Source organism: Cynocephalus volans, chromosome 3 (genome assembly GCF_027409185.1).
Source record: "Cynocephalus volans isolate mCynVol1 chromosome 3, mCynVol1.pri, whole genome shotgun sequence".
Taxonomy (NCBI): domain Eukaryota; kingdom Metazoa; phylum Chordata; class Mammalia; order Dermoptera; family Cynocephalidae; genus Cynocephalus; species Cynocephalus volans.
Genome location: NC_084462.1, coordinates 92,554,129 through 92,626,217, shown reverse-complemented (window position 1 = coordinate 92,626,217; position 72,089 = coordinate 92,554,129). Strand labels below are relative to the sequence as shown.

At 39.6% G+C, this 72,089-nt stretch overlaps 1 protein-coding gene across 1 annotated transcript; it reads right to left on the bottom strand.

Annotated features, from left to right (window-relative positions):
- Positions 1 to 45,089: 45,089 nt before the first annotated feature.
- On the bottom strand, positions 45,090 to 60,235 carry GATM (glycine amidinotransferase). The gene is made up of 9 exons (XM_063090896.1): positions 60,106 to 60,235; positions 58,376 to 58,594; positions 52,362 to 52,557; positions 51,401 to 51,591; positions 50,298 to 50,435; positions 49,990 to 50,154; positions 48,749 to 48,812; positions 48,174 to 48,290; positions 45,090 to 46,053 (listed from the first exon to the last, which is right to left on the bottom strand). The coding sequence occupies exons 1-9, from the start codon at positions 60,172 to 60,174 to the stop codon at positions 45,941 to 45,943; spliced, it is 1,272 nt and encodes a 423-aa protein (XP_062946966.1). The 5' UTR covers positions 60,175 to 60,235; the 3' UTR covers positions 45,090 to 45,940.
- Between the last annotated feature and the right edge of the window lie 11,854 nt (positions 60,236 to 72,089).

Here is a 72,089-nt window from a genome sequence, read left to right as displayed (position 1 = left end):
CAACTATGAGACCTATGGGTGGATGGTGTAATGTGCTCTAGAGACTATGTAGTAAATGCATATTGCCTTTATCTGAAGGCAAAAGGCTCAGAGGGTGCCACTTAAACCCAATGGCTGGACAGGTGCCATATAAACCCGAGAAAAGAGTGCCACATGCAGATGGGCAGATGACCTGAGGATGGGTGCCCCTGCAGAATTTCAAGTATGTTTTCACCTGTTGAAAAGGTGGAAAAGTTAGTCTCCATTATTACACTCCTGTCTCAGTGGCAGTGGTTATAGGAGAGCTGCAGATATTCACAGGGGCAGGGCAGCCACTCCTTGATGGACTGAGTGAATGCAGCTATTGGAAAATGTGTGGTCAAACGCTGCAGGACTGCCTGAGACTGTGAGTGAGTAGCCGGTGTAAGCCAAGCTGATTGAAGTAATTCAAAAGCCAGAATGTAAAAGGGAAGCAGAGCATAAAGATTTGGAAAATTTGCAGCCTGGCCATGCAGTAGAGAAGCAGAGAGCAGGAGAAGAACACAAGGGTGAAGCAGGTAAACTGGTTGCTAAAGACATTATCTTGGCGGTGAGGCCAGATGCTAAGAACAAGCACAATGGGAAAAAAGCCCTAAAGGCATTTGAGAAGCCTGGAAGGGTGCCTCACCCATCACAGGCCCTGAGGGCATTTCAGAAGTTTGGGAGAGCACCCCTCCCATCCTAGGAGAACTGAGTTTTTCTGGAGGGTAGACCTGAGGTGTCATTGCCCTCGGCAAACTGCTTCCTGCATCCCAGCCACTCTGGCTGGAGCAATCCTGCCTCAGCACCTCTGAAGAGCAAAAGCCGAAAACCTTAATGGCATTCACATTGTGTTAAGTTTGCAGTATGTGAGAGCAGTGGAGGCGTGGCAGCCTGCACCTAGATTTCGGAAGATGTATGAAAAAGCTGGGGGACTCAGGTGGAGATCTGCTGCAGGGGTGGAGCCGCTGCGGAGATCATCTACAGAGCAATGTGGAGCAGAAAAGTGGGGTCAGAGCCCCCACAGAGAACCCCCACTGAGGAAATGTCTAGTGGAGCCAGGATGGTGGGACTGCCACCAGGAGCCCACAATCATGGGGCTGCTGGCAGTGTGCAGCACCAGCCTGGAAAAGCTGCAGGCACCAGGGCAGCTCAATGGGCTGCACCTGGCAGAGCTGTAGGAGCGAGGTTGCCCAATGCTTTAGGGGTCCAGGTGCCCCAGTGTGCTTAACGTTTGCCCTGTTTGGGTTTTGGACTTGTTTGGGGAGTGTTTTTCCTTTCTATTCCTCCCTTCTGGAATGGGAATGTGTACCCAGTGTCGGTCCCACTGTATCTTGGCAGTATATAAATTTGTTTTTGATTTTTACAGGTTCACGGCTGAAAGGAGTTTTGCCTTTAGTTTCGGATGAGACTTTGGACTTTTGAGTTGGTGCTGCAACAAGCTAAAGACTTGGGACTGGGATGGAATGTGTAATATGTAAATGTAAGGGTTGTCTATCCTTACTAAGGGAACATCGGGGAAGATTCTGAATGTGTCGATTGTATGGCGAGGGACCTGAAGGGGTGGGTTGTTGGGAAAATAGAATGGTTTGGTCAGGACCCTCACCACGGGTCCAGCTGGGTGTGTTTCAGCACATTCTTTGTAAGCAAATTGTGCGTGTGCGTGTGTGTGGAGTTAGTGCACAAGCGTGCCAATGTATCTTTTTAGTTTTGTTGCTATTCTTGTGTTCTTCAGAGTTTGTGAAGCAGGCTGGCTGGCAGTTGACTGCCTTGGGCGGCTGCCACCACAAGCAGCAATGCTTTCCAACCTATGGCTCCAAGGACCTGTTTGCTGGTTACCTAGCTCATAGAGCTGCATGTGAGGGGTCTGGGCACCCAGCCTGGTGTGTGAGGGGTCTGGGCACCCAGCCTGGTGTGTGAAGGGTTCGTGACCCAGTCTGGACAACAGGCTTGAGAGGTCGGTGAGCTCCAGACCTAGCCCTAGCTTGACAATTGGCCCAGTAGGTGCAGGATTACTGGCAGGTAAAAGAGCCCGACAACTGGAGTAGTCATGTAGCTTTACAGTACGCAACACTTCCTCATCAAACATGGTCCTCCTCCTGCATTCCCTGTGTTTTGTAAATATTATCAGCATTCCCAGTCATCCTGAAGAAGTCCTTTTGGTCATCCCACATCTCTTTTTCCTCCACATCCTATTGATTGTCCAACATCTGTTCCCTCGGCCTCCTCTCCTCATCTGTTCTCCCCTGAATCGCCACAGCTGCTTCCTAAGTGAACTTCAGTCCATCTCCCGCACCACTGCCACCAGCACTCTCCTTCTGAGAACAAATCTGATTATATTGAGGCCTTGCTTAAGACTCTCAGTGACTTCCTATTGCCTACAGGACAACCCTAACCTCTTGAGCTTGGCAGATAAGGCTCTTCATAACATGGTATCTGCATGTCTTTCCAGGATTTCCTTTCACCATCCCCATATACTCCCTGCTATTTAGAAACATCACATTATGCTGCTGTGTTCGACATACTAGGCTCACTCAAGCTTCAGAGCCGTTTCCCTGGCTGTTTCCTCGACCAGAGATGCTCTGAAGCTTTCTCCCATTCTCCTCCTGCATGTCTTCTTAGCAAACTTTTCTTCCTTTGCAGCCCACTCTTCTCAACTTAGCAATCACAGCTTCTCCGGAGTTTTGGCTCTAGTTTGTTAATCAGAGGCAGTGTGGAGTAGAGGACCGAATCCCAGACTTTAGTCCAGTGGCCTGGGATTCCAAATCCTGACTGTCACCTACTGATGGCATCGGTTTCCTCTGTTAGAAAATTGCAGTGATAATACCCACGTGGTAGAGTGACTGAGGATCAGGAGAAACATCCCACTGTACGGTACCTGGTAGAAGGTGCTGAAGAAAAGGTAACTGCTGTTTTTCCTGTTGTGAAATTCACTTAGACAGCATCACCTCAAAGTCAATTTTTCTTTCTTTCTGAAGCAATTTGTCCTCTAGGCAATTCTCTTTGAGTCAGTAGCTCTGTCATTCTTTCAAACATCCAGTCTGAAAACCAGTCATGTTGGATTCTTCCTGGTTCTTCATCAGCCCATGCTTAACCAAGTACCAGATCCTGTCCTTTTCTTTTTCTTCTGCCACCACCCTAGCCTTATATTTCAGAATTTCATACCTGGACAACTGCCATTGCCTTCTGAGTGATCTCAAATACCACTTTACCAATGTCACTGCCTCATGCCAAAATCCTCTATAGGTCCTTATGAGCCATGGAATAAAGTCTAAATTCCTTAACATATATTAAAACTCTTCAAAATCTGACCCTACAGTTGCCAGATTTAGCAAATAAAAATATAAAATGCCCAGTTAATTTTGAATTTTGGATAAACCGATTTTTTTTTTTTTTTTAGTTTAAGTATGTTGTGTGCAATATTTGGGACATATTTAAACTGATAAATTATTTGATATTTATCTGAAATTTGAATTTAACTGGGCAGTCTGCATTTCATCTGGCAAAATCATTTGGCTTTTACCCTTTCCTCTGTTCCTAAAACTCAACACTCGCCATGAATTTGGCTACTCATGGTCTGTCCTCAGGTCTCATGTTGCTTGCTGCTCATACTTTAGCCTCAGGTGCCCAAGGAGAAAAAGTACAGCCTTTGAAATCAGAAATGTCTGAGTTTGAACCTCAGTTCTCTCACTTACCAACCCTGTGACTTGGCCAACTGACTTAACCCCTCTAACCTCAGTTTTCTCCTCTATAAATGTGTAAAACTAGTACTGACACATGAGAGAGTGGCTGTGGGATTAGATGAGCTAGGCCAAACTTAGAGCAGTTGAGGTCTGTTGTATGTATCCAACACGTGAGTTCGTTGTTGTCATTGCTAGGATTTCTATAAGAGCAGACCTGTGTCAGCTCTTTGGATTGTACTGTTGTCCATGAATTGCCAAGAGACAATGTGGTCTAAGTCAAATCTGTAAGTCATGAATGCTGGAGTGGAGATGTGGGGGTGATCTCTCGTGGGTGCACTTGTCTTCTCAGGTCACACTTCCTGACAGCAGGAGTGAAACAAGCTGTGCAGTGAGGGGATCCAGGAACAAGGAGCCTAGGGAGCTTGTCAACACTGGGAGCCATTTTGCCTCCATTGGCCCAAGGTTCCTCTATCCTGCAAAACCTCCTCTCTTTACCTTACTCCCTCTCAAGCTATATCCCATTACTCTTCTTGTTGCTTGTTTATGACCAAATGTCTTTAGAAAGTAGTCACTCTTGATGTACCCATTTCTATATGTGAAACTCACTTACAGCCCAGTAAGTCTTTGAAACAGTGTTTTCAGCCGTCTTTAGTCATCTCCTGATTGCCGGATTCAGTATGTTCTTCACTGATGTAGTTGAAACTGCTGACCACTCCTCTTCACGTGTATCCCCACTGCACTGCCCTCTTCTGGTTCTCCTCCTGCTTCTCCGACTGCTCCTTCTAAGTGTCTCTGCCTGTGGAGTATATTAACATTTATAAAGCAAATGTATTTCACAAGGCCTAGTTTCCAAAGCCCTGTAGTTTCAGGTTTAACCTAACTTTTTAGAATTACATATAGAAATGTTAACCTTGCAAAAGACAGGAAACTTCCCCCGGCTAAAGTCTGTGTTGTGGATATAGAATTGTAAAACAGCAAAGTTGCTGGTTCTCAAGGACAGATGCCCTTGAGAGCAGGTTAACCTACTGATGGTTATGTAAAAATACTGAGGAAACTGCTGCAGGAAAACACAGTATTTGCTAAGAACAAGGTTTTGTTGGTGGATCGACTTAACCTTTTGCAAATTGCATTATGGAATGTCACTTTGTTATTTCACTGATGTTACCAGCCTCTATTGTTAAACTACACTTAGCCATAACTCCACCTATGTTGTTTTCTGCAACTTTCTGGCCTGGAGAATAAATATTGAGACAGAACCCTAGTTCAGTGTTAATTTCCCAAAGGAGGAATGCCTCTCTCTTGAGGGTTCTGGGAAGTTAACCCCTCTGGGGTGCCTCATTGCTCAGGAGAAATGGGCTTTGAGTAATCCTTTGTGTCTCTGTCACCCAGGGGAGAGAGGTGGCAAATCCGTGTGAGGACAAAGAGAGTGCAACATCTGCCTGCCCCTTACATATGACTCTCTGAGCAGGATTGTGGTAGGGTATAAAAGCTTAGTTCCTTCCTCCCAAAAGTCCATTGAAATAATCAATAGGGTATGCATATAGGGAAAAGTAGTTTATCACTACTGTAAACCAAGGTTGGACTCATCTATAAACTAGAAACCTGCAGGAATTTCTTCTAGCAATAATGATGGGCCTGGATTGTAAAGAGCCAGTGAGGGCTGAGTACCACCCTCCTTCTTGGGAGGACAATTTATATAGAAAGAAAGTGGCAAACTCCCTAGCCACCTCCACTGCCACTCCCTAACCTGTAGAGGCAAGGGCAGTGCTGTTCTAGCAGAGAGGTGAGGTGGGTTGAGGAGCTGGTTAGAGGCCCACCACCAGAAGTCTGGCCTTTGTCTGACACTGACCCAACAGGTAGTGTGCAAGGACTGAGGTTTGCTATAGTCTGAAATGGGCATTATGCAGACAGCCGAGTGTTGTATGTGTAGAGGCCTGGGAGTCCTTTTCCAGAGCACTGGAGCAATGCAGACACAGCTTCCACCTGCAGCTTTGGCTTCCCCTGGCTAGTGAGCCTCAGTACTCATTACCTCCAGTGGCACCCAGCCTTGCCTCCAGCTCACACCTGGGTGTGGGAAAGGAGCTCAAAAGGGGCCCAAGAAAAGGGTAGCCAAGGAACAGAGGGGAGATACAACCATCTGAGCTGAGAAATAAGAAGTGAAGGGGAGGAAAGAGGGTGGGAGTCCTTAAACTTCTGGAGAAATGGGGGCAAAGGGAGGGAGGTGCATACAGAGGAGACCAAAGGGATGAGGAAAGGGGAATGCAGGTGGCCACTGAATGGGTGAGGGAGAGAGTAGGATAACCCACCTAGTATGGGATGCCCTAGGGGTTCATCCCGAGTGGACAGTAAAGCAAGGCCTGGGGAAGTGTTGCAAGCCAGAGCTCTTGCCTGGGCCTGGGCCTGTCTACCATGTTAGATCACCAAGTTAGCTGCCTCTCCTGCATTGATTGGCATGAAGATTAAGCTAATGAGTATTGGTGGTGTCCTAGGTATTCTTGGGAAGTCTGGCTCTTTAAGATGAGAATGGTATTGAGAGTTTTCCTTGGTCCCTCTGAGGGGGAAGTTTGTGCTTCTCAAAGGACTATACCTACACAGCCAGGTCAGCAGATTCAACCTCTATGTTACTGCAAGACTACCTGCACACACTCCAGGCTTGAGAAAGGAGCGTCTCTACTCTAGCGTCCCCCTTTATGATGACCGACACCGACTCATTTGACATAGTCTCTGACTGTAACTCCCTGAAGGCAGTTTGCACTGATTTATCTCCCACCTCTCTGATGGGTTTTCTTCCACTGACTTTCATGGTAGACTATTTCCTGCAATAGTACATCCTTTTGTTCTGCTTTTACCTGAGAAACCTATCTGTAGATGCAGACTGGTAAATCAGGAATAGGGCTTTTGAGACACTCTAGTAGGAACCACTCATTTTCAGATAAGAAAACTGAGGCTCAGAAAGGTGAAAGTAATGTGTTGAGACCTTAGCAATTGCCAGGTGCTATGCATACCTTACATACATTCTTCAAAAACCTAAGCTGTACATAGTGTTATCTCCTTTTTACAAATGAGGAAACAGGCTAAGAGTGATTAATTTCCTAGTACATGGCAGAGCTAGAATTTTATCCCAGGAGTTTTGCCTCTAAAATCCATCTCTTTAACCAACTGAGTTAAAATAGTACTAGATAGTGGCAGGGCCTTTTTTTTTTTTTTTTTTTTAATCCAGTTTCCATTTCTTAAGTCTAAGGCTCTTTACATTTTTCACAAATTCAATCATCTATACTCTATATGAATGGCACATACATCTACTTCTCCACCTCAGGCTCATTCCCTCTGTTTGGTCTTATAGAGCACTTTACCATGCCTCTGCAATCCAACTGCTTTTTCTGAAATAATTATTGTTAATAATTTGGCACATCCCATGTTGTCTATACATTCACACTCATGTGTGTGTATGCATGTATGTATGTGTACGTGTGTGTATATCTTTATCTATCTATCTACTTAGTTAAGACATAAATGTTTTCTCAGTCAGGGTTTCGGTCAGGAGACAGAAACCCCACATTAAATAGGGAGAGTTTAATATAAACAATTATTAAATGGTAACAGGGATTAAAAACAGGGATTAGTTTAAAAAATTATTTATATTTTTAGCTTCCCTTCAAAACTAAGAGTTAGGGAATGCTGACTTTACAGCTCTGACTATGACAGATTTTGCCATGACTGTTGTGGAATAGGCAATTGGGCTGGAGCAGGAGGAATTTGGGACATACAGCTGGAAATTACTAGAATATCAATTGCTGGGACATATGGGTTTATTACATTCTGTTTTGTTTTTCTGTCTTGGCAGCTGGCCGGTATGGGGATCTGAATCCTTCACCGTGGTGTTGGCAGTGCCAGGCTCTAACCAACTGAGCTAATGAGCCAGCCCTCACATATGGGTTTAATGTGTTGTACTCCCATGTACTCAAGGCCCCCCAAGCTTTAGGAGTAACTTAGGCAACTTTTATTTATTTACTTACTTATTTTTTGATTAGGATTTATTTCTTTATTTTTATTTATTTCTTCATTTTTGGTGGCTGGCCACCACTTTAAATGAGTGATCACCTTACACAGTAGGTGCTGACTCCTACCTTAATTATCATAAACCTGGAGTTGTCTTCCCACTGCACTCCCTTTTTTCCTGCATGCCCTATTTCTGTAGCAATGAGTAGTGCTGTAATTTTTGGCATCTTATAAAATCTAATAATCTCAAATTTCTATTACATAAAATCTGCCCTTTTCTCACTATTCATTACCCTTTTATAATTTAGCCTTTTTTCTGTTTATAATTAGACAGTTTATCTTTCCAAGAGCAATCTCCAATCATTTAATATTTTAATTCCCAGAAGCTGGAATAAAAGTTAACCCGATGAGTGCATAGGTGGTATTCTCATTCCAAAATTGGCTATAGGTTAACTTTTTCAAACAGATATGTTTCTGTTGTTTTACATTATATTATCCATGAATTAATGTTTATCGTAAAAAATTCAAACAAGAGAAGTATACAGAAATAAATAAGAAAATCCTCTTTTACCCTGTCTCTGCAATCCCACTGCATTTCCTGAAATAATTATTGTTAATAACTTGGCACATCCCATGTTTTCTATACATTTACACAAGTGTGTGTGTACGTATGTATGTATGTATATGTGTGTGTATATCTATATCTATCTATCTACTCAATTAAGACATAAATGTTTTCTCAGTCTGGGTTTTGGTCAGGAGACAGAAACCCCACATTAAATAGGGAGAATTTAATACAAACAATTATTAAATGGTATTAGCGGTAAAGAGAACCTAAAAGAATACAAGAATAGCAGCAGATAGAGGGAGCAGCCACCGCCTCTAGGGCCAAGGCAGAGGACCCAAGGAAGAAACAAATTTGGAAGAGGCCCCTCCCACCAAGATTGATACTGTAATTAGATTTTATAGGAGAGTATGGGACTGCGGCCCCTGACTGATGAACTTTGCTGAGTTGCTGCTGACAGGGCTGCAAGCAGGAAACTGCGGGCTGGGGTGCTGAGTTGGGGTGCTGATGAAACTGGCTAGGAAGACTCCCTGGGCTACCACTGAGACTCTGGGAAGCACCTCACAAGCAGGCTGATAGAACTCAACGGGAAGACCCCCACAGGTGCTGTTGGTACTCAACGGGAAGACACCCAGCAGGGTGCTGTTGGAACTGAAGGAAGGAAGGAAGGAAGGAAGGAAGGAAGGAAGGAAGGAAGGAAGGAAGGAAGGAAGGAAGGAAGGAAGGAAGGAAGGAAGGAAGGAAGGAAGGAAGGAAGGAAGGAAGGAAGGAAGGAAGGAAGTTTTGGATATTCTGTTACAAGCAACAGAACACAGACTAACACAGTGTTGTATTTACTTAAGCGTGCTCTCTCAACCTTTACTATCTGAAGTAACCACTGTTAACAGTTGAGTGTGTGGTCTTCCAGATTTTTTTCTAGGCTAGCACAAACAAATGTACACTTATAAAATTTTGTTCCTTAGGACTTTCTGTTTTGGTTTTACAAAATGTAAACTCTTCTAAATATATTGCTCCATAGTATGATTTTCTCCCATTTAGTTATGTTTTGGACTTCTTTCTAAGCCAATATATAAAATCTGCCTTCTCTTTTCTAATGCTTTCATGATATTTCATTTTATGGCTATACCATAAACTATCCATTACCCTATTGGTAGACATTTACTTTGATTCTTTTTTTTCTTTCTTTCTTTCTTTTTTTTTTTTTTAAAGATGACCGGTAAGGGGATCTTAACCCTTGACTTGGTGTTGTCAGTACCATGCTCAGCCAGTGAGCGAACCGGCCATCCCTATATGGGATCCGAACCCGTGGCCTTGGTGTTATCAGCACCGCACTCTCCCGAGTGAGCCACGGGCCGGCCCCCTTTTTTTTTCTTTTGCTAAGATAATCAATGCTGCAATGAACATTTGTATGCATACTTTTATATACTCACTAGGTTAACTTTTCAACACAATTTTCTGAGAATTAATACATTAGATTACTGTTCCATGAGTCCTCAGATTTTCTTATGTGTCCACTGTAGTTCACATCAGAAAGTTTGAATGCACAAGTAAAGTTTACTATAGCATGAAGGAAGTTCTGGATATACTTGTAGTATAACCCAGGTGACCTCTTAAATTACTTGTTGGAGAAGGTCTTAAAGCATTAATGTCTCTGTTAGGTATTTACGGTCTTGCTTCCTATCTCTTATTTAATATCTTATCTGTAGGTCCTGATCCTTAGGGTGATGGTTTTTCTTTTCCAGTCTCTGCTGTCTTCACTTTCAAACCGATTTGAGATCTCTCTTTCAACTCTCTAGGTTCTCAGGAAAGCAGGGTCTTCCCATCTCCATTCCATCTAGGTTTTCTGCCCTTTAGTATCATAGTGAAACTTAAAATAAGTCACTTGTCTCACCTATTCTACTAGTATTCCCAGAGCTCTGATCATACAAAGTTCTTTGATTTGCTTTTTTGTGATTATGTGTACTCTATCCTTTTTTTTTTTCTTTTGAGCTAAGAGTGTCTATGTCTGTCATCGTTTCGAGTGTGAAGTTCTGTTTTATATCTCCCTGTTTTGTTTTTGCTTTATATTTGGATTTGTTTCACTATGTTTTTCTCTATTTTTTTTACTTCTAAGACTTTTTAAATGAGTCATTCAGCATCTCATTCGTTGTTTTTTTCTAATTGAGATGAAATTTATAACATAACATTAACCATTTTAAAGTGCACAATTCAGTGGCATTTAGAACATTCACAATGTTGTACAACCATCACCTCTATCTAGTTCCAAAACATTTTTGTCACCCCCAAAGAAAACTGTACTCATTCAACAGTCACTCCTCATTCTGTATTCCCCCCAGCCACTGGCAACCACCAATCTGCCTTCTATCTTTATGGATTTACCTACCCTGGATATTTCGTATAAATGAAACCAATGTGTGATTTGCTTCTCTTAGCATAATTCAAGGTCCCTCCATGTTGCGGTATGTATATACCACATTTTGTTTATTCATTCATCCATTGATGAACATTTGTGTTGTTTCCACTTTTTGGCTATTGTGAATAGTGCTGCTATAAACATGCATGTACATGTATTTGTTTAAGTATCTGTTGTCAGTTTGTTGGGGTATATACCTGGGAGTGTAATTGCGGGGCCATATGGTAATTCCATGTTTAATTTTTTTGAGGAACCACCAAACTGTTTTCAACAATGGCTGCACAATTTTATATGCCATCAGAAATGTACAAGAGTCCCAATTTCTCTAGACCCTCAACAACACTTGTTTTCCCTGTTTGCTTTTTTTTTTTTTTTTTATCATAGCAGTCCTAGTAGGTTCTAAGTGTTATCCCATTGAGGTTTTGATCTACATTTCCCTAATAACTAATGATGTTGAGCAACTTTTCATGTGGTTGTTGGCCATTGATATATCTTCTTTGGAGATAACTTCTGTTCAAGTCCTTTGCCCATTTTTAAATTGGGTTGTTTGTTTGGTGTTGGGCTGTAGGAGTCCTTTGTATATTCTGGATACTAGAACTTTATCATATATTCAAATATTTTATCCCATTCTGTAAGTTGTCTTTTCACTTTCTTAATAACGTCCTGATCCACAAGGGTTTTAATTTTGATGAAGTCCAATTTACCTATTTTTTCTGTTGTTGCTTGTCGATGAAGTCCAATTCACCTATTCTTTCTCTTCTCAAAGTGAAGAAAATTTACCCTGATACTTTCTTCTAAGAATTTAATAGTTTTAGCTCTTATATTTAGGTTTTTAAAGCAATTTATTTTAAGGTAATTTTTGTATATGGTGTGAGAGTAGGATTCCAACTTCATTCTTTTGGATGTGGATATTTGGTCTTCCCAGAACCATTTGTTGAAGACAATTTTGCACACTTGGTGAAAATCAATTGTCCGTAGGTGTATGAGTTTATTTGTGGACTCTCATTTCTATTCCATTGGTCTATATCTCTGTCCTTATGGCAGTCCACACTCTGTTTTGATTACTGTAACTATGTAGTAAGTTTTGAAATTGGAAAGTGTGAATCCTCCAACTTTGTTCTTTTCTTTTTTATTTTCAATATTGTTTTGGATAATCAGGGCCCCTTGCAATTCCATATGAATTTGAGAGGATTAACTTTTCCATTTCCAGAAAAAAAAAAAAAGAACAGGGAATTGATAGGAATTGCATTGAATATGTAGATAGCTTTGGGTAGCACTACCATCTTTTTTTTTTTTTTTTTTTTTTTAAAGATGACCGGTAAGGGGATCTCAACCCTTGGCTTGGTGTTGTCAGCACCACGCTCAGCCCGTGAGCAAACCGGCCATCCCTATATAGGATCTGAACCCGTGGCCTTGGTGTTATCAGCACCGCACTCTACCGAGTGAGCCACGGGCCTGCCTAGCACTACCATCTTAACAATATTAAATCTTCCAATACAAAAACGTGGGATGTCGTTTCATTTATTTAGTCTTCTCTAACTTCTTTCAGCAATGTTTTACAGTTTTTAGTGTACCAATCTTTCACCTCCTTTGTTAAATTTATTCCTAGGTATTTTATTCTTTTGGATGTTATTGTAAATGGAAGTGTTTTCTTCATTTTTTTCCCTGGATTGTTCATGCAGTTCTTCCATTCTTAATTAATGCTGAAATCTTCTAAGCTTTTTATTGGTTGCATCACTTTGTAATTATTCTCAAATCATAAATTACCCAATAATATCCCCAAATATTAATTATCCAAGAATAGCAACAGCATCCTGAACGTAATTCTTTGTTCTCTTCATTATCACATCTAGTACAGTGTTCTCTGCACTCATATTATAGGTATTCAGTAAATTCTTATTTATTTACCAATTCTGATTCATCACTTTAAAAAAATGCAAAATCATACCATGTAAATATCCACCAATGCTCTCCTTCTATCCCTATTAATATCATCTTTGTCAGGTATTTTTAGTTTCTCCCTACGGGATTTTCAGGGTTTTTTTTTTTTTTAGTATTGTCTTTTCTTCCTTTAATTTTATCCTTATAGCTGATACCAAAGTTTCCTACATTATCTCCTCTTTCACTGCCTTTCCTCAAATATCTAACTACCTAAATCTTGATGGTAGCTTCTTTTTGCAGTCTGGATCGAGGTCAAGATTATCGCAGGCTACCTCAACTTCTCTTTGGTTTGCCCTGCTCTCTTGAAAGAAACAAAGAATAAAAGAAAAGAAAAGAAATAAAGTTTTCAGGTCCAATTATTGAAAGATTTTTACCTCTTCCATGAAGCTTCCCGCAGACCAATTATTTAAAAGCTAGAACTAATTATCTCTCTTTTCCTAACTCATTTGCATGAGATTCCCAAGTTGTAGCCTCTCCAATATCATATCCAATTATGTACTCACTCTTGCCTTAATTAAAATGCATTTTAAATCACAAAATTAGAAGTTGATCTTAGTTAAATATGGTTGAATTGGCACATTCACTTATCTCTGTTGTCTATCCAAAGTCCTCTAAAATGACAATGTGTTCAAAATGGATAAGCCCACAAAGACAAAGAAACTGTGTAAAAAGATGACAGTGACCACATTTTGGAAGTGGTAAAGCAAATGGAAAAGTGGACACTGACTTAGCAAATGGTAACCCACTAAACTACTAGGCAAGGGAAGCTCAGAGCAAGCCAATTCCCGGAACCCCAGAGAAGCTTAGGTGTTGGAGGTACTGGATATCTCTGAAAAGGAGAAAGAAACTGAGACAAAAACAAAAACAAAAAAGACATAGCTGAGGTCAGGGATACTGTAGTGAAAATGGGAATTAGTGGAAGTCAGTATGAGACAGTGACTTCCCAACTCTCTTCTCCAGCTCAGCTCTGAGAGTAGTGGCAATGAGTCTCACCGCATTCCCATTTGAACTCTCAGGCAATTGAAAAATTCCTCTTTGGGAAAGCTTTTCAGCCCAAGAGGAGGGAAAACACTCCAAGCTTAATAAGATCATCCTACACTGATCAGCCCCACTTTCTACCCTGTCCCACTCCTGCTATTGGTCTCATTGTCCTTTTTTTAAAAAAAAATTATTATGGTAAAAACATTTAACATGAGGTCTATCTTCTTAACAATTTTTTGAGTGTACAATACATTTTTGTTGCCTCTAAGAACAATGTTGTGCAGTAGATCTTTAGAGCTTATTCCTCTTGTTTCACTGATACTTTCATGCCTGTTGATTAGACATTGCTCTTAAATGGACAGCCCAGGATCACCTTCAAACAATCAAAGAAAGCCTCCTGCATGAAAGACAGAATGAATGAATGGAACTCAAAGGTGATAAAGGCAATGAAGCTGGCAGGAAAACATATTTAAAAAGCCTACTATCAGGGCCAGCCCGCGGCTCACTTGGGAGAGCGCGGTGCTGACAACACCAAGTCAAGGGTTAAGATCCCCTTACCGGTCATCTTAAAAAAAAAAAAAAAAAGAGAACAAACGCTACTATCTATTTTCATCACTAAAAAAAGATACTACATTTCCCCTCCCCCCAAGGAAAGGAAGCTTTAAAAAGAAATATTCAGAGAGAAGAGATTCTTGGAAATTGAAAATACTATAGTATAAATGAAAAAGTTAACATGAGAAGGAAAATAAAATGAGGAGACTTCTGAGAACTGAAACCATCTGTACCCACAAAGCTTACTGTTTACATTTACAAGACTTTACTATTTCAGTCTCGTCACTGGTATAACTTTACTTTTACAGGGAACCCTTTCACAGGGCAATAAAAGATGCATATAACTTTGTTTATTTTGGGAATTCCACCCCCCCAACCCAATTAAAATGAACATCAAACTGTCCGATTTATCAAGAGATAGCACCAAGAGACTGTTTTCTCCCCAAGACTCTTTAAGCCCCTCCCCTCAAAATCCTTGCTTGCTGTGTACACAAACCCTGAGCTATTATTCTTGTCTAATCCTGATCAAGCCCTGGCGTGGAAGACCTGACTTAAAACAGACAACAGAACTTCGTAAATATCTCAACTCTTCATCCCCTCCTAGAGAGGCTACAAAGACACTGTCAAATTAGTGCTCTTTCCTACTTCAGTTAGAATCAATTTAGCTTTTTTTTTTTTTTTTTTTTTTTTTTTAAAGATGACCGGTAAGGGGATCTTAACCCTTGACTTGGTGTTGTCAGCACCACACTCTCCCGAGTGAGCCACAGGCTGGCCCAAATTTAGCTTTGTTTAATCAACAATTGTTTTGCTCACTTTTCAAAAAATAGTACAAAAAAGAGAAAGGAAAACAAGGAAAAAAGATAAGTTAAAAAAAATCCTAATACTGTCATGCACCACATGACGACTTTGGATCAATGATGGATTGCACACAGGATGGTGGTACACTAAGATTATATTGGAGCTGAAAAATTCCTATCACCTAGTGACATAGCTGTTGTAACGTCACAGTGCAGTGCATTACTCATGCAGGAGCAATAGGCTATACCATAGCCTTGGTGTGTAGAGGGCTATACCCTCTGGATTTGTGTAAATACACTCTACGCTGTTCACACAATGACACAATCGCCTAATGATGTATTTCGCAGAACATACCCCATGGTTAAGCAACACATGACTGTAGTAGGTATTCCAACAAGAAAAAACAGAAAAAATAGTTGGGAGAAAAAGAAATAATTCAAGAAAATTTTCCAGAGCTGAAGAATATAAATTTCCAGAATAGACAGCATGATGGATCAAAAGAGACTCACACCAAGGTTAAAATCATTGTAAAATTTCAGGAAAAGTGGGACATATAGAAGGCAGAGGGAAAAGTTCTGGGTTGCCTGCAGATTAAGATTTTTGCCACCAGAGGGCAGGAATACCTCAAATGTTCTAATTCTAAGATTCGGTTTTTTCTTCATATCTTTCCAAAGCATTAGAAAGAAGTAGGCTCAGTTTAGATTCTCTCTCTCCAGTCAGACTCTATCAGAGCTCTGACTCTGCCTTCCACCTAAAAGGCTCTGGTGAAGGGTCATCATACAATCAGCCTGGGGGAATAAGCACATTCTCTTTGAGGAGTTGGCTTATGTGGCTTTGAGGGAAAAAAGACTTTTAGGAGAATGGACTCTGAAATATAATTGTCTGTTGTGGACAGAAGGACTCTGTCATGCAGGGATTCTACAAAGCATTCATTCATTCATTCTCTCAACAAGTTTTATTGATGTCTACTATATGCCAGGTACTGTGTTAGACACCAGAAATACCCCAGTAAGAGAGATCAGACATGGTCTTTGTCTTCATGGAGCTTAAATTCTGACAGAAACAGCCAATAAACAAATATATGTAAATCTATCTATCTATTGATATTTAAATAAATTATGATAAGTGTTATAAAGGAAAAGCTAAGTACTCTGAAAGCAAGAGACCTATCTGGTCTCTCTGGGGAATTCTACGGAGGTAAGAATGGAAGTAAGCAGATCAGTTAGGAAGCTATTGTCGTTGTCTAGATGGGAGAGAAAGACGATGTGGATTAGGGTGATGCTTGGGGAAAGAGCAGTAGATGGTTTCAAGATATGTTGGAGCAGGCCGGCCCATGGCTCACTCGAGAGAGTGCGGTGCTGGTAACACCAAGGCCATGGGTGCGGATCCCATATAGGGATGGCCGGTTCGCTCACTGGCTGAGTGTAGTCGTGGTGCTGACAACACCAAGCCAAGGGTTAAGATCCCCTTACCAGTCATCTTTAAAAAAAAAAAAAAAAGATATGTTGGAGGTAGAATTGACAGGACATGGTCGTTGTCTGGATCTGAAAGTTAGAGAGCAGGTGTATTAAAGATGACTCACAAGTCTCTGGGTTGAGCCAGTGGCTGGGTTGATGGGGTTGCCATATTCTGAGGTGGAGAAGGCTTGGGGAGAAAGGTTTTGGAGGAGGGATGGCAGAAGAAATCAAGAGTTCAGTGTGGAATGTTAATTGGTCTTTCTTCTCAGGCATCTGGGTTACGGTGCATGACGCTGATACAGGCTAGGATGGGGTTTGCTCTGATCTACTGCCTAATAGAAAAACTTGGTCTGGCTTATGTGTTTTAAATGGGCTCACTATTGGCATTCATTAAGTTAAAAATTGCTGTTAACTCAGTCCCCCTATGGAGCAATAGAAAAATCAGCTTGAACTTGTAGTGTCTTTTCTGAGGTAGGCATTTGAAAGACAACAGGCCAAACCATATTCCTCATTTCTGTCAGTTGTTGTTATTTGTTTGCACCTATGCAGAAAGGGCACATAGTCTTGAAGATGAGAAGTTTCTGGAAAATGCAAGCCCAGGTATTTTGATGGACCCTTCTGAGTTATTACGTACAGGTAAGCATTATTCTGAGTGTGATTCTGAGATAGCAGAGATGAAACTTCCGTTGACTCTGAGGATCGAGAAAATATTTGTCTTATTTTACCTCCAACATAGTGCCTGATACATTTTTACTTAATATGCGCTGAATTGAAGCTGCTCCATCTGTTTTTTTTCCCAGTCCCCTGACCTGCCCCGAACTCCCTGCAGGACTTGAATTCTCTCATGTTACCTACTTCCCAAAGGACCGCTACATAAGAAGCTGTGTGCTGGGAGCGGGTGCCCCTCCAGACTCATTAGTCAGCACACATCACTGGGTTTGTTAGGAAAAGACACTTCTTCCTCTTTCCTATACCCTCTTCCACAGGGAGATTTTGCCATCATCAACACAATGTTAAGGCAGAATTTTAAATCAACTTTGCCTTCAACATCAACGTCTTCATTTGTAACCCAAAGGTTGAGTAGTTCTGTACTGTGCCCTCAGTCGAGAGTTACCTCACTACTTTGATTCACTCTTTGTATTCTCTTCATACCCGCTGTTTGCACCCTGGACTGTGCTTATTGAAGGCAAGAATTGTATCTTTTTAAGCTTTATACTTTCATACAGTTTTGGACAGTGCTTTAGAGCATCGGAGATGGGAAGAGTGGCCTGGAAAGCTTCAGCTCCCCCCACCGATTTTCATGAACCCCACAGCCCCCTGCAGAATCATAATTCATTCATAAAAAGAAAAAAAAATTATAAATTATAAACAAAAGCATTTTTAGAAAATGTGTTATTTTTATTACCGTGTAACATGCCATCTTAGTAAAAACAGTTGTTTGCTTTGTGGGAGTACTAAGTCAAGACAGGTCTTCTATCTTCCCTTTCCCAGTAGATTGCTACCACGAAGCGTTTCCCATGTGAAAAATCTGACACTCCCACTGCTCAAGGGATCCTTCACATACTGCTAAAGAATGGAGCTAATGCCTGGCAAAGGCTGAGCATTCTTCTGAAAACTGAGTCTCTAACTTGTCCTTCCTTCTTCTGCTCCCATTAGGTTGTGTTGTCTTTGTGCTGGTGGCATGTACTCTGATTTTCAGACGACTTTGTCTTTATACGTGTGATTCTTGTTTTCCTGATCCAAGGTTTATTAGTTCATAAGCTCTTTGGGAAAATGATATGTCTAAGTCCTGAGAAAATTTTCTCTTGAACTTTTGACTGAAATGGTAAGAAAAAAGCTGAGCTGCATCTGGAATCTGAACTGTGTTATAAGTTCTTACAAAGCAATGCAGATATGGGATATTCAAACAAACTGCAATTCTGGGGTGCTTTTTAAGTGGGAAGTTTTGGTTCAAAGTTTTTGGGGAGGGTAGTTTGGAAACATCATACCACATTTACACATCAATCTAAATAATAAAATATGTAAAATAGTTTTTCTATATATTATTTTCCCCCAATTCAGAAGACTTTGTCTTAGTCCCAAGTTTTTCTCATAAAAATTATATCTGCTTGATAGTGTAATCAGTCAAAAGAACAAAATAAGAGGTTTACATTTTGAAAAGGAGGTGGTGAAATTGTCCTTATTTGCAGATGACATATCATACCTAGGAAAACTAAGGGAATCAAATGTTATTAGAGATAATACGAGCATTCACTAAGACAGCCATTACTATACATATAAAAATCAATAGTATTCTTATATTCTAGCCGGAACCAGTTAAAAAATATCACAGATAAAATTATTACAATCAAAAATCAAACATTAATAACAGCAAATCCTAACAGGAAGTATGCAGGGACTAGATGAAGAAAAATATAAAACTTAATAGAGGACATAAAAAGGCTTGATCAGAAGATGCCATTCCACATCCATTTTCCTTACACTAATCTATGGATTCAGTGAAATCCCAACAAAAACTATATATATATATATTTTTGTAACCTGACTTGATTTTTAGTTCAACTGAAAGAGTAATTATATGAAATTGACCGGAAAAAATTTTTTAAATCATTGTAAGGGAAGACTTGGCTATGGTAGCCAGCCTCCAAGATGGCCCCAACGATCTCTGCCACCAGGTTTTCACACCCTTGTATATTCCCCTCCAACACTGTACCAGGGTTGGGTTGCCAGATAATATACAGGATGTCTGGTTAAATTTGAATTTCAGATAAACAATGCATAATTTTTTAGTGTACGTATGTCTGAAATATTGTATGGAATATACTTATACTAAAAAATAATTCGTTTATTTGAAAATTAAATTTAACTGGCAGTACTGTATTTTTATTTGTTAAACCTGGCAACTCTACTAAACCAAGGTTGATCTGGCCAACATCAAGTGAGGAACTAATGCCTGCCAGCAACAATGTGAGTTTAGAAGTAGATCCTTCAGTCTTCTTTCCTGTTTGTTTTTTGCTTAGATTATTAAATCCTTAGATCCCCACTAGCTTTGTGGCCTGTGAAGATCCTATCTGGGAATAATCTGTTAATACCAAGCTAAATGATGGTTTTAGTTTTAAAACTTTAGTTTTTCAGAATGTAATTAGAAGATCTGTTGATTGCATTGCATGATTTGACAGATTCTTTTAATTTTTATTTTTTTGGCAGCTGGCTGGTACAGGGATCAAATCCTGGACCTTAGTGTTATCAGCACTATGCTCTAACCAATTGAACTAACTGACCAGCTCTGATCTGACAGATTCTTACACTAGTTCATTTTATAAATTTGCACAAGTGGTTTACTCATCCGTAAAGAAAAAGAGTTGAATCTCCTCTGTGACTTAAATTCTATAGTTACCTTTGGAGCTGGCTGGTTGTCTCAGTTGGTTAGAGTTTGGTGTTATAATACCAAGGCCAAGGGTTCAGATCCCTGTACCACCAGCCAGCCACCAAAAAAAAAAAAAAAAATATATATATATATATATAAAACATAAATATATAGTATATAAATATATATATAGTTACTGTAACTGCATATGAAGTCACATGTGCCAAGTCCCATGATTGCCCCTTAATGGACTTATTGATAATCAATAACCTCTAACCTCTACAGGTGTTAGTCTCCAACCTCCATTGGCTAAGATTCTAGATACTTGCTATCTATCTGCTGGCTTTTCCCATTTTAAATAGGAAGACTCCTGGGCCGGCTCCGTGGCTCACTCAGGAGAGTGCAGGGCTGGTAGCAATGAGGCCACGGGTTTGGATCCTATATAGGGATGGCTGATGTGCTCACTGGCTGAGCGTGGTGCGGACCACACCGTGCCGAGTGTTGCGATCCCCTTACCGGTCAGAAAAAAGAAAAAAAGAAAAAAAAAAAAGGAAGACTCCTTTAAGAACTTGCCTCAACTGTTCATATAAATAATAGGAATTATAACTGTACTTTGTTAAAAAACCACCAAGCATATTATGTACATCATATATATTCTACATTTCTTAAATTCCTTTGTGGAAACTCAGAGAAATTTACTAGATTATAAAATTTCTATAGTAGAATATAGAGAAGTATTATTTGCTCAGGGTCTTCTTAATCTCAACTAAACATTCAGATTCACAAGAGAACTGAAAGGGAGGAAAAAAGCTTCCTTGTACCCTTCCAGGTTCTATGGCTGTCTAAGAATTAAATTGACAGGTTAACAAGAGAAAAACAATGTTAGTCACGTACATATGCATGGGAGGTTCACAAAAATATGACACTCAAGGATGTGGCCAGATGATTGAGACTTATGTATCATCCTGAGCTATAGAAAGAAATAGGGATTTGGTAGCTTCTGGTCAGGAGTAGGAGGAGGCAAATTATGGGAAGGGGAGGGGAGGAAATGCATGGTGAATAAAGATTGACTTATGCAGATAAGTTCTCTCAGGTGATAAAAGTCTCCTGGGAGTAGCTATCTTCCTGATGCAGATACCTTTTTCTGAATTTGTAGAGACAGCCACAAATTTTTTTTAAAAAGTGGATTCTAAAAAACTAACCGGTCCATAGGAGAAAATGAGTGACTAAATTTGGCTGCCAGGCATACCTGGGCCCTGGCAGCCACCTGGCAGGAACACAAGAGGTCTCTGGCAGTAGGGAAGAAATGGGTCCCGCTGACGGTGAAAGGCTGGCTGGCCCCTTCACCAAATGAAATTTTCACTAAATGAAAAATTCCTTTATAAATGTAAATTTTCTTTTCAAAAGGGGAAGTTTATGCTTTATTTTAGACAATTGAGGGGAGGCCATATCAAATAATATTGTGAGAATTGTCAGCTGCTGGATCATCCATCCCTAATATTTTCAGGCCTTGAACCAAGGTATTTGTTTAGTCCAAATATCAACTAATTTTGATTTGACATCAAAGATATTCCTCTGCTAAGCAAGCGATCCAGGAAATTTGGCTCCAGAATTGGGGGTCTCAGTCACTGAACTATAAGGAACTTGAAGAGAACTGACAACATAGCAAACAAAAGAAATTACAAACAAAACAAAACAACCAACCAGCCAAATGAACAATTTATTATTAATATCCTTGTAAAGATAAGAGAAAATATTGCATCTCTGAGATAAGATCAAGAAGCTATTTTAAAAAGAGAATATTTCATGAACAAAAAGATGCACTTAGGTATTTCTACTTCTAGCTGTGAAGTAGTAACAGGGACTAGATTTAACCTATCACCACAAACAACTAGAAAATAATACAAAATAAATGGAACAATTGTTTGCAGACGTTGGACAACAGGCATTGCAGAACTATGATACCTGAGAGAAGTGAAACAAAGTAAAGCTAACAATTGCCTTAGCACACTTCCAGGAGGCAGCTCCCAAGCTTCAGCACATGGAGAAGGACCTGAACAGAGCCTAGAAGTCTCACTGGGTTAGGGAGGCCAAGGAGGTTGGAATTTGTGGGGCAGAACCTAGAAAGGAGAATGCTGCACAGAGAGAAAGCTCTGGAGACTGCAGAGGAACCCCTTTAAGTCTTTAGTTGAATACTGATCTATGTATGTGCAAGAGGAAACTACCTGAGGCCAGAGAAAGAATCACAAGAAAGGAGTAGGCCATAACATTTCCAGAACTGACCTGGGGCTAGGAATAGGCCACATTCTTATGTGCCAGGGTGGAAATTTCATGTAATACACAAGGCATTAGGTAGGGTCCTCAGAAGGATATCACTTCAGTAGTGGAGATAAATTAACTTTAGATTAAAGGTGGCTGTGGACACACTCTAACAAAAAGTAAGCTTCAAAAAGATCAAACTGATTCCAAGTTCAACTCTTTAAAGGAATGAATGAAACCCAGCACCCAACAATGTAAATTACATGATGTCCAGCATGAAATAAAAAATTAGTAGACATGCAAACCAGCATGAAAGTATGACCCATAACCAGGAAAAAAAAATTAGTCAATAGAAACAAACCCAGAAATGACAGAGATAATGGAATTAGCACTTAAGAACATTAAAACAGATATTATAAATATGCTCCATGAAAGGAAACCATGAACATATTTGAGAACAAGGAATGTTACCAAGGGTAAAGAGGGATGTTTTATAATGATAAAGGAGTCAATTTATCAAAGGGACATATGTGTATACAGCTAATAACAGAGTTTCAAAATATACAAAACAAAAACTGATAAAACTGAAGGAAATAGACAAACCCACAATTATACTTGGAGATTTCAACACTCCTCTCTCAGTAATTGAGAGAATAAGTAGAAAAAATCAGTAAGGTTATAAAAAACTTAAACAATATTATCAACAAATTTCTAATTATCATTCATAGAACATTCTATTCAGCAGTAGAATGCACATTCTTTGCAAGTGTACACAAGACATTCACCAAGATGCACTATCTTCTGGGCCATCAAACATGTCTCAATAAGTACAAAAGGATTGAAATAATGCGAAGTATGTTCACTGCTCCAAAAAGAGATAAACTAGAAATGAATGCCAGAAATATATCTAAAAAATCCCAAATATTTAAAAGTAAACACAATTCTAAATAACCCATAGGTCAAAGAAAAAAATCAAAAGGGACATTATAAAATATTTTCAACTGAATGAAAATGAAGGCACATGTCAAAATATGTGGTATATATTTAAAACAGTGTTTGGAGGGATATTTATGGCATTAAATGCTTACCAGAAAAGAAGAAAAGTCTCAAAAAAGACACTCAGAAAACAAAACTATGCAAGCAGAAATTTAAAATCAGTAGAAACAGAAGAAATTCAACAAAACAGGACAAGAAGCCAAGGAGATGGAAAATAAGAAATAAAAATAAAGAAATTAGAAGACCAGTACAGGAGATACACCATCTACATATCTCCCAAAAGAGAAAACAGAAAACTGTGTAGAAGAAAATTGTTTAAGAAATAACTCAAAAACGTTACACAGAAATGAAGGGCATGAATCCCCAACTTGAAAGGACCCATCGAGAACCCAGCACAATGGATCAAAAAAAGATGCACACCTATTACCACAAGTTGTCCAAAAAAAAAAAAAAAAATTCAGATTCATGCCAAATCATATTATTAGAAAATTTTAGAACATTGGTGACAGAAAGAACCTAACAAAGAGGAAAATAAAATCACTGGGAAGGACAGAGGATCTGAACAGTATCTGACTTCTCAATAGCAACTCTGGTAGTAGAGATGAATGAAGAAATGTCTTTTAAAACAAAACATTTTTGATTGACATTTTATTTAGATTCAAATACTCTGTACAAAATTGACATTCCTCGCCAAAAATAACAGCCATATTTTCTATATTATTTGTAGATAAACCACAAAACACTTATTTTAGTAAGTTTTTCAGGCTTTGGTTATAAATCTAGACGAGGAAGTAAACCTAGTTATGAAAAAAAGCAGAAGAAAACAGACAAATCAGTTGTCAGTAACCATGGCTTCTGATTCTGTCTTGACCATGACACTAAAGTGTTCAACATACACCTGATAAAAAAGCTTATGACACAGAAAGATGTAGCCTTAGTGAAGGAACGTAAACAGCAACAACCAGAAGGCGGACAACCACGGCAGGCTCTTCCATTCAATCTTGTTATAGTAGGTTCACCTGATACAGACTCAACCTACACTAACACTCTTGCTTGCTGATCTCATGTGTCCCTCACTCTCTAGTAATTCCCTTAACGGTACATGGCAGATTTTTAACACTATACTTACAAATCCTACTAGTGAAAGGTCAGTTGTGAGATTCATTTTAACGTTTTATGAGATGTATTACATCTTCTCATACCTCTCCAAAATTTATTCCTTTAAAGTACTGATAAGTTAATACGACTGGATCCACGATGATACTGAATGCTGTATCTAAAATGACTTTAAACAATTCCAGAGTGCCAGGACCAGAGAGCATGCAGAAATGAAATGTGGCACTTTCAATGCTATTTTCTGGAAGAACAAATTAGGTCAGTGTTCCAACAGTGGCTGTTTAAACTGTTGGATTATCAATGGCTAATATATTCAATTAGAGGCCTATGGGTGAAGACTTTCAGTGATTAAGTGACCCATGTTCATCTTCCAGTTTTTCCTCCAAATATCAAATATAGGAGAAAACTTATTTAAACATTCTCTTGGGTATTTTCAATGGTTTCTGAATCACCTGTAGGAATCTCTGACTTGTATAGAGTTTGATATATATACTGTTAAATCCAGATCATGTTTTATATCAAAATTTATTGTTAAGCAAAGCCAAGGTATTTAACCTTTCATCTGTCAAAGTGTTCCTCAGCTATGCTTTGAGATGCCTTTGTCTATTTTCATAGTGTTCATCCTGAATCTTCATAGCAAGAAGAACACACAGGACTTTCTACATGCATAAACATTAGGGAAAAACTTGATGTTAGGCACACGGAAGGCTTCATAAGTGGTAGATGGGAGCTCTACCTCTTTCCCTCTATGTTTCCATTTGATTCTCCAGCAATGAAGCTTGGCTGAGAGCTTGTCGAGATTGGCTAAGTCACTTCTGTACAAGTCAGCACCGTGTTTCTCTGATGTGTTGAATTTGAGTTGTCCCATGACAGATGGTACCAGAGATAAGCATGTACGAGCTTGAGGTGCCATTCTGAGAATATAGCTTTAAGTTCCTGAGTAATGTGCTCCATTGTTGGAACACTTAGGGATTCTTTACAGTAACTCTCAGAGGCTAGTTGAGGTTCCAGGTGACCGTTTTGAGCTCTGCAGAATTTCCCAGGGAGTTTTATTTGAATATCAAGTTTGGTTATCAAATTTATATCTTTCTCAAACTAATGATAAGTTTTAATATTTTCTTTTCTTCTTCTTTTTGGCAGCTGGCTAGTTCAGGGATCCAAAATTTTAATATTTTCCATCACCTCCTTAGTGATACAACCCTCCAGCCAAGCTGCAAAGAAAACGTCAGAGATTTGTTCCCTGAAGATTCTTCCCAAAGCCTCCTGTAAAAGATAGTACATTTTTAAGACCGACAATGATAAAAATGAAATCAAAATCTGTTAATACACTGCAGAGTACAAAGGCTCAGCCAGCTTTTCAGCTATGCCATCTAAAGCTTTGTCACCATTTATTCCATCTAAATATAAAATAAGTGCTTGCAGAAGATCCGCTAAACTTTAAAAAGCATCGTGCCTGTCCACTGAGAATTACAAATTTGCTTTAGTTCATTACTCCGTTCTTTATTATTGTGAGAAAGAACTTAAATTACACAGTCAAGTTCTAAAAGAAGTTGTGGTGATGGATGAATAAAAAACCAAACTTCCCTGATCCTTCCCAATACAACAGATACTGCCATAATCGGCACTGATTTTGCCAACCACATACTTACGGCACAGGAAGGGCAGACTGTATAGATAGCATGGGGATATTTCTCTAAAAGTCTTGAAGCGAAAATAAAAAGTCTTTTATTTTTAAAGAAAATCTACTAGACATAATGTACTCCTTGCCATGACGGTACTTCATGTTTAGTCCCCACTTCTCAGCTTTCATAGTATAAAATTACACAACCAAAATGTGTGCATCAACTTCAGAAGGCAGGAAGCCTACATACTCTTTTCTCAGGCATGAGATTCACGGACAAACCTCACCACCAGGGCTGGTGTTCTTCCCCTGCTGTGTGCACCATGACACTGGTGATCATGGAGAAGAAATGAGAGCTCTGGCTTCCTTGAGGGTTTCTTCCCAAATGCGGCTCTCTTGGATCTCTGGTGTCTGTTCCTGCTGTGTTTTCCAACAGAACAGTGTGTTCACCACCTTGGTCTCAAAGCGCTTTCTCAGGACGTCTTCTCCAGAATTTACCCAGCATCTCAGCAGTGCTTGAAAGTTACCAGGAGTAAGGAGACCTTCCCAGATTTCATCAGCCTCATGTCCTTCCAGTGGTAGGTTTCATTTTCTCGTAAGAACCAAAATTTAAACAAAGATTTTAGGAACTCTCTGTTTTTCTTTTCTCCAAGGGTTAAAAGTGGAATGTCTTCATCCTATTCTTCACTCTCTCCTGCACTGGGCTTCTAAGCGTTGCTGTTGTTTGTTTCTTTATGTTTTTGTTCCTGCTCAGAAGTTCCATATTTTTTGTTTGCTTTTGTTTTCTGTTTTAGTGTCCTGATTTCATCTTCACTCAATTCTTTTTTATTGGCTATTACATTAGAGTGTTTATGCTATTCATATGAACAAAATATTACAAGTTCCTTTAAATTTATGACATAAGAAAAGCATACCTTGCTTTTGAAAAAAAGCATAAATATTTTCAATTGAATTATTTAACTTCGGCTTTCTTTTCTGAGATTTTTTTAGCCCTCGATATGTGCTCTTAGATTTTTCATCAGCCCCTGTTGTAGTTATCTATTGTTGTGTAATGAACTATCTCTAAACCTAGCAACATAAAAACAATTTGATTACCATTACAGAATTCAGATAGGGCATAGTGGGGATGTTTTGTCTCAGTTCCACGATGTCCAGGCCCTCAGCTGGAGGCTTCTTTACTCACCTACCAGGAGCCTGGGATGGAATGACATGAAGGCTGGGCTCAGTTGGGGCTGTTGACCAGAGCACCCACATGTGACCTCTCTCTATGGCTTGAGCTTACCAGAAAACGGTGGCCAAGTTTCAAGAGGGAGCTTCCTGAGAGTGAGTATTCTGAGAGACCCAGGCAGAAGCTGCGTGGTCTTTTATAATCTAGTCTCAGAAGCCACAAAGCATTGCTGCCTCCATATTCTACTGCAGGGATCAGTAAACTATCACCCAAAGCCAAATCCAGTCTGTCACGTGTTTTTGTAAATAAAGTTTTATTGAGACACAGCCATGTCCATTCATTTATGTAGTGTGCATGACTACTTTTACACTACAATGGCAGAGTTCAGTAGTTGGAATAGAGACCATATGGTTCACAAAACCTAAAATGTTTACTATCTGATTCTTTACAGAAAAAGTTTGCTGATCTCTGCTCTATCAGGTAAAGTGTTCACAAACCTGCCCAGTGCCAAGGGGAGGGGATAGAACCCACAACTGTGTTATTTCAAATTACATTCCTTTGAAACTTGCCTAGGTCAGCTCCTGTGGGTAAATATTTGGGAGGTAGTTCTTCCAAAGAAAGGTTAGGAAGGTTAACTTGTGTTCACGGAGTTAATACCAAGGACAAAGAAGACCTTTAGTTCCTGAAAAAAAAAAAAAGGTAAATGGTAAACAATTGTCAGAGCAGCTGAGCCTCACTTGGTCAACAAGTTTCAGGTTATGTAAATCATGACTTATTGATGGAAATTTTTTACTTAAATATGCTATATTGGTACGATTTTAATTACACTCCCAATTTCCTCAACTATAGAATGAGGCATTTGGGTAGTCAGTGGTTCTCAGCTCTGGCTGCATATTCAAGTCAGGGGGAACACACGCCCCTATCCTAGATAATTAAATCCGAATCTCTGGAGATGCTGCCCCCCCGCCCCAGGTTTTAAAAACACCTCAGATGATTTTAATACACAGCTGGGGCAGAGAAATATGTGGTTAGGTGATGGTAGCCTCCTTACTGATGGTAAAATTCTGTGGTTCTGTGATCGTAAGGGGGATATGAAAATGGTAAGTTTTCCTATATTTGCTGTTTATGCTACTGAGAAAATTATTTGGAATAAAAGTTTGTGTGTTTTATTTTTTATTTTATTTTTATTTATTTATTTATTTATTTATTAAAAGATGACCGGTAAGGGGATCTTAACCCTTGACTTGGTGTTGTCAGCACCACGCTCAGCCAGTGAGCGAACCGGCCATCCGTATATGGGATCCGAACCTGGGGCCTTGGTGTTATCAGCACCGCACTCTCCCGAGTGAGCCAGGGGCCGGCCCAAAGTTTGTGTGTTTTAATATGGTAACCAGCATGACCTCAACATCTCATGGTCATCTGAGCTAGCTGAGTTAGCCAGAACCTAAGGCAAAAGTTTTGATTCTCACATATCTTTTGACCTACTGATTACCTCAGTCATTCCACACTGTATATTTACTCTGAAGCAGACCTTGTCTTTTTGTTTGTTTGTTTGTTTGTTATGGACATGTTAGTATGACATTCCTTTCAGAATGATATTAATGCACGTCCGTAAGTATGTATTAATGTAGTTTTTCTTAAACTTAAGTGTACACATGAATCACTTGGGGAATCTTGTTAAAACAGATTCTTATTCAGTAGTTCTAAAGTGAGAAGCTGCCCTAGGAATCTGCATTTCTTACAAGCCCCTAAATGATGCCTGTGCTGTTCATCTATCCACATATGCACTACACCTTGAGTAGCGAGGTATTAACGTACCCACTGAGACTGATTTAACTCAGGCGTGCCAGTTCAGTCTCAGTACTAATTGAGAAAAAGGATAGGGTCACAGGAAAAAGAAGGGGTGCTAGAGTCATTACATTTTTTTTATGTTATGTATGATAGCACCTCTTTTTTATTTTTTAAAGATATAACCCCTTGAGAAAACTATAGAATTTTGTTGCTGGTTATTTCCACAGGTTTTACTAATACTTATTTTCTCCAACTGTTTGATGTCTGTCCTCTACAGTATAGACCTCATATACTGGCTAATCCTAGAGGTAAATTTAGCAGCTGAGAGCTCATTTCATTAAGAGACATATTTCATTAGTATGGTGTAGTGGGAAGATGCGCTGGACTGGACGTTAGAAGACCTGGGTTCTTGTCTTTATCAACTTTGACTCTGTGACCTTGAACAGGTCACTTAATCTTTTTGAACCTCAGTCTTGTCTTCAAATCTAGGCTAATAATCTCTGTCTTCTGTACAGGTTATTAAGAACAGCAAATAAGATAGTTGTGAAGTGCTTTATAAGTTACAAAGTGACTTATACATGTAAGTTATTGTCATTATTGTCCATGGAGTATTGACTATAGGCCCACATGCAAGAACACATTGACTTTTGATGCTGTTAACCTTCGGCTATCTTTACTAGTAGAAGAAGCATTGATAAGAATGAGATGATGAATAAGCCACCTGGAGTCTCTGTCTTAGAAGGGTCTGGGTTCAAAGAATAAAAATATGGAGTCCTAAGAGAGTGAGGGAAGAAAGACTGAAGAAAGAATCCTAGGGTAAATGGCAATGAATTCTGACCTGTTGTTCATTATCCTGGATACTTGACCGTTGTCTCCTTTCCAGTTCCTTAGCTGGCATTGGAGAGCATCAGGGATATTGCTGGCAAGGCTTATGCAACTGATTGTGAATAAAAGTCAATTTTGAATTATAAAATGAAAAAAGAAAACAGGTTTCTCTGATCCTTTCACAGAACTCAGTTTAGAGGAATAGTTACTACCATGTCTTCCCTTCACTCTCTAGAATGCTTGCTGCAGACTGATAATTTACTATCATAGTTATGAAACAAAGAGGTTTGGCTTTCATTACAATAGGGAATAAAAATATTAAATTATAAAAAAAAGGTAATTCAGCTTCTATGGTTGGATAAAAAGTCTACATGATGAGCTAGATAGTGAGTCCATAGATGACCTGGGTGATAATCTGCAAGTGGAAAATTGAGTTAACTCTCTATGTTAATAGCAACAGCAGTTTCCTCTGACTCATTCAATGAGTCATCTCTGCACTGGGGAACCTTAGGAAGGACCTGGGAAGGAACCACATGTAAAGTAAATTCCTGGGGTATTGACTGAAGCCAAAGCAAAACTAGTGCCCAGACCTGTAAACTGACCCATATCATACCAATAGACAGTTGTAGGGATTAATTTAAATAAAAAGGAGAATACATTTTTATTGTGTGTGGGGTATTTTTTGGCCATCTTTCTTGCAGATTACCTGGTTAATGTAGGTTACCTCGGGCACAGTAACCATAGAAACTCTGAGTGTAGAAGGAAACTTTCTTTCAGGGGGTATGGTAAGTAGCAGACATCTTTTCCATTAGTTAACCAGATATTTTCATAAGTACATTTCAGAGTCCCCAAAGCTCTACTCTGGGTGTATGTAGAAGGTTTTTCAACAACTTTCTTGTAAGAACTTTCCACAATGTTAGAAACTCATCCCTGCTGTTCAGTTCACTTGAGACTTTCCTCATGGTTGACTACCTGAGTTTCCAAATTCAGGTTCCCACACTAAAGCAACTTGCTCCTTCTATTCCTGGTGTTGTTTCATGAGCAGAGCAGCCAGTGTTCTTTAATTTGTGGCTGCCCACATACTGATCCTGATTACCTTTCTTGTTTGCAGGCAGAGGCACCTTTACTGACTCGTCCATACATTGCAGACTGATGCGCTCAGAAATCCGCTCCCTGATGGCTGGTGACTTTGCTACCATTGCAGGAAGTGTGATGGGTGCTGTATGTGTTTTGGGATAAGATCTACTTGGTAAACCTTGGGCAAAAGCCAGAGCACCAGACACTGATCCACTGAGGAAACTTAAACTTCTAAAATATTAAGCATACAATATGGTTATTTACCTGCCCCTTCCAGAATACTGAATCTGGAACATGTATGTAGATGTTTCCTTACTGGTTTTAGTTTTATTTATTTATTTATTACCTTAAATATGTGTATTTTATTTTATATTAATCATACCTCAGTAAAGCCACTTAATTTTTTTTTTTTAAACTGGTGCAGTTTTAGTTTTAATAAGTGCTTTGATCATTAGGAGAAGAACAAGATAAGAGCATGATAACCCCAGGGGAATTTCCCATTGAATTTTTAGAGCACAAATAAATACCCTAATTATGGTGTTCTTTTGGTCTAGTCTAGTTTATCCCTGGGAACATTGCTCGAATATCAATAACTCTTCTCAAGGGAGCCTAACTTTCTAGTATAGTATATATATTCCAGAAGCCACTAGCATAATGATGTTAAGAAATCCTTTCAGTATCCCTGCCCTGCCGTCCTAATCTTGGGGGTGGGGTGGGGGGTGGAGTGCTAATCTGTCCACAAACTTTAGGGTGGCTAACGGATCTCTTATATGTTTAAGACAGACCCAGAAGATCAGCCTTTGGGCAAGGTGTTCTCTTTGGTTTTCTGTCAGCTATTAAGGAGAATGCCAATGGGACAGTATTACTCTAGGTCACCTGAGCATTTCTTTCTTCCTTTAAAGAATTCCAGAGCATTCAGTTTGGCTCAGAATATTTGGAGCTTAATTGAAGCAAAAGCAGACCTTTCCTGGGGTAGCTGCAGGCTCGAATAGTTTCACCCCATCTCCACCCTTGTAATATTGCAGTTTCCTGAAGCTTCCCTGAGGTTCAAATGTAGGTTACTAAGGACCCACGTACTCCCCAGGGATGTCAAAAGATACAGATCCTGCTGTAGCAGTGCTTGACTGATACAGATAAGATTTTAATTCTACCAGTTAAATTTTACTCTACCAGAATGAAGAAAATGAACAAGCATCACTATGTACCTTTACTGGGACCAATATTTCTGCTGTCTGAAATGGAATTTCATTCTTGCTTGATTTGCTGACATTAGAAATGATGTGACAAGACTCAGACATGGTTGTAGGAAACACTTCAGGAAAATATATTGGAATATTATTTTTTTTAATTTATAGAATAAAATAAAGTTTATCAATTTTTTCTTCGCTAATATGTATTAGCTCAATCTCAATTATTTTCACAAGTCATCCCAGACATGGTGGTGGGTGGCAGAGCATGCCCGTCAACCAGGGATTTCGGCATAATAAACCAATTCCTATCACACTGACCTTGCAGATCGACTCTTCACTGTCAACTGTGGCTGCCTTTGAACTGGCTGTACCTTGTGCCCTTGCCTTATTGAAATTGATCTACCCAGATGGGGAAGAGTGCAAATTCAGGATAAAAAGTAGGCAAATGGTAAAGGAATCAGGTAGCTGCCACATTCTACTTCACATTTATATCCTATTATAATAAAAATTTTCTTTCTTGACACAGTCCCTCTTACATTTTACCATATTTACCTTTGGGTGGAGTCCTCTGTTTCTCATTATTCCTAGAATAATCTTCTTTCTTGTCAGACTCTATGGATAGACACTTGGCCCTGAATTCTGCTGCTTTTTTCTAGCTTCCCTGTATAGGGTATTGCAGGTTTTTCTAGCTGAGTTGTTTATAATAAGCCCATGGAATGTTAAGAGTTTTCAGAAAAATGTACAAAAAAAATAATTTCTAATACTAACAACAGGAAAGTACAGAACCTCTTAGAAGCAACCAATAAAGTATCTACCCTGTCCTACAGTAGCTGAGATGCTGGGGATTAAATTTCTACGAATACATTTGTGGCCTATCAGCACCTGTCTCAATATAAGAATAAACATCTCTCTGAAATAGAAGGATGGGCAAGAAATGAATAACAGTCCATTTCTATGAGGAGTAGTCTACAAACAGAGCATACGAAGTTGCATCCGTAATAGCCTTTGTTAAGAGTAAAATATGGAAACCAGTATCATCCCCTCCAATGTAGCACGGGAACCAACACAGGATTGTTTAGAATTGAAGACAGATCTTAGGATTTCCCACTGCCCTGGTATTTCTGAAGGCTGTTTGTTAAAATTATCTTTTTTAGTTTCTTTATTACTATGTTGTCACTCATTAAAGTAGCCTGTTTGTAAGAGTCTTGGATAGTCCCCCCAAAACCTGAAACTGCTTCAGTACAGATATAGATAGAAGTTATTGTAAAATGTAGAAAATTATCTGGTGAATTCTAATTTATTAAACTGTAAGTAACTATAAATAACAAAGGATTTATGGTATCCAAGAAGATAGAATCTCACAAATGCCAAACCAACTTTTTGATTTCACATGCAAGAGATTGATGGTAACTGATAAATTAAATTTCAATTATAGAGAATAATTTTATTCTCCCATATTTTAGCAAAGCTTCTATAAAAAGGTCGATTAATTTGAATTTCAATTCTTTTTCTTGTTTCAGCCCCTGCTGATGGTGCTAATAAGCACCAAAATTTCTACAAGTAGAGAGCACGGAGACAAGAGACACTAAGGAACTGCCACAGACTTTGTAGTCAGCGCTTTAGAACTGATAAAACATTCCCTTCCTAGTCAATCCACTCCACCCCAGATAATGAGGGATATTATCGACTCCAAAAATATCACATAATTTTTAAATCAGGTGTGAAGGCCAGTTTCCCTAGCCTGCCAATAAAGGATAGAGTAGCTATTCTTATCTCTAACAGCTTCCCATCCCTTAATCTGTGTTTTTCTTAAGTTTTTTTGCATATAATTAGGATGATGGGAAGACCTGTGGTGGGAGAAACAAAACTTCTCACACATATTTTCTCTTTTCCAGGTAAGAACAGAAGTCACCACAACATCTGTTCTTTGTGGATTTGCCAACCTGGGTTCCACTGGGATCATGTTAGAAGACCTGAGTGAGTACAGTACAAACTCCTCACTTCCCTTTTCTCTTATTGAACCTCTGTAGGATAGCAGCAGACAGGTTTTTTTTGTTTTGTTTTGTTTTTTTGTTTTTTGTTTTGGCAGCTGATTCAGGGATTGAACCCGTGACCTTGGTGTTATCAGCACCAGGCTCTAACCCACTGAGCTAACTGGCCAGCCCTGTAACAGACAATTTTAGAAATGGGTATATTAGTTAGAGAAAAAGTGGAGAGCTTGGTGGGAGGTTTGTTTCTAGAATGAAAAGCATGAATACTAAGTTTGTAAGCATTAGTAGGTACCAGGTGAATAGAAAATAAAAATGGTCTCAATTCCCCATGCACTTGATAAGTGGATGAATACAGGACTTGTACTGGAAGGTAGAACCAAAGAATGTTTCTTACGAATTCACGTTCCTCTTCACTGGAATTTTAAAAAATTATATAAGGTGATCAATCAGAGAAGAGAAACCAGTGAGGAAGAGATAGGAATTAGATGTTTAGAAGCAATATATTAAAACAACAGGTTTGGACTTTTGCCATCTCATGATAGGTTTTGGTTTAGATTTGCAAAGCTGGCATTCCAGAAGCTGTTTCATTTCTACCTAGGTATTAATTAAGCTGCCAGTAGGTTCCATTCTCACAGACAGTGGTTAACTGGGTCAAAGGTTGGCTTGCTTTTGATTTTTAAAAAAATAGTGCTACAGGAGTTAAACACGAATAATTCCTAGAATTAGCCCCAAGGGGAAAGAATTATACTCAATTAGTACAGGTTTCAAAGACTATCGAGGTATAACTAATTATGTCCTATACTTATTTTTGAAATATTATTGATCTTTGCTTATTCCAGTGTTATCCTGCTTATTTCATTTTATCCAAACCTTAAGAAGAATAAAATTTTCAAATTCACCCCAAATTCTTCTTGAATTTGGTATCTGAACCTCTTGATTCTTCCACTAAGGCTTTAACAGTGTTAGGCTGGTATCTGCTAATCTTCAATAAGCTTTAGGTGACCTTTCCCAGTGCACGTGATTATGTCCCTGAGTCTTAGAGTTGTTTTCCTTCCTCAGATGAAGAAGAAATAGAGAAAGAAGACTCCTACTTAACTACCTTTATGATGGTTAATTTTATGAATCAACTTAGTTAGGATATGGCGCATAGTTATTTGGTCAAACAGCAGTCAAGATGTTGCTGTGAAGGTATTTTTTAGATGTGATTAACATTTAAATTAGTAGACTTTGAGTAAAGCAGATTAACCTTCATACTGTGGGTGGGCCTCCAATTAGTTGAAGGCCTTAATAGCAAAGACTGAGGTTTCCTGGATGAGAAGGAATTTTCCTTAAGACTTTAACATAGAAACCCTGTCTGAGTTTCCAGTCTGCCTGGCCTGCCCTGCAGATTTTGGACTCAAGACTGCAACATCAGCTCTTATCTGGATTTCTAGACTGCAGGCTTACTCCACAAATTTTAGACTTGCCAGCTTCCACAATTACATGAACCAGTTCTTTAAAACCAATCTCTCTCTCTCTCTCTCTCTCACTGTATATACATACATATATATGTGTGTATATAATATGTATATATATATATAATCTCCTATTGGCTCTGTGTCTGAAAAATTGTGACTAATATAACCTTTCTAATAAGAAAGTTACTCGTCTATTTTTACCTTTAGCATTTTTTTTCTTTGAAGTTAGAATTTGAATTTCTAATATGCATCAAATACTTGCATTTAGTTGCAAGCATTTCTTCATGGGTCCATGGGTTTCCTTAGCTCTAACAGACTTCTATTGCACTCTTTTTTTTTTTTTTTTAAAGAAACTTATTTATCTTTTCTAGAAAAGAATATCTTAAAATTACATTTAATAGAAAGCAGTGTTAAAACATAACTACAGAGTGATTTCTCCATATTTCGCCTCCATCTTATTCAGATGGCGCTCTTAGAAACATTTTAAACAGCACCACGAGGCCTCCAAGCTACTATTGCTGTGGCGCCTGCCAAATGGGCTCCTTGTGCAGCTCAAGGGTGGCTCCTTCTGTGGTTTCATCTGGCTTGACAAGATCAATGACGAGGTAGGGTTTCCCGTTTGGAACCTGGACGTGAGCAAGTTCTGCACTGAAAGAGGAGCAGCTGCCCAGCTATGACCTGTATGCCGTCATCAGCCACCATGGAAGCATGGTTGGTGGCCACTACACTGACTGTGCCTGCCTGCCCCAGTGATCGGAGCAGCCAGCGCAGTGACGTGGGCTGGCGCTTATCTGATGACAGCACGGTGAGGATGGTAGACGAGAGCCAGGTCGTGATGCGTTATGCCTATGTGCACTTCTACCGCTGATGGAACTTTCCTGTGGAGAGGTCCCCCAAGGCAGGTCACTTTGAGCACCACCCAGACCTAGGTGGCTGACACCAGATTTATCATCTAGGCAATTTCTCTTCTTTGTGTTGGAGAAGTTTTGGGTTCAGTGTCTCTAGAACCCAGACCCACAAAAATATACTAACATAATGGCAACAGTTTTCCACTGCTTTATGAGCTATAAAAGGGTAAAACTGAGAAAACATTGCTAGAATGCTGCTGGAGAGAAAGTTATGGTGCAATATCTTCAGGTTTCTGTGACAGAAAATTTTAATAGTTATATCATCCTGCTTACAGGCCAAGTAACCTGTGTCATATGATCTGCTCTCTGATCTGGTCGGCCTCTTTGTTTCAGGAAAATTCACGCAAGTTGGAAAGCAGTATGTTCTTTGTCAGTACTTTTAAAATGATCTGAGACCACTTACTAAATCAGAACCTCTGGCTGTCTACATTTTAGCAGGCCTTCCACCTGGAAGTTCTGATGTATGCTAACGTGTTTTATATGTTTAAATACTTTATGGGAGGACATAAGAAAGGGAGCAATTTCAGTGTAAAGAGAATCAGAAGAAACAATAGAGAAGAAAATTAGGACAATTTTGTGACTTTCTCCAGCAATGATCATCTGACCAGGCAGAGAGAATGCACCTGCTAAGGGTGGTAGTGAACCAGCCAGTTCCCTTCTCAGCATCCTTCTCCCTCTTTGTTCCTCCAACAGAATCTAACTTTCTTCATCACTCTTCCATGCAGCTGTGTGCCCCAAGTGAAGCTAGCCGCTCCCCCTGCCAAGTTCCAAAGGTAGTTCAGATTGATTGAATCGTAATTGCCAGACACTGGTCAGGAATGGGCAGGTGACTAAGTGACCAGAAAGACATGAGAGGAGTTCTGCTAAGGGGATTCTGGGGAAAGTTTCTGCTTCTACAAAAGAGCTATACAGGAAAAAGTGACACTAGGATATGACAACGGGAACTGCTGCCTTCTTCTTGCTGCCAGCTTTAGGATAAGCCAACAATGAGGGAGACAGAGTGGAAAGATGGGAAAAGAAACTTGGTCCTTAATAATGTAGTTGAGTTTCCCCACCTCTAAATTTTCTATCAAATGAATACGTTTTTCATCTGTTTAAGCTACTTTAAGTAGAGTTTCCATTATGTGCAGCCAAAAAGAACCCAAAAGATGTAGGGTTTATCCAGGGTTGATGTTCTAAGAATATAAATTTGGATATGACATGGGAAAGTGGGTATGACCGCAGGAGACAATGAGGCTTGGAAGGAAGATGTTTATCATATTCATAGGCCCCAGAAAGGTAGTCACCACATACCATGCAAGGCCACAGAGGAAGTGTCAGGTTTGGGTCAGATGGCAGAGGACAGGAACAAAGGAAAGACTAGGCATGAGTCTTTATTTAGGTTTCTGTGGGAAAGGCAAGGCAGGACAAACAGTGTAGGATTGGCTAGTCTGAACAATTCCAGAGGGCTTTGTGCTATAGAGGTGGTCTCTAGTTGCCTGTACCTGGCCATGGATGATTTAGGGCAGGGGAAATATTTAGGGCTTGGAGTCTGAGAGTTAGATGAGGAAATGGCTGGGCTATAGACTTGGGGTTAGTTGGTTTATATACAAAAAATTTGCTCTTAGCTGAGTCCTTTGCTCTGATTGGCTAGCCCTGGAAGGAGCAGTCTTTCCTTGGGCAGCAAGTTTTTTTAAAGCTGTCAAAACATCATAAAACACAGAAAATAAAAAACATGATTAATATGATTGGCTATTTTCAAAATTAGTAATGGCAATCAAAAAGCATAAGATTCGAGAATGTTAATGAGGATATTCAACTGTATGGAAAGTCCACTTAAACCAGAAGGGTAGAGTACTAGGGAAACATGATTGTCTGAGAAGCACATTTATCAGAGTTAGCTGAACAAAAGAGGGAGATGAGAGATGGGGATGGGGAAGATGAGAGACATTTCAGGGAAAAGGGACAGTGTGCGTACAGTCCCTGTGGCAGAAGGGAGCATGGCTCTGGGCTGGCTAGAGTGAAGGGAGTGAAGTGGGGTGGGGCATGAGGTAGACCAGCAAGAGGCAGGGGCCAGGTCATGCAGGGTGGTGTAGCCCATTTTAAGGATTTGCGGCCTTGTTTTAGGGAGAAATGAGAATTCCACTGAAAGATTGTATGAGGATGGGGAGAAAAGCGGCTTGGTGACACGATCAGATTTCCATATTAAGAGGTCAGCATGGCTGTCAAGTCTTTAGGAAGCTGTGGCATTGGTTCAAGTGAGAGATAATGGTAGACTGGACTAGGATGGAAGCAGTGAGGATAAAAGGAAGAAATGGTTTGGTGACTGTAGTGGATTGAATTATGTCTCCAAAAACTCACTGGAACTTGAATTGTGTCCTCCAAGTTTTATGTATTAGAAACTTAGCCCCCACTGTGACTGTTAAGAGGGTGGGAAATCCTATTATGGTAATTGAAAGGTGGAGCCTTGAAGAGGTGATTGGATTGTAGGACCGTGCAGTAGTGAATGGATTTAAAATGGTGGTCAGGGGCGTGGCTCTGAGGGCTTTAAAAGAAGAGGAGAGTCAGTCTTGCTCTCTCTCTGCTATCCCTGCTTCCATCATCTTGCAATGTGAGACCCCTGGGTCACTGCTGCCACCACCAGATGGACTTTGGACATCCCAGCCTCAGAAACTGTAAGCAATAAATTTCATTTTCTTTATAAATCACCCAGTTCCAAGTACTTTGTTATACGCAATGGAAATGGACTAATACAGTGACTGTTTGGTTCTAAGTAGAAGGCATATATTTGGAAGATTTCCTATAGATCATGAAGAAATCATGAGGAGTGAAGTTGGGGAATGATTTCTTCATTCTCTAATGAAGAATGAGAAAGAGAGAAAGAGGCCCTTGAAAAGGGCCCTAAGGAAGTCTAAGATTTTAGAATCCTTTAGAGAAGGGGATGGTAAATGTTTTCTGTAAAAGGCTAGATAGTAAATATTTTAGGCTTTGATGTCATTGTATAATAAACACCATGCTTTGCCATCTTATTTAATTGAAGTAATCCACCCACCACTATGCTTTAGAAGCACGACATTTCAAGTCTACTTTTCTTTGCTTGTTTTGACATGATGGGTATGGACTAGCAATAACAAATAAAATAAAATATCATGGGCACAGTGATGCATGAGGCATTTGAAACACTGTCAGGTTATAACTGTGTTATGGTGATTTGTGGTGTGCAAAGCAGCATTTCAAAGCAGTGATAGCACCACGTAATGTCTCTGTCACAACCACTCACCTGTCATTGCAGCACAAAAGCAACCATAGACAATACATAAATAAATAAACGTGGCTGTGTTCCAACAACACATTATTTATGGACAGTGAAATTTGAATTTCATGTAATTTTCATGTGTTACAAAATATTATCCTTATTTTAATTTTTTTCAACTATTAAGAATGCAAAAACCGTTTTTAGCTTGAAGGACCTGTTAAAAGCAGGTGGCAGTCCAGGTTTGACCTGCAGGCCATAATTTGCTGAACTCTGCTCTAGAGGATGAACCAAGGGAAGAGTGTTTCAAGATAAAGTCTAGATAATGGACACTGGAACTCTCAGTTCTTTGTCGAACTCAGAGGAAGCAACATTTGACAATGTTGTGGAGCAAACTTCAGATATAAGTGGACTGGAGAGACAGTGCAAGGCGAGAAAAAGGATATGGGAAGGGTAAGCAATTCGGCTCTGAAAAGGAGGAGAGAGGATGTAATTTAAGAGAGGATTTTTGGTAAAAATGGGAGAGACTTGAACATGAGCACTTAATCTCTATTTCCTTTCTTTTTAACAAGGAAAATAATACCTGTATTGAAGTTTCTTAGAAAGGTCAAATGAGATAAAGTATGTTTTGTACCCAAAACAATGTGCATAGTAGGTTATCAATAATAGGCATTAACTATTCATACATACTTACTATTTGCTTTGTAAAAAACAAGAGTTTATTACTTTCTGTGCTACTTTGTTCTTTGGTTCTTGAACTACCTCCTTTAAAATCAAGTTTGTACTCCCTTATTGAGGTGTTCTGAAAGTTTTCAAATAAATCAGAAGTCAATCAATTGGTTAAGATATTGTAATTTCAGTAATTAGGATTTTGTAACTTCCTCAGCTTTCCTCCTTCTAGACTGAGTTCTGGTATCTTTAAACTATCTTAACATGAGAGCCACTTCATCCCTTAGATCATTTTCACTGTCTTTTAAAAATCATACTAGGATCATACAAATGATTGTAGAAATGAATTATATAAATCATACATTGATTTGGTATATTAGTAGGTTTATTTTTAAGTGCCCTTGCACTGTCTGCTACCCAGGTTCAAATCAAATTTTCTGGGTAGCCCAGAAAATCTCTAGTCTAGAATTGGGTTGAGATGACAACTGATTGCTGGCACTCCCAGGCTCCTGAAAAAAGCAATAAAAATTCTTCTTTGAAGAAAGATAACATCCATCCAGGCTTCAAATTATTTCTTTTTTTTTTTTTAAAAAGATGACTGGTAAGGGGATCTTATCCCTTGGCTTGGTGTTGTCAGCACCACACTCAATCATTGAGCCAACTGGCCATCCCTATATAGGATCCGAACCCGTGGCCTTGGTGTTATCAGCACCACACTCTCCTGAGTGAGCCACGGGCCTGCCCTGCTTCAAATTATTTCTAACAATAAAATTTTAACATGAACATTTACCTTTACTTTCTCTTGAAATTGCCCTAAAATGATAGTAGAAGAATAAAAAGGTAAAAACCTACAAGAACTAAGAGAGGAGAAAAATGACTATAAATGGGAGATGTTGCAAATTTTTGGGAGACAGCTGATGGAGGAGAGAATCTGATCTAGAAAGTACAGTGCAGGAAGCAGAGACCTAGTGCCTACAGAGACAGATAGTGAGAAGTGGGCCAGTTCACCCCGTGGAGTCCCACAGAAAATGTTTTTCTCAGTATCAGTCACCAGGGAGAGGCAACAACAATTTGCATTTATGTGTTGCAGTCTATAATATACATTTGTCCACATCAAGGATATTTGAACTCTCCCATGTATTGTCACAAACTGACCTAGATCAAATACAACTAGATTATGTTCTAATACACTATATTAATGGTATTATTTATGCTTGTCTCAAAAACTGAGGCTCAAGCTAAAAGGGACTTTACTAAGGTCATAATCATATGCCTGATTGGGGATGACTGATTAGCTCCAAAAAACTGCAGGGCCCCACAGAGACTGTGAAATTTGGGGGATTGTATGAGCTGGAATAACCCATGGCATACTACAGACAGCTAGAAATAAGAGGTTGTTGCTTCCCCTTCTCAGACTAAACAAGAGGCTCAACACCTAGTGGGCCTATTTGGCTTTTGGAAAAATCATATCTCTCATTTAGGGAAACTGTCAGCCCCAGTCCGTAAAACTGAGACTCTAAACAGCAACAAGACTTAGAATTGCAGAAGGCTGTAGCTTGTTATTCCATTAGTACCATAAAATTTTAATGACAAAAGAAAATTAGAAATGTCAGCTACCTGCATTCATGCCAACTGCAGTCTCTGGCAAAAGCCCACAGCCACTGCTCAGTGGTGGCCTCTGGGCATTTTAACTGGCAAAGTACCAAATGCTGCTCTCTAGCACACTCCTTTTGAAAGACACTTAAGAGTCTTGCAATTGAGCATTTATGAAACAGCCCCAGTAACCAAAGGATGTAAGATTATATTAAGACCTGAAAAATCCAGCATAGTGGATTGAATTATATCCCCCCAAAACTCATTGAAGCTTGAATTGTGTCCCCCAAGTTTTATGTATTAGAAACTTAGCCCCCACTGTGACTGTTAAGAGGGTGGGAAATCCTATTATGGTAATTGTAAGGTGGGGCCTTGAAGATGTGATTGGATTGTAGGACTGTGCAGTAGTGAATGGATTAAAAATGGTAGTCAGGGGCGTGGTTCTGAGGGCTTTCACAGAAGAGGGAGGAAAGTCTGTCTTTCTCTCTCTCTGCTCTCTCTGCTTCCACCATCTTACGATGTGAGACCCTTGGGTCACTGTTGCCACCAGCAGATGGACTTTGGACTTCCCAGCCTCAGAAACTGTAAGCAATAAATTTTGTTTTCTTTATAAATCACCCAGTTTCAAGTATTTTGTTATAAGCAATGGAAATGGACTAATACACCCAGCATATCATGGGTGATATCATAAAAGCATTTCAACACGGAGGACAATGCCCAAAAAAGTCCAATTATAAAATGGAAATGGTATATTCAGAAGCATGCTACTGGGTTACTGTGGGAGAAATTCACTGTATTCACGAACAAGTAGCCTCTTTTTCCCCAGGACTGACTATAGAGCTTCCCCAGGGAGACTTGCTTGAGGTCATTGATGGCCCCCTCCTTTCAACCAACTACCCAAAGGATGCCTGGCAATCAGCTTGGTTCACAGAGGGTGGTTGCAGAATCAAGGACCATGGCTTTTTATGAAAAACAGCTGTCCTAAATTGTCATGGAAGAGGATAAGAATAAGTCAGCCCAATGGGCTGAATTACTGTGTTCCTGGCAGTGATAAAACTAAAGACAAATTAAAACCCACGTAGCATATATTTGGGTGTATAATAGTTCTTGGGCCATTGACAATGAACTTATAAGTTGGTCTAACAAATATGCAATAGAAAACTGGACAGTAGAAGGGACCTTCTCCACCCCTATGTATGGTACTGCTCTTTGGAAATTTCTATGGGAATTCTGAGGGCAAATCAAAGTAGGGCATGATGATGCTTATCAAATAAACCCTATGCCAGGGTCTGAGGTGACCAGAGTCAAACAAGTTGATGCCCTAGTTCTATCCAGGTCCATGAAATGAGTGGATATAGGGGAAACTCAAGTTTTGCAGTGATGGGCTAAATGACAACATGTCACGGCCCCTGCTGATGCTCAAACTCATAATAAAAATTGCTTTATTTGCCAACAGGAAAGGCAGAATTTACATTTCTCCTTGAGAATTATTCTCAGGGGAAAATGTCCATTATCTAGCTGGCAAGTAAACTATACTGTCCCTTTACCTGTTGTTTGGGAGGACTTAAATATTGTCAGACTTGATATATACTCTAGGTTTGGCTTCATATCCAATGGCTAAAGCCAATGCTGCTAATACAATCAAAGAATTGCAACAACTCTCTCTCTCTCTCTCTCATATCTATCAAACCAGTTTGGCTCTCCTAGTTACATTTCATCAGATGAAGAAATTCACTGCATTGCCTACAACAATGAGCAAAGAAACATCATGTTCAATAGACTTATATGACTTTTCACCCTCAAGGTTATTCGTTAATAGAAAATTGGAAGGAACAGTCAGAACACCTGCTTTAAAAAATGCTTCAATTAAATGCTTTAATTGAAGGGCTGTTTCACAAACTTACAGCATTGTGTCTTGCAACTTAACATGAGGGAGATTAAAGGTGGATCTCCATTAGATAATTAAGTAAATTTAATATTGAAGAAGCTAATAAAACTTATGATCATACTGATATTGACAATCAAATGTACTGGGAGATTGAACTAAAACTCCCTCAGAATATTATCCCTTTGGTGCAGAATTGGCTTGAAGAATATTTTGACTTGAGCAGTGATAGGTAGATCAGAGTTCTTAGTAACTCAACAGATACATACCATAAAGTACATATGGCTACAGATTGGGTAGGCAAATGAATTATAAAGTTACTTCAAAAATATGAGAAAGCTTATGCTAAAATTTTTGGACGGTTCAGATATGTTTAAATCCAAACCTACTAGTTATTTACAAATGTGTGAAATCTGCATGTATATATTGATTGTGTATTTGATTATATAATATTGTAAGACAAGTGGTAGCTCTCAAAATAAGAGTGACCATTTTGTCATAAAAAGGCCTTGATCATGGATCAGGGTATAGACTGCTGTGAGGGATTGTTTTGAGCATCACTATTTTCTGAGGGGAAGGGGACCAGGTACTGGAATTATAAGAAAGATGATCATTGATGTAGCAAGTTCCTGAAAAAGAGAGAGATTAGGATCAAAGGACAGTTGTGTGGATTAGACTTGGTCAGAAGGTTCACCTCTTTTTCTGCAACAGTGAGAGAAATGTCCTTTCATAGAGGGTTAAGAAGTAAATGCAAGCAGTGAGAGGAAGGTCTGACTTTTCTCTCTAGAGGCATAGCTAGCAAAGGCAAGCAGAGAGAGAGAACCATGACTAGAATATGCAAATGCCTACAAATCTATATGGGACTGGAGCAGAAACTGATGCATGGAACTGATACATGACTGTCCCTATTTTCTCTGTGAAAAATGAAACAATACGATCAGCTAAGAAAACATAGTGAAGGTTTGGAATAGCTACCAAGAAGAATGCAGAAAGGTGTGTAACAGAATTGCTGAGTAGTATTTAGGCCTGGGAAAATATACCCTAAGTGTGCACCAATCCATACAACTGCAGAGATTTCTCAAGTGTAGGACTAATAGGTGCTTCTGTGATGGATGCAAAAGGACACTAAGATGCAGAGGAGTTAAAGGTGTGGGCAAGGGAATGGTTGAAACCTGGGACATTTCAAAGTACACATTCTATGCAGATTTTTCATGAATAAAGACATCAAGAACTGGAGAAGAGAGACTTTTTTCTTTCTGGGGCCTACGTTCAGTACCTTATACTCAGAAGATATTGAGATAGTTTTGAATGAGTGAATTAATAAACAAACTAAAATCTGACTTGGTTAAACATTTATATTAGGTTTAAATTTGGGATGAATATGTTAATTATTTCAGAGAATTAGAATTCTGTCCCAAGAGCTATATTCCTATAATTTACTTACTCTAAAATAATTAGACTGATGCCAAACTCTAATAAAATCCAATCTGGAAGACCAAAGTTTATTAGAATAAAAATACACATACAGTATTCAACATTAAAATTATTTCACATCACATGTAGGTTTTACCTGTTAGTTTTTAAAATGCTTTTAAAGTCTTTTATGCTTTAAATAATTTGCACATCTGTAAACAAATCTTAGATTACTAAAGATGCAATGTATCTATTATATATTGAACATCAAAATTTAGGGATGGGCACTGATAGTTATAACCTATTGCACTAAATATTTCTGTAAATTTTTGGAAAGGGAGGAAAAATACTAAAATAATTCACTTGAAATGAGGTAAGTTGTATGAAAAGGTTTTTAGTAGCATATATCACCAATGTTGAGATAACAATATTAAAAACATTCATGGAAAATGCATTTCAATGTTTGCATAGTTTAGGTTCTTTTTTTTAAAAACAAAAAATTGAAAATTACCCAAATTCCTTATAAGAAAAAGAGACATTATCTGGTTCTTAGGATCTGTGTACATTCTAAGTCTTTCTCGCATTTAGAAAAAAGTGATACAAACATTCAAAAGTCTACCGAAAAGGAAAAAAAAAAATGAAGATTAGGACCAACATTTCAAGCTGCCTTTTGGAAAGAAAATTAAGAACAGAGGTAGATGGTTAAATATTAGTGGCCAAGTTACCCAAGTGACTAATTTTTGTTTGGTACACATTCACCAAATTTCTACCCTTGAAGCCAAATAGTAAATAACTTTAGGAGTAGAGAGTAATACCTAGCAGAAGTTATGTTCCTTATGTCATATAAAGTAATAAAAGTAAACCAGGCTTACGACCCCTGTTAAGGATATGATTGTTTAAAGCACTACAGTTCATGCATTTTTTTAAAGCAGGAGAATGAACTTTGCCCCTACATTTCTTAGGTGTATCTGAGGCCAAGCACAAGCCCCATCGAGCTTAGTCAAAGTAGGACTGTAGGGTGCCTCGGCGCCGGACATCACAGGTCCAGCAGTGGAAGCCTCCTCCCAGGGAATTGGCATTACGAATGTTAACCTTAATGGTACTGATACCTGCATTGAAAGAGAGAGATGTGGTCAGTTAGATGGACTGACATAAAAAGATTATGCTACAGAGACTAAGTCTAAAGACTTAGAGGAATCCTATGGTTCTAATCCTTAAGACTACACCAACCCAGAAGTCTTCTCTCTTCATTTTATTTTCATTAACTACATTTCATCTAACCCATTCCACTGCTAATGTAAAATCTTCACTAAAAAATCAGCATAGACTCTGAAGTTTTATTCTCTTCACTATCCACAAGTCAATGGACTGGATGAGCACATACAGTACCAAATGTTCAAAACAATCAAATACTAAAATTTCAAGGCCTTTTAGAATTATACTTCAACTACTTTGCCAGACTATTTCTAAAATACTATGTTAATTTAGTAGAAAAAGTATAATTTAGCCAACCTGAATACTTATATATAAGAGAGTTTATCTGATACAGATTAACTTTACCAGGCCACCTTAAGAAGATGATGGAACAGAGCTGGTATTTTAATATCTGGGTTGTATGGTTATACAGAAACCAAAGCTAATCGGACCATTAGTTTAATTTGGTATCATCTTGTAATGACATGGCTGTGATATGCATGGCCTACTTACCCAACAATATTTATTAAGAATCTGTTGTATTAGACATAGTGGGATTTTAAAAAGAAAATTATTGTTCTTGCTAAAAGAACCATTATTTTGAGGGGGAGAGATAAACTACAGAATCACTAAAGGGTCCACTGGTATAGTCAGGGAGAGGAAGGAGGTGTGAGTCATTCAGAAAGACTTTCCTGAGAAAGTGATACTGAGTAGGACTTTGAAGAGTAAGAATAGGGTTTGGAAACAGGTAAGAAGTGGATTAGGGATAAGGAGAGGGCTTGTAAACATGAGCATATTTCATTTCATTTCATTTATTTAAAAGATGACTGGTAAGAGGATCTTAACGCTTGACTTGGTGTTGTCAGCACCACGCTCTCCCAAGTGAGCCAGGGGCTGGCCCTGAGCATATTTCGGATAAATAGGCTAGTGCTCTATTTATCCAGAATTGGAGGAACTTCAATTGCTTGATAAAATTTGCTTTAATAGATTTCCTTTGTTTAACTACTAAAAGTAAAATTATAAATCAGATATTTGATACTTCATACTATTTTAACCCAAGAAACAACAAAATCTTAATAGACAAAGAAACTAAACCCAAGCAATTGGGTTATTTAATGAAAGCCAGAAAAAAAGTGGCACGGTATTAAGGTCAAATAATTAGATTGGATGCAATTTAAAACTGATGGGCCAATCTTTTAAAACTGATACTACATTAAGGAAGGATGTATCAAAGGGGCAAATAATTTCTTCTGGGTGCTATACCTGAAATAAAAGACATTTTTAAAAAATGACTCAATTTCAACAAGTAAACTGCCTGGCTTTATTTAATTGACACTCAGGATATGTCAAATATATTAAGAGTGATAAATACTCATACATATGTTCTCTATATAATAGCTCACATGAAAATCCTTTCTTTCAACATTTTTCTCAATAGTGTTAGAATCATTGGTCTAAATTTTGAATATCAGGATAAGCAAACCCCCACTCAAGTAAAACCCAGTCCTGCTCTTTAGCTCAAAGCTGAATGATTTACTGACACTCTGTTGCATTTCATTACTTTAACTGCTTATCACACATACAAGGCACTTCTGTAACTGGACCCTTACAAGCCCTTTAAAACATATTATAATTAAATTACTTTTAAAGGACCCACCACAATTTCTTATTTGGGGAAGGGCTTACCAATCTATATGCCCATCTGCAAAGAGGTACCAGGAGGCTGGCTAAGTCCCAGAAGACTGATAAATTTACTTATTGGGGACCAGGAGATTGACTAAGTCACAGAAGACTGATAAACTTATTTATTGGTTAAGAGGTGTCTCGGGAGTGCAGGATGCATCTCCATCCTTTTGGAGTTTTATGCTTGTTGAAAACAAAAATATCAACCATCTACAAAATAATAACTAGGTGCCTCTAAAAGTAATAGAAACTGAATTAGATAAACCATATATCAGACCTAGCATGTCGTTTCTTCAGTTCTTCTCATTCAACATTTCCATGTATGATAACATGTTTCATTTACTGTACATACCCAGCTTTCCAAACATCTTTTGAATTGGGACTTCATTTGCATCCACCATGACACGTTTTTCATCCAGCATTAAGACATTCATGGAGAGCCACTTGGAAGACATCCAGAGTGGGTGATCTAAAAATAGCAACAACTATTAAACCATGTCTGCCATCATCTTTGTTTAAAGTAAGGGTTTACATTTGAAAAATATTAAAGTAATAGCTCAGTTCTTTCAGGAGTTCACCTTCAATATGAAAAATTTTTTAATCTTAAAACAATTTATCTAAAAATGTTATGAACCAATCATTACATGTTTGGATTTCACCCTGTTTTCTTTGAAGTCATATTTGCTTTATGTGATATTGTTTTATTCTGCCTTCTCACTTTCATTTTCTATGGAAGCAAAAGTTGCAAATACAAGTCCCAGCCTTGTGCTAGTACTCACAGTCCCAAGCACTACTTTACTCCTTACTGGGGAAAGATTTTTCTCTGAGTTGCTAAAATTTGGGAATTTGGGCTGCTCTCTATAGCTGAAAGATCCTTGGTCACTAAAGTAATCATTTTAGTCTATAGGTATATAAAAGTAAACATACCATCTGGGATGACTGGTATTGGAGGAGTAACTATGGTCCATCCTGCTTTCTTGAAAAGATCAATCTGCAAGACCAAAAAAACCCGAAAGAGGCTTAAATCCATATGGACTATTCTTATCATTCTGGGCCTCTGACTGCCTTTATAATTAATAATTCTCAACTGTCAAAATAAAAAAAATTAAAATTTCAAAACATTTGGATGGTCTGTCTGAATCATAATTTTAAAAAGTACATAAAATCCCCAGATTAAAGTTAAAAAGTAACAGAAATGTTAAAGCTTTTAAAGATATTCTTGTGCTTTTCTGAGATTTCACAGGTTTATAATACCAAAGATACTTTCCTTAAGAAACTCTCATTAAAGAAAATGAAAATATTTCCTAACTATTTAGTTGTAAGAAAACAAAAATGATTATGTCAAACCCATAGTTCATCCCCTTCAAAATCCATCACTTTGTATCTTTGACCACAGTATAAAAAGACAAATGTTAGGGATGTATTTCGTAAGAACCATACTTGTCCTTAGTGACCTATTACAACTCAGCCATCCCTATGTTCACATACCCACTTACTATATCAACAAATTATATTAAAATGAAATGAATAAGTAATCTTGGTCACTGGGTCTAAAAATAATGGATAGAAATGAATAGTGACATGGTATAATAGTAGTTTTAAAAAGGTGTACCAGCCTTGCAAATAACACAAAATCACTGACCACCTAACTGGAAGTAGGGGGTAGTGGGCAGAAAGTAAGAGGCTGCAGGTGCAGCGGCTCCACTCCTCCCTGCAGGGTGGAGCTGGCCGAAGGGAGCCCTGCAGGGTGAGGTAGGCCGAAGGGACAGGGAAGACACCCGTTGCCCAGCGGCATTTCCCTGGCCACGCAGGGATCATCTTGTTTACAATTCAGCTGCTGTGGAACCACTGCTGCAAGTTATGAGATAATACCTCTCAGTCCATTAAAAACACACACATGCATACAAGCTCGAAGCTTTGACAACAGCAAGCAGCCAGTCTGATGACATTGCACTAATTATCATAGCAACAATGTATATTTATGAGTGTTGAACATATTGTAATAAACATAACATAAGTAATCCAATGTCTGATCATAATAATGGTGAGCATTGCTGAATTTGTCATTTAGAACCACTAGGAACAACAGAAGTACTTAAAATAAAGGTGGCAATTACTTCAGTTACTACTCTATTGTTTTTCCGGGGTCCTAATTGCTTTTCTCTTACCTGGTGACATGGTCGGTCAGGGTTGGAAAGCACAAGACCAGGTCCAATGATGTTGAAGGTGGCATCAATATGCATCGGATTGGGATCTTTAAAGGAGATGATATGCACTCTGTAGTCTGGAGCAAGATGTCTGCGCATCCATTCAATGCCCAGGTAGTTTGTAACCTGAAGATAAAAGGAAGACATACGATCTGTAAAGATTTGGTTCTATGCTTAGGAAACTAAAAATATTTAGGAAGAAAATCTTTTAATTGGGAATAAAAAGTACAATAATATAGTGTGAAATTTCAAAGGCGGACTTTATCAACCTGGCTTCTCTGTGCAAAAATATCTCTTCCAGCTCGAATGAAGTCAGCAGCATCAAAGCATGGTTCAAACTCAGTCGTCACAAATTTTCCCTGAGCAGCCAATTTGTGTCTGTCTTCTACTGTATAGATGGGATAATCCTAATTGGAACAAGAACGAACACACTGGTTCATAAGGAAACTATTGATAAGGAATATATTACTAAAAAAATTAGTTCAACATCATCCATTCCCAAAATACTCCTACTCAGCTCTTGACTAAAACATGCATGGGAAAGATGTAGGTCCATGCTAAACAAAACAAAACAACAACAAAGAAATAAAAAATTAGGTAATACAGCAATTTCCTGATACTTAGAAACAAGCGGTACAGGGGCAGTAACTAATTTGGAAAATATTTTATGACCCAAACATTGATTGATGCAGCTCTCTGCAATACTGAAAATCAACAGGATGAAGTCATTCTGTTCTTTTAGAAAAGGAATTTGGTCCTATGCCTAACTCATGCCATAAAATGAGATGCCATGCTTCTCCTGCCAAATTTCATTGGGTGGGTGTGGTGGAATTAATTCATTTATTTCTGTCTTTAAACCCCTAGAAGAAATTTTGATTTAAATTTTTTTTCTATAAATGATCAAATAGTAAGTGATTTAATAGGAGGAACACATTTCATTTTGCTGTGAATTTGGCCTGTAGATCAGGTTCTTTTTCTAGAAGAAGAGAAAGGACTTCAACCTAGTGACTTTTCTGGCTCCACCAATGAATGGCTGTGTGCCCTTTGGCAAGTTTCTTCCCTGTTACGGAAGATATTATTCTTTCACAGGGTTGTTGTGAGGAATAAAGAGGATTGAGGATGTAATAAATAATAAAGTGCTTGGCCCAGGAGCTGGCACAAGATAAGCACCAAGTAAGTGTTAGCTGTTATTGTTACTATTATTATCTCAAGAATATTTACTCTTATTTTCATCATGAAACAATCACTTTTTAAAAATTAGACAATGCTCTTTGTTTCTGAAATGCATACTATATAAAAGGTATCAGAGAATCTCTCTTTGTATATTACTTAGGAAAGTTACTAATAAGCTAGCCTATAATTAGGGACTTACTTGGTCATAAAGCTCATTAGCCATTGTGGGCTTAGGAGCTGTTGTCCACTTGGCGCCACGGTGGAAATAGTCTTTGATAATTGACCGGTATGCTCGGTACTCAAAGAAGCGTGCGCGCCATGCCATGGGAGCCTCAATAATCTCATTTCCCACAACGATCAGGATGTCTCGAGGCATCGCACCATATAAACCTGTCAGACCAAAAAGTCCCACAACAACCTCAGTAATGCTAATTTCCAAGACAGAAAAGTATACATAATATGATCTCATTTTTGGGGGGTGGGAGGAAGTTACTAAAAACCCTGTACCTGTGTATATGTATATAATGATATGAAAATGGGAAAATGGAGTGATACATACTAGGTTGTTAATATGAATTCTGTGTGGGGGTGGGGAAGCCAAGCAAAAAGGAAAAGAAAAAAAAGAAGTAATAAAGTCCTTGTTCAAAGAGATCTTGACCCACCAAGACTTCACCATTTGTAAGCTCCTTTCTTGCTATATCGTAACAGAATTCTTAAAGGACCATCAATATCACAAGATAAACATTAGGCCAAAGATCATTCTCGAAATATAAATTGGAATACTGAACTCAGGCACAAGAATAGTCCTGCAACAATGTCAGTTAATAATAAAACTGGAATGTTTCTATTCCCTTCTTAATTTCTGCTCTTGAGGAAAATTAAATTAAATCCACTTTTCTTATGTAAGGAAATGACAATAAAGTTTAGGAAAAACTGCTTCTTTCAAGGAGATTCCCCCAGATTTACAATGGAGTTTAGAATGTGTACATCTTTATCATATTAAAATGAACCAAACTGTTCCTAAATAATCTTTAAGGTTTTTAAGGATTAGTAAGTAAAACAAAGGAATCTTTGAAAAATTCTCAGAGCTGTCTCCTTACACATTAAGAAAGAAATTGAAAATTAAGACACTGGCAGTTTAGTTATTCGACATCACTTACCTGTAGATTCAAAATCAGGAGTTCTATACTTCAGGGACCAGTCAATGGGGTCAGGCCTCCTCACTGTCACACCTTCCATTTTTAAAATATTGCACATTTCTTCAATTTCAGCAACAGCTTTTTTCAAATGATCTTTGGGAAAATAATGGCCCCCATGCTTTTGGTAGAATGGCCAGTATTTTTCATATGTGTTGGCCTAGAAGCAGAAGAAAGTAAGTGAAATACTTATAGAAGAATACAACTCACTATAGGTTCATCTGCAGTGAACAACTCTCTGCATAACATAATGGAATCGAGACTATATCCATGTCCTGTTCAGCAATGATCCCCAGCCAAAGCACACTGCCCCTCTGGGCAGACACTCAATATTTATGGAAGAACTCTAAATTATCTTGATATTTTGAGGCCTTTTGCTCCTTCTGCCTGAGATCTTATGCACAACTGCTAACAGCACGTCTATCCTCAGACAAGCTTGGAATCCTCTTGATCAGTTTTTACCATGCCTCACAGACAAAACAGGACATAGGTGCTCCTGCTACAGAGTCTCCGTGAAATCAAATAAGAGAATAAAGTATTGTAAAAGAATAAAAGCATTTATATTGAGCCCAAACTACGGGCTATCCATGCATCCCAGAATTCTGTCTGGAAAACAGCACTTGAAGATATTTTGTGGGTGAAAAAACAGATATTCTGTTTCCTTTAAGGTTAGGAACATCCTTTCAAATAAGCTTTGCTTCTCTTAAAAACCCGTTATTGATTTTCCCACTCAACAGAATTAGCATGTGGCAAAACTGTGTGGCAGTGCAGGTCTGCCTTTGGAACTTCCCCATAACTGTGTCTCACCTTAACCACACCTCTCCTCTCTCCAATCCATCCAGGCTTTCACATTGCCTTCAGGTGAAGGCATAGAAGAAAGTAACTGATAAATTCATACATTTTTACTAGCTGAAAAAAGTTTAAGATTTAGATAGTTTCCAGGGGTTATATGCATTTTAATACAACTAAATAGAAAACAGTTGAATGCTTTAAAGTAGCTCAATCGATTTGCTAAAAATTATTGTTGAATTAGGGCAAGAGCAACAACTGTAAAATATTAGTTTTAAAAAATGTAAAAATCTAGAAAGATTCTGCATTCTGGTTGTTTTGCATGTGTCTAAATTCTCAGTCAATTTAAAGAAACACATTGGGAAATGTATGTGATGCATTTTACAATCAAGAGAGATGAAGCAGAACTCGTCAGAGAATCCAGACTCAGAGAATCCAGAAGAAAAAGCCTTGGATGTTCATCGAAAGATTGACAAGGCAATGTACATTCATATATTTAAAGTTAAAAAAATGTTTAAAGTAGGGCTGGCCCATGGCTTACTTGGGAGAGTGTGGTATTGATAACACCAAGGCCACGGGTTCGGATCCCTATATAGGGATGGCCGGTTGGCTCACTTGGGAGAGGTGCTGACAACACCAAGCCAAGGGTTAAGATCCCCTTACCAGCCATCTTTAAAACACAAAAAATGTTTAAAGCAGGTATTTTAAAAAAATGTTTCCTTATATCATTTATTAACTGACCAACTACCTATGTGAATCATGTCAGAGGTGAGGGTTTCCATCATAAATCAGACAATTTCAGATAGCAGTGAAGTACTAAAAAGAAGGAGAAAACCAGATAACAGGCTCAGGTGTGTTGGAACGTGTCTACTTTAGCCAGATATTCTCTCATTAGATGTTCCCGGTAACCATATCACAGAGACAGGGCGAGTACTCACATGTTCATTCTACAGGCAAGGAAAGAGGCTCAGGGAGGTCACGTGCATTCTTACCACCTGCAAGCTGGACTCGAACTCAAGTGCTCTGACTGTTACTCTAATAGTGTTCCTAACACACTAAGGGACTTGGCTATGGTATACTGGTATCAACATTTTTAACTTGCTATGTAAAAGCTTTTAAAACTGAAATCACTTAACAAAGTTCATATTGTTCCCAATGGTTTTTGCTCAACAAGACTGGACTAAATGTTTAGATGTCTAGATCTTTAACGTCAAAGACAATTCCCTTCTAGATTTTGTATCTCTACTGCCATATGTACCTCAGTTTGGTAAATAAATATATGAATGCAGACCTACCTTTATTGAAACTAGTGCAATACCTAGATTCATATCGGTTAGGTTGGAACCCAGCCTGGTGGATAAGGAATAAGTTGAAAAACAGGTCCTTAGAAAACATGAATGATGCCAGTGAAGCTCTAAAATAGGGGCTGATAAACCCATTGACTGTTTTTGTAAATAAAGTTTTATGGGAACACAGGCACACTCATTTGTTTACATATTGCCTATGGCTGCTTTTATACTGCAATGGCAGAGTTGAGAGTTGAGTAGTTGCAACAGAGATCAATGGTCTGCAAAGCCTGAATTATTTAATATCTAGCCCTATACAGAAGAGGTGTGCTGACCTCTGGTCTGAATCATCAATTAATTCCTTTACTTTTGAAGATCTATACTATAATCTTAATTTCTGACCTGTGAAAAATGTTACCAGCATTAAACATTTGAGTATTTTTAAAGACCAATCTATTCTTTCAAAAAACAAAATGAAACAAAAGCACTCCACTGTTTTCTACTCCTAGGAACTCCCACAGCAGCAACCAGAGAGGATAAGAATGACTCTTTATATTCCTCTCAGACCCATCCTGGTACTACTCATCCATTCACCACTCCCTCTTTCTCATGCCAGGCACAGCTCCTTCACATCACTAAGGCACAAGAAGCCTTTGAAAATTTAACACCAGGTTACAGCAAATTCACAGTTGTGTTGTCTTGCTGGTCTCATTCCAAAGTATCCTGCATGAGTATTTGTGCAGCTTGAAACTTGCCCTGATAAATATAAAGTAAACTTTCCTGAGGAAAAAAAAATATTTGAACAAGTGTGAGTTTTCTTGTATAGTTTATAATCTGGAAATGGTTGAATAAAGTCCAAGTGATCAGAGAACCTTATATTTCCCAAGAGTTCACTGGCAATTGTTTATACTTCCTTTATAACCCTGCTAAATGAGTTAGCGATCATTTACCAAGTTGTCTTCAAGACAATAAAACTATATTAGATCCTTAGCTTATGAGGTTTTTAATAATCTATTATAGAGGTGTGGCTGCATTCCTAGAAACTTTAGAGTCTTTCAGAGCCTAAAACCTTTATGGAGGCTTGCCAAATGAATTTTTAAATACTGTCTTCGGAAGGCTAAGAAAAGTCAATAGAAACTTACTTCTTATTTATCCAGCTGTAAACTTATATTACATTCATCTTGATTAATCTTGTACTTTATAAAAGGTCCCTATCAAGGGCTTATTTTAAAAAAGACAAAAGCAAAACAAGAAGCACATATTTGATAGCAAGTATTTACTATGGTTTGCAAAATAAAAAGCTACATAGCTTTTAAAAATTGTTTGAAATAGCTTACATAGCTATTTCGGTTGTTTACATAGCTTCTTACAACTATGTTCCTCACTCCTTTCTTTAAAATTTCTCAAGTATTTATATTTTTCCAAACTGAGTAATATGTCTGTGTCCTTCTTCTCCACTAGATGGCAAGGCCCCACCTTCTAGCAGCCACGCATGTCACAGATCTACTTTCTTTTCCCTCAATAACTAGTTTAGCATGTGGCATTGAACAGAAATAACCACACAAATGAATAAAATCAATACTGCTAATGTTACTAATATCTACGATTGTCATACCCCCAATGTACTTTTGTAACACAATTAGCAAACTGGTTCCACACAACCATAACGAGTTGTAGTTTTGTCCTTTAAAATATTTAACATGTAAACTTTTACCTCCATATTTAATCCTGTTAGGTAGATAGAAAACCTCTTAATATCTTCATTATACCGGGACCTAGAAATTTGTGAAATCTGCACAAGGTCATGTAGATGATTAACTGAGACTAGCTATCAAGCTTTTATCAAATACCTAATTCAATCTGCTCTTCTGACTTTGGCATGGTACACTTTCCACAAGCCTGCAAAACTTTAGTCTAAAGTCATAAGTCAAGTATAAAGAACTCAAAATAATGTCTGAGTATTCTGATTCCATAAGATCACAGGGTATGAAAGTCAATAATTTTAAAGACAAGTAGAAGGATAAACTATTGCCTGAATTTGAACTTTAATGTCACCCAATTAAAATGGCTAGGGGTTGAGACTTCTTTTCAAGAAAAGACTTAAAGAGACCACGACTTTTACAACATGTGGATGGTATGTAAATTAATCTGTTCATCAGATTCCAAACATCAGAGCCAAAGGTAGTTTCAGAACAATTAGAAGAAATTATGACTTTTTCTATTACTCTGTCTTCCAGGTCTAACTCAAGAATCATTTTCTTCCAGAAGACTTCCTACTATCCAGCACTTAGTCATTGCTTTTTCCTTAGCTCTTCTGGCACTTCAATTCAACTGCCTTGCCAGTTGGTTGGCATAAGATATTTAGTTTTTGTTTCTATGTGAACATCATATCTCTCCAAATAGAAAAAAAGTCATTTAATTTTAATATTTCTAGAGCCCTGGTACATGGTAGGCAATATTTCTGATGATAATGACAATGCTGTTACAAAACTTACTTCCTCAGTCCACATTACAAATAAAAATGTAAATATCCAGGAAGAATTAAGTACATTGAAGATATACTTGTAATCCATTATTAATGGAAGCTTGGGCTGTGTCTACAATGTGGATGATGTTCTCTTAGACATGGGCCCCTCATGCAGTATACAACCAGAACAACAGCCCACAGAGGCCCTAGCCGTAAGAATATTACAGATAAAAAACACTAGGAGTTTTTAAAAAGGGAGATATTACTTGTTGCCAAGGAAATCCTGGAAGGCTTTGTGAAAGGCATCATGGGAGCTAGCTAGCGGTAGGTTTAAACTGAAGACAAGAGGGTGGAGGAAGATAGGTGGAAGAGACTAGGTGGGAGCAAAGGCATGGGGCTTGCTAGGGAACAGTGAGTAGTCGAGTTTGGCTGCTTATATATGTTTGTCTCATAAAGTCTGGTGAAAACCAGGGTGGAATATTAGAAGACAATGGGACTTAGAAATTAATATCTGCTAGCCTCCCATACAAACCATCTCTAAGACGAGCCAATGATTGAAAAGGGGAGTCCTGGAAATGCAGACAGACAAGAGCCAGAGTGTGAAGGATCCTGAATGCCATGAAGACTTTTTCCTAAGTGGGCAGCTAGCAAAGTAGAGGAGTGACAGGAGCAGAATAAGTAATATGATCAAATTTGAGTTTTATAAAGTCACTCTGACAGCTGCTGGAAGGTGGCTTGGAGAGAAGGGTGAACAAGGGAGACTACTGCAGTTGGGAGTTAAGCAATAGAGTAGGCAGCAGATCAGCTCCTGAACTAAGGCAAAGGCAGAGGGATAGAGGTAAAATTCATTTGGACAAAAGACTTGTTAGGGAGAATCTTGGAGACTGGATGTGGAGGATGTGAGTGAAGGAGAAATCAAAGATGATTCTTTGGTGTTTCAGCTTGATTAAATACGAACGCCAAAAGGTCCAGTTTAGCAGGGCGGCTTGCAATTGAACCCTAGATGTGCCAAGTCTGAGGTCCCATGGCGATATCCAGTAAGGAGTTTAATGTGTTGATCTGGACTCAATTCAGGAGAAAGATCAGAGTGGAGGTAGGAGCTGAAGCTGTGAGAACGGCTAAGAGAAGGGGGCCAAAAGTGAGATTCTGTTCACCTCCAACATTACAGACTGTGAAGGAAAAAGATCTGAGGAACACTGAAAGAACTAATATCCCCAAGAAAGGTCTCTCAGAATCTAAGGGAAGATTTTCAAGATGGAAGGAATTGTCATTTGTGTAAATAGTGTCAAGTAAGATAACTTAAAATTAGCCACTGGATTTGGGAGGTCCAGGGTAGTAAGCTAAAGTGAAAGTCACAAAGGAGAGTGGGAGCAGAAACCACATTGCAGAAGGTGAGGAGGAACCCACTTCCAGACATGGGAATACCCTCGCTTTACCTTCACCTCCACGGTGAACGGTGGAACACAGGCGTTTTCTGCTCTGCCCACTATCACTTCCTCTAAGGGGTCCCATTCGTTGTAAGAGGAGACAGGGCAGTCCTTAGGCAGAGGATCAGTGGACTTGTTGTCAGCTGCACAGGAGTTCTGGGAGGAAGCTGTAGCTGCCTGGGTGCTCTGGAAAGTTCGCTGCACCCATCCTGTTAAGGTTCTTCCAAGCTTACAAGAACAAAGAAAAGATTATTGTGTAGCCCCATACAATATTTGGAGGGAGGAGGAAGTAGAGATGGAGTGAAAACCCAGCATAACATAGTGAGGCATTTAAAATCCTTTAGGAGAGCATAAAACTAGATGTTAATAGTATATAGGTGAGTAGTGAACTTACAGGTGATTTTTTACACTCTTGTTTATCTACATTTTTTTTATTACATCAATTGCTGTATATCTTTAAAATCCCTCAGAAGATTTTGTCCCCGGCAACAATACACCCCCATTTATATCTCAGAATGGGTTTTTGCTATCAAGCTTTAATAAGCTTTAAGCAACTCTTCTGCAGATGATGGGTCACCCTCTTTCCAGAAAATCATAGAAAGCTGCTATCTTCCTGTCGACTCCAGCTGGGGGGAGCCTCCTTTCCCCTTAACTATCAAAGGTTACCAGCATAAGGCTTTTTTTTTTTTTTTAAAACAAATGAAAATATTGACGCATTTATGAAGCACCGTATCTTTCAGAATAATCAGCTTCAAATCAAACACTTTGCATCACTGACATAAACACTTCACATTCTCTGAAGCTTCAGTTCTCAGAGTGGTCAACTGCCAACTGCTCCATTTTATAGATGGTCCACAGTACCCTAACCAAGATAAGGATTAACCCAGGGTCGAATTTAAACAACTAAGAAAGAGATCTAAGAACTTCAAAAAGCCTTTTAAAAATGAGAGCCTATAAAATCTACAGCAGGGAGAGACCCTCACTCACTGGGCAAAACTTAGCCCCCGCCCCAATCTCTCCCCTACTCTGTTAAAAGCCTTAGGAACGGGGCAGGAGGGGAGCAGGGGTGGAGACCAAAGCAAGGAGGGTGACAGTTGTTTCGGAAGTAGTGGATCGGGGGAGCCAAACTGCCCGAGCTATTCCTGTCCTAGGAGCAAGGGAGGGTCTGCAGGCGCGTGCTGCCATCCCAGGAAGCGGAGGGCGGGGACCGGGCAGAAACTGGGCGCAGGGCGAACGCACTCCAACTCCATGTTACACTTGGAGTGAGCCTAGCTCTCCGATTCCACTTTGCCTCTTCTCCCCCTCCGTCCACCCACACGCATTTTCCCGAAAGCTCTCCAACTCTATGCCCATCCAGGTTACTGAGCCCCAGTGACGCCACCTTTTACTAAGAGGAGACCCTCGTCGCCCACACTCCTTTGCTCCAGGCGGGAAGCTACGAGGAGCGAACCGTGGTCTGGCTGAGGAGAGCTGCGCCCCCTGCGCAGTCGGCCACCACGGCCCGAGAGACGCAGACAGCAACTGGACCCCACGGGTGGGGCCGCAATGCATGCCCCCTGCCCCGGGGCACCGCCAAGTTCCCGATGCCAGCAAAGGCTCTTGAAGCCGAGATTCCAAGGGATTCCAGAAGGGCCACTGCCATGCACTTCGGGCTGGGGAAAGCGAGGGAACGCGGCGGCTCCGGGGAGGGAGCGAGGGGGAGACACGCGGCCGCCAGACGAGGCCGGTGGCGCACGCACCCGAGACCCGATGTAGTGCACCGCCTCGGCGCCGCGGCTCCCGCCGCGCAGGCACCGCACGCGCAGCATCACCCTGGCCCGGCTGGTCCACAGCGGAATGTACCCTGCGCCCTGCAGCGTGCGTCCGAACCTCCCGAGAGCGCGCCCGGAGCAGGTGGGCGGTGCGCGCGGCCCGTCGCTCTTGTAGCCGCGCCCCGCCCCCGCCGCCCCCGCCGCCCCATTGGCTGCCGGGAACAGGTGGTGCAGCTCGGGGCGCGGGGCCGCTCCGAGTTAGGAACTGCTGCGAGCTGCGGCGGGCTGCTGCGGGGCTCCGGGTCGGGGCTCCGGGTCAGGGCTCCGCGCTTACCCCTTTTTAGATCGTCATGTCCTGACTGGCGTCTGCTGCATGCCGCGAAGCCCGGCACGGGGTTGGCCAGGAGGCCCCCTGGTGTCTCAGGGCAGGGGGGAGGACGCGACTTCTGGCGAAGTAAACGCAATATTATGTACAAACGTTGTTTAAAATGTACACTTATGAGTTTAAATATGCAAAGCCTGAGTACAGTCTTACATTTAAATTCTCAAATGTGCGCTGATCCAGTCCTCTCATTTCACGATGAACGAAACCACCCCAAAGTTAGGTGGCTTCTTAGGGCAACACCGGGTTTGAGACTGGGGGGGCTAAGTCTGGACCTCAGGTCATCTGCTCCCCAGGGTGTTGCGCTTCCCATCTACTAGCCTGTTGGGTGTTGTTTGGAACATTTGCTTTTTCAAATGGTCTTTGGCCCCGTGCCCTTGATTTGAGAAACTCAATCATGAAAATAGAGACAAATGGGGGCCAGAAGTAAGGGAGGACAACAGATAGTTTTTTCTTCCATTTCACGCATTAAAATTTTTGTTTCAACTTGATTAAGATGCTTTTGTTGTAAAAGCAGTTCCCTCACGGTGTAGTCTTCATTGCTGCGGATTTGTGCAAAACTGGTGAACCCAGTTTAACGTTTAAGTTCCTGGGAGGAGAGGGGGCAAGAGATTTGGGTATTTCATTTTTATACTAACAAAATCTGTAACTATTCATTTTCAGTGAGCTGTCTTTTTAATTCTGGTGCCTCAAACTTGTTTTCCAGAGCTCACCGATGGAAGGCACCAGATAAGCAGATGGCATGGTGGAAAGAGCCTTGGAGAAAGAATTGGGAGAGTTGGGTTCCAGTCTTGATTCTGTTATAAACTACTGTGTGCCTTCTTGAGTTGCGTCTCCTTATCTGCAAAGTGAAAACAATAGCATAAGAGGTTATTGAGGTGCCAAAATTAGAGATGGTACATGCAGAACTTGATGTGGCACTAAGAGTTACATGAAAGAAATAATGTTACCACTCTAACAATAGAGAGACCCCCAAATGTCATAATATGATGAAAGGAGTCAGTAAATCTAGGTTCATATGTTAGCTCTGCTACTAACTTGCTGTGTGACCTAGAACCAAATCCCTTGATCTTTCTAATGAAGGCTTCACACTGCTGGTGAAGGCTTTAGGAAATCTCTAACATTTCTCAAAATATAAAAAGTACCTTCTTCCAACAATAAAATGCAGCCACCTCTGAGGTCTAATTCTCTGTGTACTTAGGGTGGTCAGAGATGTGCTCTTCCTCAATAAAGGAATTTAGGAATACAGTAAGTACACATAAGAAGGCCTTGACAATACCCTTTATTACTTCTGTCTGAGAACTGAGGATACCCTCATGTCACCCATTAAAGACACTATTGTAATTTTGCAGATGTAAGAATTAGGAGTGCCTGATAATAATAAGGCTAGGGTGTCATTAAATTTTACATAAAGACAAACTCTTCTTATAGCCACACACCACACACTTATCTCCTAGAATCCAGAAGAAAGTACGTGGATAGAGTCACCCAAGCCAGTCCTACTGTTATGGAAGCACTCTGCCCATTTTCTTTTCTGTTAATTGAAAGCACAAGTCTTTCATACGAGATTGCTTGTCTAATACTGGGCCAACTCTGCAAAGTGACTGTAGTGATACTTAGCAGCTCTGTGGACTTTAGCTGCTGCGTTATTCAGAAGAAATGGAATAGACTGTGAACTCTTGCCTTCCCTTTCTCCATTGGCAAAACCAATTGGTAACACCAATAACTTTGATCAAAGAAATAATTTTAGGACCTTGGTGGCCTTGTAAATGGTTATGTTATTCAAGTTTAATAGTAGTGTACCCTTGTAGGTTAATTTGAAGGCATAATTTAGGGTAGTTGGGTATAAAAAGTGATCAAAGGACAAGAAATAGAAAACACATCAGAAGCATGACAAAAGATTTTGCTTTTCAATTTTTTCCTTATCACTGTTGCTTTGGGGATATGCCCAACTGTATCTAGTTCCAATTAACAATGTACAGAGGTTTTGAAATGTGTCCTGAGATTAAAATAAAACAAAAAACAGTAGTGAATGGATTAAAAATGGTGGTGAGGGGCGTGGTTCCGAGGGCTTAAGAGGAGAGTCTGTTCTCTCTCTCTTGCTTCCTCTAGCCATGTGATCTGCTTGTACCTGATGGCTGCTTGCTGCCTTTTGCCATTAGTGGAAGCAGCCTGAGGCCCACCCAGAGTCATGAGCCAAATAAACCTCTGTTCTTTACAAATTATCCAGTCTCAGGTATTCTGTTATAGCAGCACAAAACAGACTAATACAATCAACAAAATGAACAACAAAAGAACCTGTTGTGAGAATTCATTATTTCACTTCATAGTTGATATCAGAATCTATACACAGGGAGCAAATGTAAGTACAGGGTAAGATTTTTCTAGAACATAGACATACAGGTACTCTGAGAAACAAGTGAAAATGCACACACAATGGATGGGATATGCTATCTGCAGAAGTCACCCATTCTAAGAGACATCTTAACCTATAGTTTACGGGACAGGATACTTTCAAATTAAATCAGAAAAAATATGGTATTACTCCAGTTCAAACAAAATGACTAAAGTATATTCTTATGACTAGAATGTAAATAAAGCAAGCCGAAAATTTTAAAAAGTTTTATTTGGAGTTCATTAATAACATATTTCTGGAAAGATACATGAGACTGATAACATAAGTTGTTCTTGGAGAGGGGAATTGGGTGGCTGGGGGACAGGAGTGAGAGATTTTTCACTGTAAACCCTAATGTGCCTTTGAATTTTGAACATGTCAATGAATTACCTAACAAATAAACAAAAAATATATTTAAAAGTCTGTGTTCACAGAGGATTAACTGTCAACGTGGGAATTTTACAAGTAACCCAATTAAAAAATGGGCAAAGGAGCTGAATAGGAATTTCTCAAAGAAAGACATATAAATGGCCAACAGACACATAAAAAAAAGCTCAGCATCACCAAGCATCAGGGAAATGCAAATCAAAACCACATTAAGATATCATCTCACTCCAGTTAGACTGGCTATTATCAAAAAGACAGAGAATAACAAATGCTGGTAAGGATGTGGAGAAAGGGAACCCTCCTACACTGTTAATGGGACTGTAAATTAGTACAGCCACTATGGAAAACAGTATGGAGGCTCCTCAAACAACTACAGGTAAAACTACCATATGGTCCAGCAATACTACTGCTGAGTATTTACCCAAAGGAATGGAAATCATCATGTTAAAGGGATCACTGCACTCCCATGTTTATCGCAGCTGTATTTATACTAGCCAAGAATTGGAACCAACCTAATGTCCATCAACAGATGACTGGATAAGGAAAATGTGGTATATTTACTCAATGGAATACTACTTGGCCAAATTCTGCCATTCACAGCAACATGGATGAATTTTGAGAAAATTATGTTAAGTGAAATAAGCCAGGCACAGAAAGAAATACCACATGTCCTCACTCATAGGTGGGAGCTAAAAAACAAAGAAAGAAAGGAAAAGAGAGAAACAACAATCACAATAATACGTTGAACTTTAAAAAAATAAGAGAACTGTGGTTATTAGACGTGGGAAAAGGGGAGGAGGAGGGAAGTTGGCGAGAAACTGGTAAAGGGTCACAAAGATTGATTACAGTTTATAAACATGAGTCTACTAATTATCCTGATTTGATCACCACATATTGTGCACAGGTATTGATATTCAAATCCGTACCCCACAAATATGTATAATCAATTCTGTTTCAATAAAAAACTGTCAAAACAAAACAAACATGGAGTTTTAAAAAAGGAAGCCTGAGTCCACAATCTATCAGAATCTATTCATCCAGCTCTACCTAGGATAGAATCAGAATATTCTGGCCCCTGAAAAGGTGAAACCTATTGAGAACAAGAATAATTCCATGGGTTTTGATGAAATCTCCCTCAGGACTATTCACCTTTTCAAACTTCTGAGCTCACCAAACAACCTTCTCATTCCTGGGAACCTTGAAATGGAGAACCCTGAAGGCAGAACACAAGTGACCTCGTTGCTGGAAAGATAGAGAGGCCTCATTGTAAAGTATTAAATCAGTTTTCTAGCTTGTCCTTCAGAATCTGGTGAGTTTGGCAGGGGTAGCTCAGTCCTTGCTCTCTAGTATGTTCCTTTTCTTAATGTTCTACCCTTCCTGCCTGCCTAGTCAATTCTTGGTAAACTGATGAAATCCACTTTCTGGACCTGAAATGCTGTGGGACTTGCCTGTTCCTACAATATGCTGTGTTCTAGCTCACAGCACCTATCATACTGCCCTGGAATTGCCTGCTTATCTGCTTGTCTCTCACTGGGCTGTTGGCTCCTTAAGGACAGAAAGCCTGTTTTGTCCACCACTGTGTCCCAAGCACAGTGCCGCACACAGCACAGGCCCTCAATAAATCATTGTTCAATGCTGCTCTGAAAGCCGAGGCTAGAATAAGTTGACCTCCCTCTTTGATATCTTGTAGTCTTTGATTTCAAATAAGTTGCAAAATCTTGTGAAGGCAGCCTCTGTACTGTCTCTTTACAAATCCTTTTAGGATTTTTATTAATTATTAACAGCTGTGCTATTACTGCCCAGCATCTCCCAGTGGGGTAGATTCTTTCATCAGAAGACAACTGTGAAACAGTAGCTCCAGCTAATTTAAACCCCAGCTTTCTCCAACTATTTCAAATAGTCCCAGTTTAAGTCAGCACTTGAAACTTATCTGACTTTAAGAAAACTGAGGAAGAAACATCTGGAGTCTGCCCCAAGGGATTTTCTTATTTCTTTCATTTCAGTCTTCAGATACCCTTCTGGAATTTAAAAGCAGTAAACACTGTTCTCCTCTTTTAGGTCTTGACTAAACTTAAGCTAAAAGACAAAGGTCAACTCATCTGATAATGTCTTTATACTAGAGGACATGGCAGGCAATTTTTGATAATGCAAAAACTACATCTATTCCAGTCTCACTTCAGTCTTTTTTTTAAAATAACAGCTTTACTATGATATAATTCACATAGAATAAAGTTCACTCCTTTAAAAAGTACAATTCAGTGGTTTTTAGTATGTTTACAGAGTTGTGCATCTGTCATTGCTATCTAATTCCAGAACATTTTCATCATCCCCCAAAGAAATACTGTACCCATTAGCAGACAATCCCCTCCCTCCTCCCCGCCAGGCCCTTGCACTAATCTACTTTTTATCTATTAATTTGCCTATTCTGGGCATTTTATATAAATGGAACCATACAATATGTGGCCTTTAGTGTTTGGCTTCTTTCATTTAGCATGTTTTTAAAGTTCAACCATATTGTAGTATCAGTACTTCATTCTTTTTAAGGCCAGCCTATATTCCATTGTATAGATATGTCACATTTTGTTTATTTATCACTTGATGAACATTTGTATTGTTTGCATTTTTGGCTGTTATGTGTAATGTTGTTATAAATATTTATGGACAAGTTTTTGTGTGTGTGGATGCATGTTTTCTTTCTTCTTGGACATGTACTTAGGAATGAAATTGCTGCATCGTATGTTAACTCTGTTTAACATTCTGAGGAAATGGCAAACTGTTTTTTAAAGTGGCTGCACCATTTTTACATTCCTACCAGCAATGTTTTAGGGTTCCAATTTCCGTACATCCTTGCCAGTACTTGTTATTGTCCATCTTTCTGGTTATGGCCATTCTAGTGGGTGTATAGTGGTGTAACATTGTGGTTTTGACTTGTATTTCCCTAATGATGATGTTGACCATCTTTTCATGTGCTTATTGGCTATTTGTGCACCTTCCTTGAGATTGTCAGCTCAATCTTAGGACAAGTAAAAACTAAAAGACTTTTATTTATGGAGGAACTGATACCTGTTTTCAGGAATTAACATCTTTCTTTCAAGTAAGGTAAAATTAATATTCATTTAAAAATGCAAATGGGGAACACTTCTATAACTACATTGTGTAGGACATTGGGGTTAAAAATGCCCTCTTAAAAAACTGTAAAGGTAATATCAGTCTAAATGATCAGGAGGAAATTTCTCTTTTAGAGTAAATATGAAGTAAATACAGTTCATTCTTAAAGAATTAAACAACAAGCCTGTAAGAGACATTATCACCAACATTCCTATCTTTTGGAGGAAGCTTTAGGCTTGCTTAGCAGTCAGTTGATAATGTAATAAATCAAATTCACCCTTCTGAAAAAAGGTAAAGTTATCATTTTAATATAAGTGAATCCATCTAGAAAAACTCAGTTTACATAAAAGATAAAAGTATGTGTGTATGGGGTGGAGTGGGGGGTCCTACCACACATTCCTGCTCAGTTAATATTTGTCAACTTTAATTTTTAAAAGTTAATATTTGTCGACTTTAATTTTAAAATCATTTCCACTCTACTTAATAATAGCTGCTATATACTGAATGCTTACGATGTGGCAGGTAAGAGCTTCACATATGTTATCCCATTTACTCATCTATGAGGTATTCTTACAGTAAGCTTGTTTAAATGAAGAAACTGAGCCTTACAGAAGCTAAATAAATTATGCAAAGTCAAACAGCTGCCAAGTGGCTGATGGAGCCAAAATTTAAACCCAAGCCTCTAAGATTCAAAAGCCTGTTCCCTTAACTTCTATGCCACCTGATTTTCTCACAAATTCTCAGGGAAATATTTGTTGCACAATGCATGGTATATGTAGTCCAACTGCTTCCAATATTACATACTCTCCTGTAAGCTTCATGTGTGTCACATGCCGCCATTTATTTCTCAGGATATCTCAGAGTGTTTCTTCCAAGAGCTATTTATCAGATAATCATCCTTCTTGTGACAATACCGTATCCATAAAAATTCTCTGGTAATGAGTCTTTGGCAAATTGAACTTATGTAGGTTAGCTATAGCTGAATGCTGAAGGTAGAGAAAGACCAGAATATAGTATGAGGCCTCTACACAAGCTCAGGAATGGCTTGGATGCTCTAGTGAGGACTTTACAGAGGCAAGAGAAGGTATTTTAGCATAACTGTAGCTGTTGCAACCTGAACTGCAGTCAAAGGGAGAAAACTGGGAAAGAGAAAGGTCTGTCCCATTGGGATGGTACTGGAAACACACTACACATTCACCCCCACTTGAGTCTAATCTTAATACTTGTAGCAGGAGCCAAAATAGCTCTGGCTACCCTGCTGAAAAAAACTGCCTCACATTTCTCCCTAAGTTGGCATTTCCCTCTCTTAACCCAACAGTCACAAGCACTGGTAGTGCTGGCCAGGGGTGGGCCAGATCTAGATAGCACCCAAGAATGAGGACAGAGTACTGGCCAATTCCAGAAATGATGTGGAAGTTAGTGAATCTCCATCATCGTTATATAATGTCAGTGCTGCAGAGATGCCTCTGCCCATAAGTAATTCCTGGTTTTGCAGAAAATATCCTTTGGACATCTTAGTGGTGGGAAGGCACCTGTCACTGGACCTTCTCCCTCATCTCATTCTTGTAGCCCAAACTCCTCTCCCAGTATTTTTTCAACCATCTTCTTCAAGTTGACTCCCTATTTTCACTTCTGGTCTAGAACCTCACAAAAATGCTTCAAAATAAGAAATAGATTAAATGACCAAGAACTAGAGAATGATTAAGAAAATTTCAACACATCTAACATTTGGTAAAGTGTTTGGCTCTTCAATGAATAAATAAATTTTTCTTAATAAATATTTCTTGGTCTGGCCAGGAAGCTCAGTTGGTTAGAGCATGGTGCTGATAACACCAAGATCCAGGGTTCGATCACTGTTACCAGCCACCTGCCAATAAAATAAAATAAAACACACCACCACGTCCAGCACAGCATGGCCAGGCCCGAGGAGCAAGTGGAGGCCGAGGCTGCGCACAGGGTCCAGAGCAGCTTCACAGGGGGCCTGGAACCACACGGCCACATGGCCAAGCCCCACAGCTACTCAAAGAGTGTGGGCACTGCTGCCAGTACCAAGAACAGCCTGGCCTATGGCAGGAAAGCGGGCATGGCCTCCAAAAGAAACGCCAAGAAGGCTGATGTGGGGAAGAATGCCTGCACTGAGGTGCCGGGGCCCTCAGAGGATGCAGCAAAGAACCAGATCATACAGTGGCTCATCGAGGGGGAGAAGGAGATCAGCAAGCACAGGAAGTCCGGTTCTTTGGGGCAAGGAAGCAGCAGACCCATGAGAGCTCCAGGCCTTTTTCCGTCGATCTTCCTGGGGCCATGCACCTCTGGGCCAGTGCACAGCGGAATTCCATCCAGCTGTTTCATCTCTTCATTCAAGACCCCACAATGCCACCCAACCTTGCCCCCAACCCCCTGACCCAGCTGGTGGAGGCCTGCAGACATCTGGAGGAGGAAGAGAAGAAGGCCAGCAAGTCACCCTCAAAGCAGAGGACAAAGTTGCAGAGGAAGGCAGGTGGTGGGAGCAGCCAGCCCTGTGACAGTATGGTCATGGGCTACTACTTCTTCAGGGAGTCCATCTGCTACCTGAGAATGGTGTGGGGCTGCACAGTCACCCTGGACCAGTTCCAGGAACTGCTGACCAAGAAGGGCAGCTACGGATACTACTTCAAGAAAGTGAGTGAAGAGTTTGACTGTGGAATGGTGATTGAGGAAGTTTGTGGGGACGAGGTTATCCTGCTGATGCCAGATGAGAGGGTCTGGGGAGGCCTGATAGCTGGCCTCAACTCACCCCATCCTTTTAACAGGTTTTTGACCGCACCACAGGAAAGAATTCAAGGACGGAGTCACAACAGAAAGTGAAAACAGGTTTAATGTAATCTATAAGAGCTAGAGACTTCACAGAGAAAGTGCAGCCTAGCTCCAGAGACTGAGCAAGGCCTGCACCAAATTTAACACAAAAGTAAGAAATACATGCTTAAAGTTTAGTACAGAGTGCTTGTTGGCTCAAGAGAGTGAGCCAACCTCTTGCTGAAAGCACATCTGATACAAAAGAAAGCATATGAATCTCAGCTGGCAAAATGTGGGTTGGCCCCAGGAAAGTGAGCAACAACCACAACAAGTTTAATATGAAAGTCAAAAATACACATTTATAGACAAAGAGTGGGCAGGCCCCAGGGTGAAGAGAAGCCTACTAAAGGCAAGTGTTAATAAAGAAGATAGAAATACACAGCCCAGGTGAAGCACAGGATGGCTTCAGGAGAGAGCAACAACCCTGCCTTCTACCAGGATTCAGCTTTTATAATTTTGCTATCTCATACATATACATGCATTTAAAGGATAAACTACACTTCACTGAGGATGCTCAGCTCTTAGGATTATAGAACGCCTTTCCACAAAGCATGCCAAACCACTAGATTTGTATGTCAGCTCTCTGAGGTCTCAATTTCTCTGTGTTGGTGCTGAAAATAGGTCTAACAGGCAACAGTAACTCTCCTCTAGAGGAGAGCTTAAGACCTTACAGGGAAGCTTGAAACCCAGAGGTGTGTCTTGTAACCTGTACCCATGGAAACTGAGCATCTCCTATCTCACTGCCTATTTTTTTTTTTTTTTTTTTTGGCAGCTGCCTGGTATGGGGATGTGAACCCTTGACCATGGTGTTACAAGGCCATGCTCTAACCAACTGAGCTAACTGGTGAGCCTGTCCTTTCTGTCTCTGAGGAGAAGATCATCTGCAAGGTGGAGAAGGTATACTGACCTGCTGGTCCGGCCTCTGAGCCAGAGGGGCCCTCAGTGGGCAGGAGGTGCCACACTGAAGATAGTGGCAGACCATGTGGATCACCTTGAACTCAGGAGCCCCATTCGAGTGAGCAGCACAGGGCTGTGCATGTAATGTGCTCCTAGTGTGTGGCAGACACACAGGTACTAGGAGGGGCCAGGTATGCTCTCACACCTTGGGTCATCTGTTGCTGGGTGGGTGGGGGGTCCCTTTGAGTGGTCCTGCAGGCTCTATCCTGCCATCGAGGAGGGAGCCCTTGTCAACTCCCCACAGCAATGCTCAGAGTCTGGACGAGCAGGGAAGCCCTCAGGCAGCTGCCCAGTGACACCCCCGTGGCCCTTGCAACTAACTAAGGGGCTGACACCTGGACGCTAGTATGCTGGTGCCCACCACTTCTGGGGTTTGCCCACCAACCCTGTCCTGGTCGGGCGAAGCCCCAGGCTCAGGTGCAGGGCCCATGGGGGCCTTTGTAACTGTACATGTCACCAAGTGCCTTCAACACAGCTGCCTCTTGCTTGCCACTGTGTGAATCTGGCAACGGAGCCCCGGCACCCCCTTCCGCCCTCAGTCTCCAGCCGCACTGGTTTGGTGGGTCTCAGGTCCTTCCTTTCTAGGAGCCTGTGTAAACAGAAGCATTTCTCTGGCCAGGGCCAGCAGGGGGCTGCTCCAGCCAGTTTTTCATGTGATGACTTGTACAATTATTTTTGAAAGGTACTTGGATAATAATGAAATAAAACAGAAAAAAAAAATTCTTAAGTGAATGAATACATTTAAGATTTAGAATAAATATGTTTCACCATAGGATGGAATATGCAGCCACTAATAATAATGTTTACAAAGAGTTTTTAAAAATAACCTAGGATAATTTTTATGTCATATTAAGAGAAAAAGAACAAAAGGTGAAATTGTACATACAGTATTCTGCCAACCACGGTGAATATATACACACATACAAAATCCTGGAAAGAAAGTCACCAAAATCTTAATAGTAACTATCTTTGGATAGAGGTGTAATGGATAATCTTTATTTTCTTCTTTCTGCTTTTCTGTGACTTGTGCACTTTTCCCTATCAGACATTATTACATTTATAATCATAGAAAATAACAAAACAAAAAAACCCTAAATGCTATTTTTTTTTGAAGCAAAGAGTCTTATGTCTGCTTAGAAATAACTCTTGTTGAAAAAACAGATATTTTCCCTTGCAGCTCTGCCCCAGGAAAACTATAGACACCGCTCTGGGAGAAAACTTCCCACAGCCACCTGGCTCCTCTCATGTCTACACACGTGCGATCTGGCAGGATGGGGAGATGAGCATGGAAAAGCACTTCTGCTTCTCTCTCTGTTCTGCACTTTGTCTGGCTCTCTCAGGTCTGTGCTTCTATTTCAATCTTGTCTGTCCCACTTGTTCCTGGTGGGGAATTTTCCAGAATTATCACTCCTGGTACAAGCACTTCTCTAGTTGGGGCCCAGGGAAGTGGAGAAGTAACATTTGTCAGTTTTCTGCACCCACATCTAATATTTCTACTTGTCTTGGACAACTCCCAGGAGAAAGCAATCATCCCCTCCTCCCACGATCATCTAAGTGGCGAAACTTTCCCCACAGGCATGTTTTCCCTGCTAAAGGAAGGTCTGTCCAAATAGAGTTATTCAGAATTTGCAAGCTTAGGGTCAAAGTAGGAGCCAATATTGAACTTTTGCTTAGGAACCCTAAATTTCTGTTTCTATCATGTTATTCAGAATTTAAAAGCAAAACTAAATACTAAGAATATATATAACAAGGCCTGAGCCAGAAATATCAAGCAGTAAGAAGGAAATGGAATGATCCAAGAGGCATGAATTTTTTATAAAGGATTAATTTAGAAACGACAGACTATGAGAGCCAACGCATTCCTTTTTCTAGAAAGTTTTGCTGTTCATGTGACAGCAATTAAGTCACCTC

Bases quoted from the DNA above. Each gene is read 5' to 3' on its own strand.
- GATM (XM_063090896.1), bottom strand. From the start codon at position 60,174: ATGCTGCGCGTGCGGTGCCTGCGCGGCGGGAGCCGCGGCGCCGAGGCG. The intron at 52,558-58,375 runs GTAAAGCGAGGG...TTCTGCTTCTAG, and splicing joins CGTTCACCGTGGAGGTGAAG to GCCAACACATATGAAAAATA. The intron at 46,054-48,173 runs GTATGTACAGTA...CTTTCAATGCAG, and splicing joins AAAGATGTTTGGAAAGCTGG to GTATCAGTACCATTAAGGTT.